The 72,089-nt window shown below is 43.5% G+C and overlaps 2 protein-coding genes across 2 annotated transcripts; one reads left to right on the forward strand and one right to left on the reverse strand.

The window, feature by feature from the left end:
• Positions 1 to 25,367: 25,367 nt before the first annotated feature.
• Positions 25,368 to 26,239, forward strand: LOC127348163 (uncharacterized). The gene is made up of 2 exons (XM_051374252.1): positions 25,368 to 25,645; positions 25,765 to 26,239. Exons 1-2 carry the CDS (start codon positions 25,368 to 25,370, stop codon positions 26,237 to 26,239), a joined length of 753 nt encoding a protein of 250 aa, XP_051230212.1.
• A 41,983-nt stretch (positions 26,240 to 68,222) lies between these two features.
• Positions 68,223 to 69,514, reverse strand: LOC127349276 (peroxidase 47-like). Its single transcript, XM_051375028.2, has one exon. The coding sequence runs from the start codon at positions 69,483 to 69,485 to the stop codon at positions 68,442 to 68,444; it is 1,044 nt and encodes a 347-aa protein (XP_051230988.1). The 5' UTR covers positions 69,486 to 69,514; the 3' UTR covers positions 68,223 to 68,441.
• Positions 69,515 to 72,089: the final 2,575 nt, after the last annotated feature.

The following is a 72,089-nucleotide window of genomic DNA, read 5'->3' on the forward strand; positions in this document are numbered from 1 at the left end:
GGACAGACTTTCACCAATGGACTAGTGGCACATCCGCTTATCCAATAATTTTGCAAAAAGAGCTGGCGCGGGGTTCCCAGCCCCCAATTAATCAACCTTCATTAATAATTCTCTTCACATGTTTTGCTCTGATCTATCAGTAAGCAACTTAATTTTGCAAATAGACACTCCTTCATGGTATGTGATTGTTGGAAGGCACCCGAGGATTCGGTTAGCCATGGCTTGAGAAAGCAAAGGTTGGGAGGAGTGTCATCTAAAAAAATAAAAATAAAAACTAAACTAAAGTACATGTGTAAACAAAAGAGAAGAGGGATGATCTACCTTGCTGGTAGAGATAACGTCCTTCATGGGAGCCGCTCTTGAAAGTCTGGTTGATGAGGTAGTTAGAGTACCCATTACCATTCGTTGACAACAACAAACACCTCTCAAAATTTTACTTTTATGCTCTCTATATGTTTTCAAAACCAAAGCTCTAGCACAAATATAGCAATCGATGCTTTCCTCTTTGAAGGACCTTTCATTTACTTTTATGTTGAGTCAGTTCACCTATTTCTCTCCATCTCAAGAAGCAAACACTTGCGTGAACTGTGCATTGATTCCTACATACTTGCATATTGCATTTGTTATATTACTCTATGTTGACAATTATCCATGAGATATACATGTTATAAGTTGAAAGCAACCGCTGAAACTTAATCTTCCTTTGTGTTGCTTCAATGTCTTTACTATGAATTTATTGCTTTATGAGTTAACTCTTATGCAAGACTTATTGATGCTTGTCTTGAAAGTACTATTCATGAAAAGTCTTTGCTTTATGATTCATTTGTTTACTCATGTCATTACCATTATTTTGATCGCTGCATTCATTACGTATGCTTACAATAGTATGATGGCATGTCACTCCAGAAATTATCTTTGTTATCGTTTACCTGCTCGGGACAAGCAGGAACTAAGCTTGGGGATGCTGATACGTCTCCGACGTATCGATAATTTCTTATGTTCCATGCCACATTATTGATGATATCTACATGTTTTATACACATTATATGTCATATTTATGCGTTTTCCGGAACTAACCTATTGACGAGATGCCGAAGAGCCAGTTGCTGTTTTCTGCTGTTTTTGGTTTCAGAAATCCTAGTAAGGAAATATTCTCGGAATCGGACGAAATCAATGCCCAGCATCCTATTTTTCCACGAAGCTTCCAGAACACCCGAGAGCCACCAGAGGGGAGCCCTGGTGGGCCCAGATGATAGGGCGGCGCGGCCAGGGCTTGGGCCGCGCCCCCCTGTTGTGTCGTCGCCTCATTGACCTTCTGACGCCGCCTCTTCGCCTATATAAAGGTCCCTAACCTAAAACACGATACGGAAAAGCCACGGTACGAGAAACCTTCCAGAGCCGCCGCCATCGCGAAGCCAAGATCTGGGGGACAGGAGTCTCTGTTCCGGCACACCGCCGGGATGGGGAAGTGCCCCCGGAAGGCTTCTCCATCGACACCACCGCCATCTTCACCAACGCTGCTGTCTCCCATGAGGAGGGAGTAGTTCTCCATCGAGGTTCGGGGCTGTACCGGTAGCTATGTGGTTCATCTCTCTCCTATGTACTTCAATACAATAATCTCATGAGCTGCCTTACACGATTGAGATTCATATAATGATGCTTGTAATCTAGATGTCATTATGCTAGTCAAGTGGATTTTACTTATGTGATCTCCGGAGACTCCTTGTCCCACGTGTGTAAAGGTGACAGTGTGTGCACCGTGTGGGTCTCTTAGGCTATATTTCACAGAATACTTATTCACTGAGTTATGATTTGAGTTGGATGTCTCTATGAAATTGTGGTGTGTTAGTACCTCCTGTGAATGCTCAAAGTGACAGCGTGGGGTGTTCATTAGTACTTGGGAATGCATCTTTAAGGTTTGCCTACATGATGAATTAGTGTTCGTTATCTTGCCAGAGAGTAATTCAGAGTAGCATAGTGAAGTGCTTATTTATATCTCTTTATGATTGCAATGTGTTTTGTATCACAATTTATCTGTGTGCTACTCTAGTGATGTTATTAAAGTAGTTTATTCCTCCTGCACGGTGTAATGGTGACAGTGTGTGCATCGTGTAGTACTTGGCGTAGGCTATGATTGTGATCTCTTGTAGATTATGAAGTTAACTATTGCTATGATAGTATTGATATGATCTATTCCTCCTTTCGTAGTGTGAAGGTGACAGTGTGCATGCTATGTTAGTACTTGGTTTGGTTATGTTGATCTGTTATGCACTCTAAGGTTATTTAAATATGAACATTGAATATTGTGGAGCTTGTTAACTCCGGCATTGAGGGTTCGTGTAATCCTACACAGTTAGTGGTGTTCATCATCCAACAAGAGGGTGTAGAGTCTAGCATCTATCTATTTATTCTGTTATGTGATCAATGTTGTGAGTGTCCACTAGTGAAAGTATGATCCCTAGGCCTTGTTCCTAAATACTGCTATCGCTGCTTGTTTACTGTTTTACTGCATTTATACTGCCTGCAATATTACTACCATCAACTGCATGCCAGCAAGCACTTTTAAGGGCGCCTATTACTCTGCTCATATTCATTCATACCACTTGTATTTCACTATCTCTTCGCCGAACTAGTGCACCTATTAGGTGTGTTGGGGACACAAGAGACTTCTTGCTTTGTGGTTGCAGGGTTGCATGAGAGGGATATCTTTGACCTCTTCCTCCCTGAGTTCGATAAACCTTGGGTGATCCACTTAAGGGAAACTTGCTGCTGTTCTACAAACCTCTGCTCTTGGAGGCCCAACACTGTCTACAAGAATAGAAGCACCCGTAGACATCAGCTTTCAACTTTCAACATGCATATCTCATGGATAATTGTCAACACAAAGTAATATGATGAATGCAAATAAGCAAGTATGTAAGAATCAATGCACAGTTGACACAAATGTTTGCTTCGAAGATGGAAGGAAGTAGGTAAACTGACTCAACATAAAAGTAAAAGAATGGCCCTTTGCAGAGGGAAGCAGGGATTAAATCATGTGCTAGAGCTTTTCAAGTTTTGAAATCATATAGAGAGCATAAAAGTAAAGTTTTGAGAGGTGTTTGTTGTTGTCAACGAATGGTAATGGGTACTCTAACTACCTTATCAACCAGACTCTCAAGAGCGGCTCCCATGAAGGACGTTATCTCTACCAGCAAGGTAGATCATCCCTCTTCTCTTTTGTTTACACATGTATTTTAGTTTTATTTATGGTTGACACTCCTCCCAACCTTTTGCTTTCACAAGCCATGGCTAACCGAATCCTCGGGTGCCTTCCAACATTCACATACCATGAAGGAGTGTCTATTTGCAAAATTAAGTTGCTTACTGATAGATCAGGGCAAAGCATGTGAAGAGAATTATTAATGCAAGTTAATTAATCGGGGCTGGGAACCCCATTGCCAGCTATTTTTGCAAAATTATTGGATAAGCGGATGTGCCACTAGTCCATTGGTGAAAGTCTGTCCGAAGTAAATGACAAGATCGAAAGATAAAACACCACATACTTCCTCATGAGCTATGAAACATTGACACAAATAAGAGATAATAGCTTTAGAATTGTTTAAAGGTAGCACATGAAGTATTTGCTTGGAATGGCAGGAAATACCACATAGTAGGTAGATATGGTGGACACAAATGGCATAGGTTTTGGCTCAAGGTTTTGGATGCACGAGAAGCATTTCCTCTCAGTACAAGGCTTTGGCTAGCAAGGTTTTTTGAAGCAAACACAAGTATGAACCGGTACAGCAAAACTTACATAAAAACATATTGCAAGCATTATAAAACTCTACACTGTCTTACTTGTTGCTCAAACACTTTTACCAGAAAATATCTAGACCTTAGAGAGATCAATCATGCAAACCAATTTCAACAAGCTCTACGGTAGTTCTCCACTAATAGGTTCAAACTACATGGTGCAAGAGCTTAATCATGATCTACTTGAGAGCTCAAAACAATTGCCAAGTATTAAATTATTCAAGACAATATGAAGCATTTTCTGTTTCCAACCAAATAACAATTTCAGCTTCCGCCATGAATATGAAAAACGAAGAACACAAGTGTTCATTTGAAAAAGCGGAGCGTGTCTCTCTCCCACACAAGGATTGCTAGGATCCGATTTTATTCAAACATAAACAAAAATAAAAACAAATAGACGCTCCAAGTAAAGCACATAAGATGTGACCGAATAAAAATATAGTTTCACTAGAGGTGACCTGATAAGTTGTTGATGAAGAAGGGGATGCCTTGGGCATCCCCAAGCTTAGGCGCTTGAGTCTTCTTGAAATATGCAGGGATGAACCACGGGGGCATCCCCAAGCTTAGACTTTTCACTCTTCTTGATCATATATCATCCTCCTCTCTTGACCCTTGAAAACTTCCTTCACACCAAACTTCTCATAAACTTCATTAGAGGGGTTAGTACTCAAAAACTTTAATCCACTTTAGCCCTGTAGTGACACATTTCAAGAACTCAATAAAACATTAGCTACAGCTCTCCACGTCTAGAAAGCCTTGCTAAAAGTCCACTAGAGACAATGCAAAAAACAGAGACAGAATCTGTCAAAACAGAACAGCCAGTAAACACGAATTTTTAAGAGGTACTTCCGTTGCTCAAATCAGAAAACTCAAAACTAATGAAAGTTGCGTACATATCTGAGGAACACTCATGTAAATTGGCAGATGTTTCTGAGTTACCTACAGAGAATCCTATCCAAATTCGTGACAGCAAGAAATCTGTTTCTGTGCAGTAATCCAAATCTAGTATCAGCCTTCTATTAGAGACTTCACTTGGCACAACATTGCAATAAAATAAAGATAAGGAGAGGTTGCTACAGTAGTAACAACTTCAAGACACAACAAAACAGTAGCAAAATAAAGACATGGGTTATCTCCCAAGAAGTGCTTTCTTTATAGCCATTAAGATGGGCTCAGCAATTTTAATGATGCTCACATGGAAAATAGAAATTGAAGCAAAAGGAGCATCAAGAAGCAAATTCAAAATACATTTAAGTCTAACCCACTTCCTATGCATAGGTATCTTGTACACAAGTAAATTCATGAAGAACAAAGTGACAAGCATAGCAAGATAAAACAAGAGTAACTTCAAAATTTTCAGCATATAGAGAGGTGTTTTAGCACCATGCAAATTTCTACAACCATATTTTCCTCTCTCATAATAATTTTCAGTAGCTTCATGAATAAACTCAACAATATAACTATCACATAAAGCATGCTTTTCATGATCCATAAACACATAATTTTTATCAAGCTCAAAAATAGTGGGATTAAAACTTTCAAACCCACTTTTATCAATAATGTAACAGGATGATTGATCAATCTCAAAAGATATGGGACTCATAGATAAAGTCAAGAACTCTCCAATCCCATTTTCATTAGTAGTACAATTAATATTATCAAGTAACATAGGACCATCATCTAGAGATTTATCATAAACATTTGCCAAGCAGAACTCTCTAGTACCATGCATTTCGACATCAGGCACAAACAAAGCATTATCATAAAATTTATCAAAGTAGCATGGATTATCATAGATAACAGTAGCATAATCATTCTCACAAGTTTTACTCATAGGTAATATTTCAAGAGAATCCACAGGAACATAACATTCATCCTCCTTTGGTAAGCATGGAGGACAATCAAATAGTGTAAGAGACAAAGAGTTACTCTCATTAGAAGGTTGGCATGGGTAGCTAATCCATTCTTCCTCCTTTTGTTCATCACTCTCTTCTTCTTTTTCATCCAATGAGCTTTCAGGTTCATCAATTTCCTCCTCTTTTTCATCCAATGAGCTTTCAGGTTCATCAATTTCTTCTTCCACAGGTTCCTGCAAATTGTGAGTGCATTCTTGTGCATTAATGAGTTTTTCTTTATAATCAATGATATAAGGATTATCACTGTAACTTTCTATGCAAAAATTAAGGATAGAAGAGACATAATCTTTAAGGTCCTTACAAACAACACAAGTTTCATAATTTTTAGACATGAAGGATTCTATCTCAGAGGCTCCCATAAACAAAACAAATTGTTCTACTTCTTCGAACCCAAAATGAATATAGCTATTCCAATTATAGTTCTTAATTAAAACTTCCTCACTAAAGCCACATTGAAATTTAAGATGTTTAGTATCCTGTTTAGAGCAACAGTTTATATCATGGCGTTTAAGCAAGATTTTAGCAATTGTATTCAATTTTTCTATCACAGCACTCATAACTTTTCCCGTTCTTGATTCTCTATAATTATTATATATTTCTATAAGCTCCAAATAGGTTGTGGGTTCTTCCATAACAACAGTTTTTAATTTTTAGGTTTTTCAAATTTTTATGGATTTTTGGGTATATGAGAAAAGTAAAACAAAACAAAAACAAACTAAACAAAAGTAAACTAGGCAAAATAATACTAGACAGAAATAAACTAAGCAAAACAAAATAAAATAAAAACAGAGAGAGAGAGGTAGAGTGTACTCCCCAGGTGAACTTATGAGTAGAGCTATGCCTCCCCGGCAACGGCGCCAGAAAATAGTCTTGATAACCCACAAGTATAGGGGATCGCAACAGTCTTCGAGGGAAGTAAAATCCAAATTTTTTGATTCGACACAAGGGGAGGTAAAGAATACTTATAAGCCTTAACAACTGAGTTGTCAATTCAGCTGCACCTGGAAAAGCACTAGTAACAGGGGTGATGTGAAAGCAGCAGTAATATGAGAGCAATAGTAACAGTAACACAGCAAAGAATAAGAATACAGAGGCAATGGCACCAGAAAATAGTTGATACTACTTCCAATAACATATAGAACGAGTATATGATGATGAGAGATGGACCGGGGTTCCCAGCTATCTACACTAGTGGTAACTCTCCAATAACAAGTGTTGGGTGAACAAATTACAGTTGGGCAATTGATAGGATTGAAATAGCATTAAGACAGAACATCAAGATTATTAATCATGTAGGCATGTTTTCCATATATAGTCATACGTGATCGCAATGAGAAACTTGCATAACATCTTTTGTCCTACCAGCCGGTGGCAGCCGGGCCTCTAGGGAATCTACTGGAAATTAAGGTGCTCCTTTTAATAGAGCACCGGAGCAAAGCATTAACACTCCATGAAAACATGTGATCTTCATATCTAATCCTTCCCCTCCAGTTATCCCAGTTGCTGTCACTCTGGGGCCTCAGGTTCCGGACATAGACATGTGCAAACAACTTGTAGATACAATCTAAGCAATAAGTATAGAGCTTAAATCTAAGATCATGCCACTCGGGCCCTAGTGACAAGCATTAAACACAACAAGATTGCAGCAACAATAACTTCACAAACTTATATAGATAGACTAATCATAATGTAATAATCCATCGGATCCCAACAAACACAACACCGATTACATCAGATGAATCTCAATCATGTAAGGCAGCTCATGAGATCATTGTATTGAAGTACATGGGGGAGAGAGTACCAACTAGCTACAGCTAGAACCCGTAGTCCATGGGGGAACTACTCACGGAGCATGATGGAGGCGGTGGCGTCGATGGAGATGGCTTCCGGGGGCACTTCCCCATCCCGGCGGCGTGCCGGAACAGAGATTCTGTCCCCCGAAACGGAGTTTCGCGATGGCGGCGGCGCCCCTGGAGTCTTTCTGGAGTTTCGTCAATTGGTATCGCGTTTTTAGGTCGAAAGGGGTCTTATAGGTGAAGAGGCGGCGCATGGAGATGCCTGGGGACTCCTCACCATAGGCTGGCGCGGCCAGGCCTGGGCCCGCGCCGCCTTATGGTGTGGTGGCCCCCTGGCCCGCCTTCGACTCCCCTTCGGTGTCCTGGAGCCTTCCGGAAAAATAAGATACTGGGTCTTTGTTTCGTCGAATTTCGAGAATATTGCCCGAACAGCCTTTCTGGAACCAAAAACAGCAGAAAACAGGAACTGACACTTCAGCATCTTGTTAATAGGTTAGTTCCGGAAAATGCATAAAATCATCATAAAGTGTGAGCAAAACATGTAGGTATTATCATAAAACAAGCATGGAACATCAGAAATTATAGATACGTTGGAGACGTATCATGTAGCGATGGTGCATTTGTTTGAAGAACTAATTGTACGTACGTTTTGCATAGTACAAGCTAGATATACATTTTTTTTTCACCGTTAGTACTACTTGCATTTGTTTCTTGGATCTTTTCTAAATAAATTGTTTTTTTGTTTTCAACTCTTCAGGCCGTGTCTTGCCATGCTTGGAAGATGCTACATAGTTTAGTAGATAAGTGGGTTGTTGCTGAATGGAAGCATGGTTCTGTTTATCATTTCCATGTGGAGAAGACTAAAGCAAGAACTTACCTTTGTGGACCATTCTGGAGTTCTTTTGTAGACGCTTGCGTTATGGATGAAAATGATATTGTGGAGTTTACATATGATGAAACTACTTCCAAGTTTGAAGTTGTTGTATTCAATGCTGACCGTGACGAAAAACCATGGGTTCAGTTACCAGACATGTTTCTTTGTTTCTTAATTATTATTGTGATATTGTTTTCACATAGTTCTCATTGTTCATTCTATTTTATTTTTTTGTTTGTTCAGATTGTGTAACACCCCAAATTTCAATAAAAAGAAAGTTAGAGAATTCCAGAAAGCAAAATTTCAAACCAACAAAAACTTTTCTATTTGCATATAGTACCATGCATAGGACTTGTGCATTTGAGTGATATGCCATGATGATTGTTTTTACTTGTATTTGAGATGCTCTAAAACCCTAGTGTGATCATATGAAGATCACCAACCAAATAAATCAAAAAGGAAGAAAATCCATAAATTGCAAAACCCTAAAAACCCTCACATATGCCCTATGGCATTTTTATAAATTTTGACCCTAGACCAATTTGGTCTTCACCATTAGTTGAATAATGTTATTAAACACTTATTACAACTTTTGGAATCAAAGTTTCACAATTCAAATGAATTTCAAACACAAATCCCACTCACATATGATAATGGTCAAAATTGACAATTATAGTCTGATCACCACTTTGAGCCCTTGCCATTCATTTTGCCCAAACCAATCCTTGCTAACTCTTTGCACCATTTCAAAGTCAACATCAAGGTGAACAACTTTGGTGAAGATCACCATGCCAAATTCATCTTTAATCATGAGCAAGGCTCATCCAAAGATTCAACTTTTTAACATATGGAACATTCTCCACTTAGCCATTTTGGCAAATTTTTGAATTCTAAAAATTCCACCACCACCTCAATTCACCTCTGGTCATTTACAAATAATATCAACACTCACATTTCAAACACTTTCACCATTTGAATTATTTCAAATTGGGCTATTTTTGAATTTTCCAAATTCGGGCACTATTTGCAACTATTGCAAATAGTGTTTCTACTCAACCTAATCTACACTAACCTACCCCATTTGGTCCCCTGGTTCCCTCTCTCACTAACACCAGCATAGAAACCCTAGGAGGAGAGGCATAGCAAGCCATGGCATAGCCATGCCGGCCACATGCCACATGTCGAGCCACCCCTCTCCTCTCTCTTCTCCAGCCACGGCCACCATGTCCCAGAGCTCCACCTTGCTTCCCTAGCACCGCCTAGCATCGCCATTGTCGAGGAGGACGGCGACCGTCGCCGGAATCCGCGCGCCCAGAACGCGCCCAGATGCCGCTCATGTCGTGCGAGTGCACGCCGTGGACGTGCACTGGCCACGCGCCGCGCCACCACCTCGAGCCCTCCCTGGACCCCCTGTGAACAAGTTGAGCGCCTGCTTGCCACCGCGACGCCGCCAGACACGCGCCCAGCACCAACCCGTGACCGCCGCCGCCGGAGACGACGACCACATCCCGTGAACGCCGCGGCAGTCGTGGAAGCAACGCGACCAATCCAGACGCCGCCCGACCAAGATGTCGCCACCGTTCGCTTCGCCAGGAACCGTAGAACACTGCCGCACCCTCGCCTAGCTCGCTAGCTCGCCGGAGACGCCGCGAGCATGTCGACCACCACCCTGCCCCGCAACCCTTGCTCAATCCTATAAATAGAGAGTTCCCTGGAAGCAACTGAGCACACCACCTCACTCCCCACCCTTCACCACTTCGCCTCGCACCGTTAGCCACCTCGATCGTCGCCGGAGCAAGGCCAATTGCAAGATCGGAGCCGCGGAAGCCCTGGAGCAATCGCCATTGATCCAGGCCACCTCGAGCTCCGCCACTGCTACCAGCTGCTTCGCCGTCGTCCACATCTACCTCGCGCACACTGCCATACCTTGCTGGAGCCTCCGTAAGCTCTCCGACCCCCTACCCTCGCCGCCAGACCCTCTGCTTCTCGTCGGAGAAGACGACGACTGTGCGCCGTTGGATCGTCTTCTAATCCAACGCGCCACATCGCTCGTACCGCTTCAGCGTTTAAAACACGCTGACATGCGGGATCCCCTGGTCAGGCAGCCCACGCGGGCACAGACGCGTGGTGGGCTGGCTTGGGCCGTTTTTAAATCTTTTGGCCCGTTAGCTTCTCCCGCCGGCCTGTTTAATTCAAATCCTTTTTAAACATTTCCAAACTTTATCAATACTGCCCAAACTTTGAAATTGAATAGATTTAAATTGGCTTAACCAAATTCAATGAACTTTATGTTGTTGGAAAGCTAATGAAAATATCTAGCCAATGCCACTGGCCTCATGGCCAGATTCTTTGTAGAATAAATGTGATAAAAATAACAAGACAGGGACTTTTCCCTATTCAAATAATTCTTAAAAATCAACCAAAATAGATATTAAGTTAATTCCAACTCTAATAGCTCACATTTGACTTACACTAATTGTTTATGCAATAAAATGGTGTGGTCACTTTGCATGATCATGCCCTAGTTTAATTAATGGATGATATGGCTAGTTTAACTAGTTGATATTGTCCAAAACTATTAAAGTTAAATTATGTGGAGTATTACACTTCATTTAAACTTGTCTCACATGGATTCATGGGATGTTTGGACCCCTGGTCCCAAACTCTCTTATATGAATTACTTGGGATTTAAATCAAATGTAGGGTTATTTAAATAGTATGAGGTGATCCACCTCATTTAAATCATTTTCACAAATGATGATGATGAACATTTGACTTAGGTCAATATGAGTTCATCTATGATTGTTTGAGAAATTTAAATCTTAAGAAGATTTCAATAAGAGGAAATTATTTCTCAAGAACCCTATGGAAACTATCATTTACATATGAAATACAAAGAAGTGAATTCTATTTAAACCCCACAACCCATGTACTCTAGTTAATTTATTTGTGTGCATAGAGTAGTTTGTGTGTTATATGTGATGTATGGAATAGCCATTGAATTAGTGAGTAATTATACTCGTATTCAAATTTAGACGGTAGCACCGGAGAGTACGCCGAAGAAGAAGGTTGCTACCAAGAGGAGGAGGAGGAACAGTTTGAGAACTACCAAGGCAAGCTAATATTCTTGCAAAGTGCAAAGCCCCTTGGGGCAAGGCACCATGTTTCTTATCTTTTCTTATATGAACCCATCCCAAGTTTTTACTTTACAAGTTTTTACTTGTTTTCTAAATGAGTTACTTTTATAGTTAACTTGGGTCAAAGTACAAGTTGATTTCTAGAGTAGTGAGTTAGTCTCTCCAAGCAAAGCAAGATAGCACCCCTCATGAATTAGAGCTAGTGCTAATGAATTAAAACTTGACTAATCTAGATGGGAACCATGTGAATTTGAAGGATTTTTGAAACCTTGGAATGAAGATGCATTCCATTGAATGATTTTGAAGGTGAATGTGAACAAGAGAAGATGGTGATTTTTGATAAAACAATGATGTTGGGTTGAATGCGATACCTTTCCAATTATTAAGTACCCCCACAATACCTGATTATGGGTAGGGCTTAACTGGAAGTTTATGCGTCTTAGTATGGGTTCCCTCTAAACAAGCGTCATCGGGGTTATGCCGAAAGCTGCCTCTACCACAAAAGAAATGATATGATATGATGCGAAATGAGGTGAATGTCCGGCCCAAGCCCTGTGCAGTTCCCAGGTTGACAGTTGGTCTTCACTGGGAGGCCAAGCTCATGGGGAGAGGTGCTCATACTAGGATTCGTAAGTGAAAGGTTATGGTTGATGATCCGCGTACTGTGTTACGATGATTCGGGGTAATCCCGACGGATGAAATCAAATGTTGTGGCACAAGTGTGCAACCTCTGCAGAGTGTAAACCTATTCGAATAGCCGCGTCCACGGTTACGGACGGTTGGAAAGGCCATACAGTTTCCGATGTCATATCTTTGAAAATGATGTTGAAAAGGGTGATGGTGAAATGACTTGTGGTGAATTGAATTGAAATCACCACTTGAATGGTGGGAATGACACTAATGTTCCCACTTGAGTTAGTTAGCACTTGATTAAGATTTTCTCAAACTTTGTGAACTAAAACTAGCTTTATGCAAAGAAACTAGAGCTTAGCAAACCATACTAGAATGTCTAGCACTTACATTAGTATTAGTTTGCGAGTACTCAACGTACTCACGGCTTTGTCCCTGGCTATTCAAATGGCCAGAGTATGAAGATGACCAAGGAGATGACCAGCAGGACGCCTACGACAACTAAGCGCCTTCCGACGTCAAGCGTTGGCCTGTGGACTAGAGAGTCCTTGTATCTTATGCTTCCGCTAGGTTGAACTATGAACTTGTGTTTGTTCGTTGATCAATAGATCAACTATTCGTGTAATATGGATCATGTGATTCCAAATTTGTAAGACTTATGGTTTGTAATGAATGATGACTGTGATACGTAACTATTATGCCTCGCAACAACAATATTCCTGGGATTGCGATGTATGACATAATAGGCATTCGGACTTAAAAATCCGGGTGTTGACAAGTTGGTATCAGAGCCATTGTTTGACCTTAGAAGACCTTAGTTAGAATGGGCATTCTGAAAACCTTAACTTTGAAATCAAATGAAAGAAACTATTTGTGAAAATTTACTACGCTCTTGTCCTTGAGACTTTGCCAAAATTTGATGAATCATGTTCTATCTTATTTAAATCAACTTAAAATTTTGCCACACTTTGCACTCTCTAACTTACTCATCCAATTCTCTTTCAGATGGAGCCGAATGAACCCATCAACACCAAGTTTTACCAGCTTGGGAACGGAGGAAGCTTGATCTTCGAGCACGACCTCAACGCCCTCTCTGACTTCCTTGGGCGCCCACACCCCGAGTTTCACGGGGTTCAGCTGGACGACACGCCCGGAGGAGAGTTGCAGTGGGTGATCACTGCCGACTTGAGGGGCAAGATGGAGCCTCCCACCTCGGAGAGGATCCTCTTCTCCTTCCGCGAGAGCAACTGGCTCGATGGACTCGCACGTGGCCTTCAGGAGGCACTTGCGCGCCTCTGTGGATAGAACGTGGTGAGCATCCTCGCCTCTCGCTACGCCCACCTGGTGAGGCGTGATGCCGCGGGAGTGCCCATGGAGCTGCAGCCGCACCCGGAGTTGAGGCACCATGCTGAGCACCTGGACTTCATGCTCTACCAGACTCAGAGGGACCTCGACGCCTCTCGCGCTTACGCGAACCAGACCCACGCTCACATCACCGAGCAGGGTGAGGCGATCAAGCTACTCAACAACGACCACAAGAGCCTTCGCCAGCAGCGTGCCAAGAAGGACGCTACGATTCGTCGCCTTCGCGCCCGGATCGCGTCACTTGAGGCCACTGTCAAGGCCCAGGAGGATCAGATTCGTCAGCTGGAGGATGACGACGGAGGCATCGACATTCGGGGAGGAGACGCCTTCCTGAGCGACGACAACGACTTTGAGGATGACGAGAACACCGAGGAGGAGGACTACGAGTTCCTGGAGGCAGGACCCGACGACTACGTCCCGATCGATGTCGATGATGAGGAGTAGTTGCACTAGTTCACTTATAGTAGGTGTGAGTTGTATCCCGTCCCTTGTATCGTAGCATGAGAATGGTTCTTAAAACATTTGGAGTATGTGTGTAGTTTGTACTATGTGTTGCATGAATGAATGAATGTTATGTTTGTCATGAAAAGATTACAAGTTTTCAAATGTTTTTCAAACTTAACCAAAATGAACCATAGAATGTTCCCTCTTATCTCATAATCTTCTACATCTTCAGATGGCCCCTCCAAATCGCACCAACGACGCGATGCTGCAACTGCTGCAAACCATGCTTGCAGACCGGGAAACCGAAAGAGCCGAACGCCAAGCCAACCTCATCGCCTTGCAGAACATCGCCAACCAAGGCCATGGAAATCATGACCACCCCGGATCCAAGCTCAAGAACTTCCAAAACACCAACCCTCCGGTGTTTAGCAAGACTGAGGAGCCCCTCGACGCCGACGATTGGCTCCAGACTATGGAGAACAATCTGGAGGTAGCCGGAGTAGAAGCCAACGAGAAAGTCCTGTTCGCCAGACACTATCTCGCTGGACCAGCCCGCGCTTGGTGGACGAGCACCCGTACCATGAACAGAGGTCAATTCATGACTTGGGAGGATTTCAAACTCAAGTTCAGCAAGTACCATGTACCCCCGGGTCTTATCAAGAAGATGAGGGATGAATTCCGTGAGCTGAAACAAGGTCGCATGACGGTGGTTGAATACCGCGACAAGTTTCTCACTTTGTCGAGGTATGCCCCTGATGAGACCGACACCGTTGAGAAGAGGAAGGAGAGATTCCTGAACGGACTGCATGATGAGATGCAGACTGTCCTCGTCAACATCCCCTTCGCCGACCTCGAAGCCCTTGTTGACTCCGCCATCCAGATGGAGGGCAAGTTAAACCAAGCCAATGAGAACCGCAAGCGCCGCATGGCCAATCAGAGTGGATCAAGCCACCCCCAAAAGTTTCGCCCTAGCTCAAGCGGAGGTTTCACTCCGAGAAACAACAAACCCCAGATGCAGAACTCTCGCCCCGGTTATCAGAACCGGAGTGGAGGAAACTCCAAGCCAGGAGGCTACAACAACAACTACAACAACAACAACTACAACCGCGCTCCACCCCGAGCCCCTAACAACAACACCACCAACACCAACACCACTCCCAGAACCGGAAGCAATGCCGTCCCCGTTGCGAACAAGCAGGACAAGACCACTATCACTTGTTATGAGTGTGGTGTAGTGGGGCACTACTCCAACGAGTGTCCCAAGCGTCTTGCCAAGCTCGCCGGCAACACCGCTGCACCTGCTCAGCAGCAACGCCGTGTCTCCACCGGCAAGAAGTTCGCCCCCAACAACCCCAACAACCGCAATGGCCGCCTCTACCACATGAACGCTGAAGAAGCCCAGGAAGCACCAGATGTTGTGCTAGGTATGTTTTCTGTCAACCACATCCCTGCTAGAGTGTTGTTTGATTCCGGAGCATCTCATTCTTTTGTCACCGAAGACTTTGCATCAACAAGTAAAATTCAACCCCTCAGTTTGAAGCATGTTATGATAGTTCAAATCCCCGGATCAACCACCAAAGCCAGAAAATTTTGCAAAAATGTGCCAATCAAAATTCATGGTGTAGATTTCTTTGCAAATCTAATCATACTTGGAACCAAAGGTTTGGAAGTTGTCCTAGGAATGGACTGGATGTCCAAACACAATGGATTGATAGACTGTGCCAAGAAAGCCATCACTATGACTAGCAGCACCGGTATCGTAGTTGAGCACGTCTCTGAAAAACTACCCAGAAAATTCACCTGCAACCAAAGTGTATCCAAGCCAACTCTGGATCAAATCAGGGTCGTTTGTCGCTACCCTGATGTGTTTCTGGATGATCTACCCGGTATGCCCCCGGATCGGGATATCGAGTTTATCATCGAGTTAATCCCCGGAACTGGACCCATAGCCCAGAGAGCTTACAGCATGAACGCAACCGAGCTTGTGAAGCTGAAGAAGCAAATCGATGACATGTTAGCCAAAGGTTTGATTAGACCAAGTGCATCCCCCTGGAGATCCCCCGTCTTGTTTGTCGACAAGAAAGATGGTGCAAATCGTCTATGCACGGACTATCGTAAGCTTAACGATGTCACCATCAAAAACAAATACCCCTTACCCAAGATAGAAGACTTGTTTGACCAACTCACCGGATCCTGAGTTTTCTCCAAGATTGATCTTAGAACTGGATACCACCAACTGAAGATCCGAGCCACCGACATTCCAAAAACTGCCTTTACCACCAGATATGGGTTGTATGAGTACAACGTCATGTCATTTGGACTGACCAATGCCCCCGCTTATTTCATGAATCTCATGAATAAGATCTTCATGAACTTTTTGGACAAGTTTGTCGTTGTATTCATCGACGACATCCTCGTCTACTCCAAGTCCGAAGAGGAACATGAACAGCATTTGGAGATTGTCCTAGAAACCCTTAGACAGCACAAGATGTATGCTAAGTTTAGCAAGTGTGAGTTTTGGCTGGAAGAAGTTGGATTCCTCGGACACATCTTGTCTGCAGGAGGAATTGCCGTTGATCCCGCCAAAATCAAAACCGTTATGGAATGGCAAGCCCCAACCACACAAACTGAGGTCCGCGCTTTTCTTGGATTAGCCGGATACTACCGCAGATTTGTAGAAGGTTTTTCGAGCATCGCTCGACCAATGACCCAACTGCTGAAAAAGGACAGAAAGTTTGAGTGGACCGACAAATGCGAAGAGAGCTTTCAACAGCTCAAGAGTAGGTTGACAACAGCCCCAATCCTGATCATGCTAGATATCGCAAAGCCCTTTGACGTATATTGCGACACCTCCAAGACTGGACTTGGATGCGTGCTTATGCAAGAAGGCAAGGTTGTATCCTACCTTTCAAGACAACTCAAGCAACATGAACAGAACTACCCAACCCACGACCTCGAGCTTGCAGCCGTGGTCTTAGCCCTGAAAGTTTGGCGTCATTACCTCATGGGTAATCGATGCGAGATCTACTCCGACCACAAAAGCCTCAAATACATATTCACCTAGAAGGAGCTAAACATGAGACAACGCCGATGGATCGAATTGATCAAGGATTACGACATGGAGATTCACTACCACCCCGGCAAGGCCAATGTGGTAGCGGATGCTTTGAGTCGACTGCCGTGTCAGTTGAACTCCATGCTCGCAACTGAACAGCCCAGCTTGCATCAAGAGTTTGAACAGTTCAGACTTGAACTTGTTAGTGAAGGATTCCGAGCCAGCATAGAACTGCAACCCACCTTGGTTGGTCAGATCAAGGAAGCCCAGAAAGACAACGCTAGCATTGACGGAATCAAGAAACAGATAGCCGCAGGAAAAGCCCCCGGATTCACCGTAGACGAAGCCGGAGTTCTTTGGTACAAAGAACGTCTCTGCGTACCATCGGACTCTAACTTGAAACAAGTCATTCTGCAAGAAGCCCATGACACCCTTTATTCAATCCACCCCGGAGGTACTAAGATGTACCAGGACCTAAAAGAACAATTTTGGTGGCACGGAATGAAGAGAGAGATCGGTAGCTATATCGCTAAGTGTGACATCTGTCAGAGAGTCAAGGCAGAACACCAACGACCCGCCGGATTGTTACAACCCCTCCAGATTCCGGAATGGAAATGGGACTCCGTAGGAATGGACTTTATCACCGGACTGCCCAAATCCAGCAAAGGCAATGATTCAATATGGGTAGTGGTCGATAGATTGACCAAAGTCGCCCATTTCATCGCCGTCAAAACCACCTATCAAGGCCCAAAGTTAGCTGAACTTTACATCTCCAGAATAGTCGCTCTGCACGGAACCCCCAAATCGATAGTGTCAGATAGAGGATCACAGTTCACCTCAAGGTTCTGGCAGAAAGTGCATGAAGGACTAGGCACTCGCCTAAATTTCAGCACCGCCTATCACCCTCAGACCGACGGACAGACTGAGAGAGTAAACCAGATACTGGAAGACATGCTTAGAGCATGCGTACTGGAATACGGATCCAAGTGGGAAGACTGCCTACCTTACGCAGAATTCTCTTACAACAATAGTTACCAAGCCAGCCTACAGATGGCCCCCTTTGAAGCCTTGTACGGAAGGAAGTGCCGTACCCCCCTGAACTGGTCAGAAGTCGGAGAGAGCCAAGTCTTCGGCCCAGACGTTCTTCGTGAAGCCGAAGAAAAAGTCCACAAGATCCGCGAGTACCTCAAAACGGCGCAATCCAGACAGAAGAGCTACGCCGACAAAAGACGTTGGGAGATGACCTTTGAGATCGGAGATTTCGTCTATCTCAAAGTATCCCCCTTGAAAGGAATGCAAAGGTTCCAACTGAAAGGAAAGCTTGCACCCCGCTATGTCGGACCTTTCCAAGTCCTTAGCCGCCGAGGTGAAGTATCTTATCAACTGGAGTTGCCTGAAGAAATGTCGGCTATGCACGACGTGTTTCACATCTCACTTCTCCGGAAATGCCTTGAAGTCCCGGAGAAGACCGAAGTGTTCAAGAACATCGATCACCGATCGGTGGATATCAACAAGGATCTGACTTACCGCGAAGTGCCGATTCGCATCTTGGAAGAAGCTTACCGAACCACCCGCACCCGAAGCATCAAGTTTCTGAAGATCCAATGGAGCAATCATACCGAGGATGAAGCCACATGGGAACGCGAAGACTTCATGAAGAAGGAGTACCCAGATCTCTTTAGTACCTAACTTTCTTTTCGATCTCGGGACGAGATCTTTTGTAAGGGGGAAGGGTTTGTAACACCCCAAATTTCAATAAAAAGAAAGTTAGAGAATTCCAGAAAGCAAAATTTCAAACCAACAAAAACTTTTCTATTTGCATATAGTACCATGCATAGGACTTGTGCATTTGAGTGATATGCCATGATGATTGTTTTTACTTGTATTTGAGATGTTCTAAAACCCTAGTGTGATCATATGAAGATCACCAACCAAATAAATCAAAAAGGAAGAAAATCCATAAATTGCAAAACCCTAAAAACCCTCACATATGCCCTATGGCATTTTTATAAATTTTGACCCTAGACCAATTTGGTCTTCACCATTAGTTGAATAATGTTATTAAACACTTATTAAAACTTTTGGAATCAAAGTTTCACAATTCAAATGAATTTCAAACACAAATCCCACTCACATATGATAATGGTCAAAATTGACAATTATAGTCTGATCACCACTTTGAGCCCTTGCCATTCATTTTGCCCAAACCAATCCTTGCTAACTCTTTGCACCATTTCAAAGTCAACATCAAGGTGAACAACTTTGGTGAAGATCACCATGCCAAATTCATCTTTGATCATGAGCAAGGCTCATCCAAAGATTCAACTTTTTAACATATGGAACATTCTCCACTTAGCCATTTTGGCAAAATTTTGAATTCTAAAAATTCCACCACCACCTCAATTCACCTCTGGTCATTTACAACTAATATCAACACTCACATTTCAAACACTTTCACCATTTGAATTATTTCAAATTGGGCTATTTTTGAATTTTCCAAATTCGGGCACTATTTGCAACTATTGCAAATAGTGTTTCTACTCAACCTAATCTACACTAACCTACCCCATTTGGTCCCCTGGTTCCCTCTCTCACTAACACCAGCATAGAAACCCTAGGAGGAGAGGCATAGCAAGCCATGGCATAGCCATGCCGGCCACATGCCACATGTCGAGCCACCCCTCTCCTCTCTCTTCTCCAGCCACGGCCACCATGTCCCAGAGCTCCACCTTGCTTCCCTAGCACCGCCTAGCATCGCCATTGTCGAGGGGGACGGCGACCGTCACCGGAATCCGCGCGCCCAGAACGCGCCCAGATGCCGCTCATGTCGCGCGAGTGCACGCCGTGGACGTGCACTGGCCACGCGCCGCGCCACCACCTCGAGCCCTCCCTGGACCCCCTGTGAACGAGTTGAGCGCCTGCTTGCCACCGCGACGCCGCCAGACACGCGCCCAGCACCAACCCGTGACCGCCGCCGCCGGAGACGACGACCACATCCCGTGAACGCCGCGGCAGTCGTGGAAGCAACGCGACCAATCCAGACGCCGCCCGACCAAGCTGTCGCCACCGTTCGCTTCGCCAGGAACCGTAGAACACTGCCGCACCCTCGCCTAGCTCGCTAGCTCGCCGGAGACGCCGCGAGCATGTCGACCACCACCCTGCCCCGCAACCCTTGCTCAATCCTATAAATAGAGAGTTCCCTGGAAGCAACTGAGCACACCACCTCACTCCCCACCCTTCACCACTTCGCCTCGCACCGTTAGCCACCTCGATCATCGCCGGAGCAAGGCCAATTGCAAGATCGGAGCCGCGGAAGCCCTGGAGCAATCACCATTGATCCAGGCCACCTCGAGCTCCGCCACTGCTACCAGCTGCTTCGCCGTCGTCCACATCTACCTCGCGCACACTGCCATACCTTGCTGGAGCCGCCGTAAGCTCTCCGACCCCCTACCCTCGCCGCCAGACCCTCTGCTTCTCGTCGGAGAAGACGACGACTGTGCGCCGTTGGATCGTCTTCTAATCCAACGCGCCACGTCGCTCGTACCACTTCGGCGTTTAAAACACGCTGACATGCGGGACCCCCTGGTCAGGCAGCCCACGCGGGCACAGACGCGTGGTGGGCTGGCTTGGGCCGTTTTTAAATCTTTTGGCCCGTTAGCTTTTCCCGCCGGCCTGTTTAATTCAAATCCTTTTTAAACATTTCCAAACTTTATCAATACTGCCCAAACTTTGAAATTGAATAGATTTAAATTGGCTTAACCAAATTCAATGAACTTTATGTTGTTGGAAAGCTAATGAAAATATCTAGCCAATGCCACTGGCCTCATGGCCAGATTCTTTGTAGAATATATGTGATAAAAATAACAAGATAGGGACTTTTCCCTATTGAAATAATTCTTAAAAATCAACCAAAATAGATATTAAGTTAATTCCAACTCTAATAGCTCACATTTGACTTACACTAATTGTTTATGCAATAAAATGGTGTGGTCACTTTGCATGATCATGCCCTAGTTTAATTAATGGATGATATGGCTAGTTTAACTAGTTGATATTGTCCAAAACTATTAAAGTTAAATTATGTGGAGTATTACACTTCATTTAAACTTGTCTCACATGGATTCATGGGATGTTTGGACCCCTGGTCCCAAACTCTCTTATCTGAATTACTTGGGATTTAAATCAAATGTAGGGTTATTTAAATAGTATGAGGTGATCCACCTCATTTAAATCATTTTCACAAATGATGATGATGAACATTTGACTTAGGTCAATATGAGTTCATCTATGATTGTTTGAGAAATTTAAATCTTAAGAAGATTTCAATAAGAGGAAATTATTTCTCAAGAACCCTATGGAAACTATCATTTACATATGAAATACAAAGAAGTGAATTCTATTTAAACCCCACAACCCATGTACTCTAGTTAATTTATTTGTGTGCATAGAGTAGTTTGTGTGTTATATGTGATGTATGGAATGGCCATTGAATTAGTGAGTAATTATACTCATATTCAAATTTAGACGGTAGCACCGGAGAGTACGCCGAAGAAGAAGGTTGCTACCAAGAGGAGGAGGAGGAACAGTTTGAGAACTACCAAGGCAAGCTAATATTCTTGCAAAGTGCAAAGCCCCTTGGGGCAAGGCACCATGTTTCTTATCTTTTCTTATATGAACCCATCCCAAGTTTTTACTTTACAAGTTTTTACTTGTTTTCTAAATGAGTTACTTTTATAGTTAACTTGGGTCAAAGTACAAGTTGATTTCTAGAGTAGTGAGTTAGTCTCTCCAAGCAAAGCAAGATAGCACCCCTCATGAATTAGAGCTAGTGCTAATGAATTAAAACTTGACTATTCTAGATGGGAACCATGTGAATTTGAAGGACTTTTGAAACCTTGGAATGAAGATGCATTCCATTGAATGATTTTGAAGGTGAATGTGAACAACAGAAGATGGTGATTTTTGATAAAACAATGATGTTGGGTTGAATGCGATACCTTTCCAATTATTAAGTACCCCCACAATACCTGATTATGGGTAGGGCTTAACTGGAAGTTTATGCGTCTTAGTATGGGTTCCCTCTAAACAAGCGTCATCGGGGTTATGCCGAAAGCTGCCTCTACCACAAAAGAAATGATATGATATGATGCGAAATGAGGTGAATGTTCGGCCCAAGCCCTGTGCAGTTCCTGTGTTGACAGCTTGGTCTTCACTGGAGGCCAAGCTCATGGGGAGAGGTGCTCATACTAGGATTCGTAAGTGAAAGGTTATGGTTGATGATCCGCATCGTGTTACGATGATTCGGGGTAATCCCGACGGATGAAATCAAATGTTGTGGCACAAGTGTGCAACCTCTGCAGAGTGTAAACCTATTCGAATAGCCGCGTCCATGGTTACGGACGGTTGGAAAGGCCATACAGTTTCCGATGTCATATCTTTGAAAATGATGTTGAAAAGGGTGATGGTGAAATGACTTGTGGTGAATTGAATTGAAATCACCACTTGAATGGTGGGAATGACACTAATGTTCCCACTTGAGTTAGTTAGCACTTGATTAAGATTTTCTCAAACTTTGTGAACTAAAACTAGCTTTATGCAAAGAAACTAGAACTTAGCAAACCATACTAGAATGTCTAGCACTTACATTAGTATTAGTTTGCGAGTACTCAACGTACTCACGGCTTTGTCCCTGGCTATTCAAATGGCCAGAGTATGAAGATGACCAAGGAGATGACCAGCAGGACGCCTACGATAACTAAGCGCCTTCCGACGTCAAGCGTTGGCTGTGGACTAGAGAGTCCTTGTATCTTACGCTTCCGCTAGGTTGAACTATGAACTTGTGTTTGTTCGTTGATCAATAGATCAACTATTCGTGTAATATGGATCATGTGATTCCAAATTTGTAAGACTTATGGTTTGTAATGAATGATGACTGTGATACGTAACTATTATGCCTCGCAACAACAATATTCCTGGGATTGCGATGTATGACATAATAGGCATTCGGACTTAAAAATCCGGGTGTTGACAGATTGTTGGGAGGTTTTGGAGTGCTGCAGAGTTACTTTTGAGAAAACCATTTTCTCAGATTTGCTAGATATTAACTCCGCAGAGATGAATGCAGTTACATTGGCTATATTCAAAGAGCTAAATAAAATGAAGGAAAGCGAATTCCTTGATTTCTTCGAAGTACTTCAGTTCTTTGTGACGAGGTTGAATGAATCGTCTCTAACTCGTTTGGTTAGTAACTTTTTCACTTGTTTTTATTATTGGATCACTGTTTTTAAGTTTCATTCATAACATACTAACAGTTCTAATGTTTTGTTTGTTTATATTTTAATTTTTTGTAGCTCATTCTATTTGATGTTGCTCGTGGATACTATAGGCCGAGAGAAGGTGCTGCTATTTTTTTATAGTAGATCTATTGATGGACAAATGGTTAGAGCTTATACAATCTACAAGTGGCAGCATATTGAGTTTATAGATGGATGGAATGCGTTCTGTGTAGCAGCTCATCTTGTGATAGGTTCATTAGTATGTTTGAAGATTGAATTCAGGGATTTGTGCATCAGGCTTGAGATTGAAGATATCACATTATAAGATATGCATATGGATGATTCCTCATAGAATGGAAGGAGAAATTGTAAATCATCTTTGTATTCGGGTTGTACTATTTTTATGTCAGCAAACACTTTTGTGCGTTTTGTAGTCAAAACTATTTTTTGTAATTCAGACTATTTTTAGTGTCACACGTTTTTAGGACATAATACGTTGTTTAATTCTATTTCAACCCTAAATGCACATGTGCTGCTAATACTAAGCCCATTAATGTGGAGCATGGACGCGGGGAGGGAACACTCATGGCCCATCCAGCAGGGTTCTCTAGTTTCTTCTGTTTTTTTTTCAATTCGAATTTAACTGAAATTTAATAGTTTATTTTTACAGAAATTCAAAAAATAAAAAACCTTCACACTTCGTCTTAGAATGGATACGAGAGTGTGTCCAAAAATTTCTGGAGCGTTTCTCGAAGGTCGAAAAATCCACATTCTTAGAAACGGAACCGTTTGGGTTACATCAAACCACTTTTTCTAAGCTAGTCGATTTTTCGACCTTCGAAAAAAAATCTAGTTTTTTTACCCAATATGTCACACATTTTTGTGAACATAATCCGTCGGTTAATTTTTTTTTGAATTTTTTGAATTTAACCAGATGTGCTGCAGATTTATTCAAATCAAATCTAAAAAACTTTTCAGTTAGGCCGTAAGACATGTAACGCGGTTTGAACTAAGCCCATTAACGTGGAGCATGAACGCGGGGAAGGAATACTCATGACCCATCCAGCAGGGTTCTCTAGTTTTCTTCTGTTTTTTCCAACCTCGAATTTAACTCAAATTTAATAGTTTATTTTCACAGAAATTCAAAAAATAAAAAAACTTAACACTTCGTCTTAGGATGGATACAAGAGTGTGTGCAAAAATTTCTGGAGCGTTTCTCGAAGGTCGAAAAATCCACATTCTTAGAAACGGAACCGTTTGGGTTACATCAAACCACTTTTTCTAAGCTAGTGGATTTTTCGACCTTCGAAAAAATTTCAGTTTTTTTACCCAATATGTCACATGTTTTTGTGAACATAATCCGTTGGTTAATTTTTTTTTTGAATTTTTTGAATTTAACCAGATGTGCTACAGATTTATTCAAATCAAAATTAAAAAACTTTTCAGTTAGGCCGTAAGACATGTAACGCGGTTTGAACTAAGCCCATTAACGTGGAGCATGGACGCGGGGAAGGAATACTCATGGCCCATCCAGCAGGGTTCTCTAGTTTTCTTATGTTTTTCCCAACTCGAATTTAACTGAAATTTAATAGTTTATTTTCACATAAATTCAAAAAATGAAAAAAACTTAACACTTCGTCTTAGAATGGATACGAGAGTGTGTGCAAAAATTTCTGGAGCGTTTCTCGAAGGTCGAAAAATCCACATTCTTAGAAATAGAACCGTTTGGGTTACATCAAACCACTTTTTCTAAGCTAGTCGATTTTTCGACCTTCAAAAAAAATCCAGTTTTTTTTACCCAATATGTCACACATTTTTGTGAACATAATCCGTTGGTTAAAACTTTTTTTGAATTTTTTGAATTTAACCAGATGTGCTGCAGATTTATTCAAATCAAAATTAAAAAAACTTTTTAGTTAGGCCGTCAGACATGTAACGGGCCAATGGGCCGCCAGACCTCTAACTGCATGTTCGCCTCCCGCCCCTATACCCGCCCAATACTATGGCAGTTCCACCGTTCTGTCCCAACCACGTCCGTTCGTCTACCGCATCCCAGTGCTCCCTTCCTCCCACACTGTCCATGGCATCTGCCTCTTCTTCCGTCGTGGCCGGAGACGAGAAGTCCACGACGGAGAAGTACCGCATCCTTGTGCACGGGAGGACATATATCGACGTCGTCTACACCAATGAGGCGGCGACTGCTGATAGAATTCTTCGTATGTACGAGGGTTGGCTCGACGAGGACGAGGAAAGGTTCAAGTTCGTTGGTCTGGATCTCGAGTATGACTCTAGCGGATACAAGTTGGCGGTAATGCAAATCGCCATGAGGGAGCACATTCTTGTTTTCCACTACATTAGGTAGGGTTTCATCATTATATGTCTCTGTGAATATTTAAAGCGTCCCTACATTTTCCATGGTTGCGCTGCGGTGTTCATTACGGTACTTATTGAATTTATTTGTGCTGCTCTTGACAAAGGTGCAAAGATCATTGTCCGCGCCTACTGACTTTTCTCAAGGACAAGCAATACACTTTTACAAGTGTTGATAAAAGAAATGACACAAAAGTTCTTCGTGCGGCCGGTCTTCCTGTTCCAGAAGAGAGACACATCGACATCCAGGACATTTTCAAGATTAAAGGTCAACCGCAGGCTGGAATGGCTGATCTTGCAGCAAAGCTTATTGATCCCAAGTTTGCCAACATGAAGAAGGAGTTCAAGTACAACCGGCGAAGGAAGGAAGGGCATGATTTCTGGGAATGCAAGCCACTGTCCTGGATGAACCTCGAATACGCAGCTATTGATGGCTATCTCAGTTATGAGATATACAACAAGATCTACACGGTGAACGAGGGACAAGCTCACCTCCAGAGATCAGACCACATCTGCCCCAGATGCAAAAATCAGGATGAATCTTCATCCATGACCAGGCGTAAGAAGCAAGCCTGGGAGTGATAAGCCTCAAGGGGGCAAGTACTAATGTGTTTGTGCAGTCTGTAATTATATTCGCGATGTGTCCAAGAGATAGTTGTGCTCTATGTTATTTGTGAACAAATTCTCCATGTTGTGTTGTAAGTATCATTCAGTGATTTGTGCAGTCTGTAATCATATTCACAATGTGTGCAAAACATAAGTTGTGCTCTATGTTATTTGTGAACAAAATTCCCCTTGTTGTGTTGTAAGTATCAAAATTCGCCCTTTGACATCACACCAATGTTTGTACACCAAATAATACACAAGTGCAACAAGTAGTGTAGTTCATAATGTAGACAAGCAATTAATCATCATATGCTTGTCAGAACTTCCGGTGGTTCCTCATACTTCTGATGGTCCATCATATCTGCATTGCATGAAATAACACACAAGTCAGTGGCACATAAAATAGTAGAAGATTAGTGCAAGCTATTTAAGTAGGGCTGAACCAGATACTCACTCCTTATGTAGCCTGCACTTCATCTTGTTGTTTCTGTTATGACCTGGTTGATTGCAAGCAGTGCACAACCTCTCATTCTTCCGCTCGTCGTGTGACAATATCCTGCCATGTTTTGACGTCTGTTGATTCGTATCCTTGTCCTTATAGTACTTCTTGTTTTGTTTAGGTGCTCCTTTGGTCTCAGCTTGTTCAGGATCACCCACTACTGATGCATCTAGCTCCTCTGTTTTGTGCATCCTCATGGTAAGCCGTTGAATGACTGGTCTACGCGCCTTTTCTTCTGTATATTATGCCTTTCATACATTTCATAAACTCGCTGAAAGATTATGGGTCATGCAATGCGGCATCAAAAGCTTCTGCTCCAATTAGGGTAAGCTCGCTATGCTTTCTCCGCTCACCTACCCCTTCCCATCCCCATCCGTACAAATCACTCTCGCGTCTCGAGGGCAAACCATACCTTGCATCCTTCGAGAACCTTCGGAGAACACAACAGTTCAGAATTTCAGAGCACCCCACAAAATGCAAAACAAACAAGATGTGCTTGCAAGGTAGCCCTTTCCGATACATCTTTCGGCAGCTGCACATTATTGTTTCCTCTTTGCTTTCAGGTCTGTAGTCCACTGAAAACAAATACTTACGGTTATTCATCCATGACAATGAAGGTTGTTAACCCACCAGCACATCCAAGTTGATCTACAATCTCTAGGCCCACAATCTTTTTCAGCTCCCCTTGAACAAGGTAGAAGTTTGTAGCAGTGAATTTACGGGCAGCAGACATCTCTATATCCTTGTACCTGGTAACTGCAACCGGCACTGTCTGAGAGTCTATTGTGTCATGGCAGGCCTCTTCCTCCCGGACACGGCTACTGTTATTCTCGTAGTGCACAATCATATCCACCATTGTCAGTCCAAAGTCAAGGTGGGTGTGTAGGGTGGAGTTCAAACTCTCGCTCCTCTCTGGTTGCTTTTCATTTCGAGGAAATATCCATTCGCTAGATACGCGGCTGACCACAACTTCTTCCTCCTATACATCCTCTTCATCCATTCTTTGGTTAATTCCGTCTGGTGCTTCTCGACGAATGCCCTCCATCTCTCCTCGAATACTTGTTCCGAAGTGGTGTAGTACAGCAGCGACCGAAATTCATTGTGAGCCAGGGGGCCAAGGTGCTTCTTCATGTTCTTCTCAATATGCCACGTACAAACACGGTACCACACGCCTGCAAAGACTTTACCAACAGCGGCGATCATTGCAGCGTCCCCATCAGTGATGATCCCTTTAGGCTTCTGCTGATACATGGCTTTCAGGAATGTTTCTAACAACCACTTATATGTTTCTTCCTTCTCGTCCGAGACAATGGCGCATGCAAAAACAGTAGTCTAGCGGTTGTTGTTTGTTCCCACAAAAGGTATGAACGGCATAGCATACCGATTTGTTTTGTACATGCTGTCAAACACCAGCACGTCACCGAAGTCGGCATAGTCCTGCCGAGACTGAGAATCACACCAGAACATGTGTAACAATTTTCCACCTTTACCAAGCTTGTAATCAAAATAGAATTCAGGATCATCTCTCTTCCTCTTCTCCATAATGACAATGGTTGTGTTGGCGTCACCCTTTGCAATCATCTTCCTCTTTTCACGGCAAGACATGTTGTAAAGATCCTTTCTTACAAATCCTACCCTGCTGTATTTTCCAGTGTCACTGATAAATGTCCTCATAATGTTGAATAATCTCATCCCAGCAGCTCCCAGTGACATGATCCTAGATTTCTGATGAGTCTTGATCTTTCTATGAGACCGAAGAAAAGCGATTTGATCAGCTGTAGCAGGCTTATGGTTGTGATTGTCGTCAAATCTCAGAACAGTCCAAACACCCTTTTTTCTGTTATACGACACACTTGAATGGGCACCACAGTTGCAGCGAGACTCAGGTCGGTGCCTATACGTTCGGCCATCCATTTCTAAGTACTTGCTTTCACGTTGCCCAGCTCTGGAGCAAAGAAACCGCCTATACCGAATGGTGGATGTCCCTAATTCATCAAGGCGTTCATTTTTCTTCTTGCGTCGAATGCTAAAACCATGTTCTTTGGCATACTTGTTGTAGAAATAATAGGCAGCCTCTTCGGAAAGAAAGGCCATGGCCCTTACAGCCTCATACTTTCGCTGTCTATTCATTTCGGCATCAATATCATATGGATCCTTATCATCCTCGTGCTTAGTATGGTCCAGCTGGGAACTTCCTGTCACCTAAACAAATATGACAAACATGGCGTTCATCTTCACCTGGAAGAAGGCAAGTAAGATAAAAGAAAACATACATCACTCGTATTTTCAAAAGTGGGTTCATCATCTCTATCACTTATGTTGTCTTCATCATCGATGTCCATCTACAAAATTTGCAACAAGGAGGCAAAATTCAAGGACAAGATATTCCCATGCATACTGTACTGATAAAATATGAAAATGTGAGTGACTCACATTATCAGACTCAGATACAGGATCACCAAAAATGCTATCATCATCATCAGACGAAGGTACTTCATATTCATCTTCTGAAGATGAAATATCAAAAGCCTCCCATCTAGAGTCATCAACATCTGTAGTTGCTTTCTCATTGTCAATCCTAGAAGCCATAGAGCCGTCCATCTGTCCAAATAAAACCAACATCACTGACCTAATCAACATAAAAACTCGGCTTGGAATTCATTGTGTAATGCTGATTAACAAAAAATATACGATTTTTTTTGTAAAATTTTGAACAACAAATTAGACCCTAAGCACAAATGCGACAATACATCCTATAAAGTATACATGGAATAAGAATAGAATAACAGTGTGGCACGGGGGGCTAACCTCTTCTGGGCGTCGGTGGCAATTTGGGCAGCCACAGGAAGTTGGACTCGGCGGTGCTCTGCCTTGCAATGGAACGACCTATATGTCGATCGTGGGGAGGCGGAGGGTGGATGACTCAGACGTTCGTCACCGTATTGTTGTCGTGCGCACCGCGGTTGACATAGGCATCCCCAATGGGCCTGCTGATGATGGTACCCGGGGTTTACTGAAGGCCCACTACCCGAAGAATAAGAAGGTTTAGGAGCCCAAGATATTGTTAAGGAAAGCTAGAGTTGTAATAGGAAGCATTATGTGTAATCTTGCGGGAGGAGTTAGAAACCTTCCCGGACTCTGTAACTTGTACAATACGAATCCCTCGGCTCCGCCTCCTATATAAGGGGGAGTCGAGGGACACGAAAGGCATCGAATCATTGTTTCTCAAACCCTAGTTTTCATATTCGTCGAGCACTTTTCGGCTGAAACCTTCGAGATCTACTTGCCCTCTACATCCAACTAAACCCTAGTCTACGATCCGTAGACATTGACAAGTTAATACCTTGTCAATTGGCGCAGTCTGTGGGATCTAGAGGCGACAAGGAGCTGATCTCGATGGCACGTTCAAGATCGTCGACTTCATCAGTAGCAAGCAACATCATGGAGAGAGGTAAACAGATCGAAACTGGTCTCGTTGATTTTATTCCTCACCCGCCCTCCCGTTTGGATGCATATGCGTATCTGGAGGAGCCCATGAAGATGACGTTTGGAAAATTCCACTTCCACGTCGAGAAAGAAGGATCGTATCGTCTCGAAGTTCCGATTTCATCGGGATTATCGGCGGATGGTTTTGACTTCTCAAACTCAGTATCATCCGTCGAGTCAAGCGACAAGGAGATTTCGTCGCCACGCTTCATCGGCAGCAGGGCAAGTGAAAAACTCGCCAAAATCTTCAGCGACATGTCCTTCGAGTCATCGGCGGACTCCTATATAAGCGATGATTCAAGCGACACCGATAGCTTCGACTTCATCGACAAATCCATCTCTATTGGGAAGGTCTTCACCAATTTCTATGATGGTGTCACCGAACCAAGCAAAGCAAAAACTCCAAAATATCACCAAGTTTATGCCATTGGAGAAGCAAGTCGCGATCAAGAGGAAACATCAGAGGCTTTCGACGATTTGGGAAATCCTTATGTCGATCCCTCAGATCTAAGGAGAGGTTTGGGCACTAAATATGTTGGGCCCACACCACGTGCCAGAGTTCAATTTCCACAAGCAGCCTGGGATAGAGCTGCGAAAGCTCTAGATGGCTCTGAACCAATGGAGACAACTGCTACAGTCGAAGAACTGCAAGCTTATCAATATAGACTCGCCAGAGCTGGAAGAGAGTTCGAAAAACAGACATCTGCTTTGAACAGAAGAAGGGAGGCAGCTTCCGCATCAAGCAGGCGACGAGCGGAATTAAGTCGACACTCAGAAACTTCGGGAGATAGTCATAGAGAAGCTCGGAGGAGAGCAAGATCTCGGCTGCAAAATATACCGGAAGCTAAAAGAGAAACTCTAATCCAAAACCTCGACATGTCCTTTATGTCAATCGACACGAGAGGGAATATTATCCCAAAAACACCGGAAGCAGGGTACATGGCGACACAAGCCTTCATCTTAGCGTCCAGGCCACCTCCCGGAGATCCAAGGGAAGCGCTGTACAACATGGCCATGGCAGGATGTGGAGCCATGGGAGCAGCGTTCACAGCCACACCTCCCGAAGGAACTGCAAGGCAAAATAGTCCGAGACCTACCGCAGCAGTACAAGATCCACCAAGAGCAAGTGGAGTCAGGGACACAACAACTCAAGCCAGAGTTGATAGAGCGCGACAAGAAAGAAGGGAACGTCGGCATTCACCAGAACTTGCTGAAGAGGACATGTGTGGACTCCCATGCTTCACACGACGGGTCCGAAAAACTCGAGTTCCATCAGGATTCAAGCTACCCGATAGTTTCAAGAAATTCGATGGCCTGCAAGACCCTGAGGATTGGCTTGTGGATTACCTCGAGACAGTAAAATTGATAGGCGGGACCAGAGCGACAGCCATGCAGAGCATCCAGATACATCTAAGCGGAGCCGCCAGATCATGGATAAAAAAGCTTCCCCCAGGTTCCATCGACAGCTGGGAAAGTTTCGAGGACGTGTTTATCAAGAATTTCCGGTCAACCTGCAAGAAACCTGCGACATTAGAGGAGTTGAGGTCATGTCGACAAAAGCATGATGAATCAATGAGGAAGTACATTCAAAGGTGGAACATCATCAAAAACTCGGCAGAAAATATATCTGACGAAAGAGCGATAGATGCATTTGTTGCAGGAGTTCGACGAGGAGATTTCGTGGAGGACTTGGGGAGGACAAACCCAAGAACAATATCAGCTTTAATGGAGATAGCAAACAGATGGGCAGATGGCGAAGATGCGGTACATAACAAACGACATAGGTCCCCAGAGGAAGACCGCAGTCGAAATTTTCAAAATAGACGTCGATTCCCTCGTCAATTTTCAAGTTACGATGCACCTGGCCAAATATCGGCTGGCTTTCGAGGAAACAATGGAGGAAACAGTAGAGATGACTACCAGAGAAGTAATGCACAACAAAGCGACAATAGAGATAACAGGCAAAATAGCGGACCAAGGTTCCAGAGACCTTTTGTGTCTCCCGAAGAGATGATGAATGGGCCGTGTCAGATGCATTTCTTTCTCGATAGCAATGGAAAAAGACAGTCAGGACACTTGCTAAAGGATTGCCGAAATTTCCAGGCAATGTTAAGATGGGCAGGACATGCAAATGCTCAGGCAGCACACAGAAATCCTCAAGGACCTAGGAGTGAGATTCACTTGCCACCTCCTCCCGCGGTTACGGATGAAAATCGACATCAGCTCAGAATAGCGGCAGCACCTGCTCCACCGCCCTACGTCGATCCTAACTCTAACGGAGCGGTCTCGATGATTCAGAAAGGCACGCCATCCAATAGAGCTCAGAAAGTAATCTCGCGATAGGTGTTTATGGCAGAAAAGATGCCACCACCAACAGTCGAGTACCTTAACTGGTCAGGGCAAGATATTGGCTTCACAATAGCTGATCATCCACAGCAAGTTCCTCGACCAGGGCAGTCAGCACTGATCTTACCAGCAGTAATCGCGGGATTCGATGTATCTCGAGTATTCATAGATGGCGGCAGCAGTCTAAACCTTATGTACGCAGATACGCTAAGGAAGATGAATATTTCCCTCGCAAATTTGAAACCAACCGACACACGTTTCCACGACATCACACCAGAGAAGCCAAGTTACCCACTGGGGAAGATCAATCTCGACGTTCAGTTTGGGACCCGAGAAAATTACAGGATAGAGAGGTTGGAATTCGAAGTTGTGGATTTTCCGTCGCAGTATCATGCTTTGTTGGGGCGACCAGCATATGCCAGGTTTATGGCGGTACCACATTACACGTACTTGCTTTGGAGGTTACCTGGACCTAAGGGACCAATCACAACCAAAGGAAGCTTTGCGCTAGCCGATAAATGCGACAAAGATTTTCATCGACTATCAGAAACTTTCAGGATGCAGGCAGAGTACACAGTGTCAAGGCTCATGACTGATTACGATGTGCTGCCAGACGTAGGGAGGCCCAATAAAGAATCAACTTTCAATACAGCAAAAGATTCTAAGGAAGTATAGATTCACCCGACAGACCCGAAGAAAACGACGTCCATCGCAACAAACATGGACCTCGCATAGGAAAGCGCGCTCGTCGAGTTCCTCCGTGAGCACTGGAAAATCTTCGCATGGTGTCCAGCTGACATGCCAGGAGTACCCAGGGAACTTGCCGAGCACCACCTAAACTTGGATCCTATTGCGAGACCAATCAAGCAACCTTTGCGGCGTTTTTCGGAACCAAACCGCAAAGCCATGCTGTCAGAAATCGATCGGCTTAGAGAAGCTGGTTTCATCAAAGAGATATCTACGGAGGCTACTTGGGTAGCTAACCCAGTAATGGTGCCGAAGAAAAACACGAAAGTCCTTCGCATGTGTGTCGACTTTACGTGCCTCAATAAACATTGTCCAAAGGATCACTTTCCCCTCCCAAGGATCGATCAGATTATCGACTCCACGGCAGGATGTGAACGTCTTTCCTTCCTGGACGCATATTCTGGTTACAATCAGATCAGATTAAAAGAAGACGACGAAGCTAAACCAGCGTTCATCACATCGTACGGCGTATTTTGTTACAAAACAATGCCCTTCGGGTTGAAAAACGCGGGAGCAACATATCAACGGATGATGCAGAAGTGCCTAGCAACACAGATTGGGAAAAATGTACAAGTATACATCGACGATGTCGTCATTACATCAAAAAAGGGAGCAACACTAATCGAGGACTTGAAAGAAACTTTCGACAACCTCGACAAATTTTGTCTCAAGCTGAATCCAACGAAATGTTCTTTCGGCGTCCCTGCAGGAGAACTTCTCGGGTTCCTAGTCTCAGCAAGAGGGATTGAAGCAAATCCCGAAAAAATCCAAGCTATCGTAACAATGAGGAAGCCAACAAAGTTGAAAGAAATACATCAGTTAACTGGGCGAGTCGCAGCTTTAAGCAGATTCATCGCCAGGCTGGGAGAAAAGGCGTTACCATTCTACGCCTTAATCAAACAAGGAGAGAAGTTCCAGTGGAACGAAGAGGCAGATAGGGCCTTCGAGGACCTCAAACGAAAAATTTCGACACCACCAATTCTAGTGGCGCCAAAAGAGAAAGAACCGCTCCTATTATATATTGCGGCTACACCTCAGGTGGTCAGCACGGCACTAGTGGTCGAAAGAGAAGAAGAAGGAAAACTCCATGGAGTGCAGAGGCCAGTATATTTCATCAGCGAAGTATTATCGCCTTCAAAACAGAGGTACCCGCAGTACCAAAAGCTAGCATATGGAGTATTCACAACCGCAAGAAAATTGCGCCACTATTTTTCGGCGCATTCGATAATAGTGGTGAATGAGGCGCCTTTATCCAACATACTCAATAATCCAGAAGCTACAGGCCGTGTCTCCCTTTGGGGAATAGAACTTTCTCCACGGGACATCACGTATGAAAAAAGAAAGGCAATAAAATCACAAATTCTACCAGACTTCATCGCAGAGTGGATGGAGTTGCAAAACACAGGACCTCCGGATTTATCGAGAACCTGGACTATGAACTTCGACGGGTCCAAAAGGTTAGAAGGAGCTGGAGCAGGGGTAATACTCATATCACCTGAAGGCGACAAATTGAAGTACGTCCTGCAGATGACGTTCCCAAACGCATCTAATAATGAAGCAGAATATGAAGCCCTTATACATGGGATGAAGATGGCGAAAGCCTGCGGCGCAACTCGACTAAAGATATTCGGCGACTCACAATTGGTAGCTCAGCAAGTCATGAACCAATGCGACGCGGTCAATGATAGCATGGTGGCATACAAAGAGATGTACAATGAGCTAGAGAAGCTGTTTGACGGATGCGAAGTAAACCATATCAGTAGGTTGAGCAATGATGAAGCCGATGTTCTCGCAAACATCGGGTCGCAGTGCCTCGCAATTCCCCCAGGTGTGTTCTGGGAAGAAATAACAGAGAGGTCCACGAAGCCGAAGAAATTAACAAAGAAGGAGAAGAGCGAGAAACCCTCGGGGGCTGCGAAAGAAGCATTGGAAGAAGAAGAAGAGGAACAAGATCTAGTATTGATGGTACAAACCCCGTGGATGCAGGCGTACATATCATACATACTAAGAAAAACAATACCCGACGATCCAGTTGAAGCAAGGCGAGTTATTAGGCGGTCCAAAGCTTTCATGGTGGTCAAAGGAGAGTTATACAAACGCAGTATTTCGGGTGTGTTACAACGGTGCGTCACACCCGAAGAAGGAAGGATAATTCTGAAGGATGTACATGAAGGAGTATGTGGCCACCACGCGAGCAGTCGAGCTATTGCAGCCAAAGTTTTTCGAGCAGGATTATACTGGTTGACAGCAATTGAGGACGCGAAGGAGATAGTGCGAACTTGTGATGCATGTCAGAGATTTGCCGCAAAACCTCACTCTCCGGTAGCAGAATTAATGCCAATACCCTTATCTTGGCCTTTCGCTCAATGGGGTCTCGATATGGTGGGAAAATTACACAAAGCTTCGCCAGGAGGATACGAGTACATGTTGGTTGCTGTTGATAAATTCACCAAGTGGATAGAAGCAAAGCCGATAAATTCACCAGATGTAGCATCAGCAATAAAATTCGTGAAGGACATCGTTTTTCGATTTGGAGTACCTCACAGCATCGTCACAGACAATGGCAGCAACTTTACGTCAAAGGAGTTCAAGGCGTACTGTGCAGAGGTAGGCATCAAATTGCACTTCGCGTCAGTTGCACATCCTCAAACCAATGGTCAAGTCGAGAAAGCCAATGGCATCATCTGCAATGGCATCAAGAAACGCTTGTTAGGACCACTGGAAAAAGCTCGACATACCTGGCCAGAAGAATTACCAAGTGTGTTATGGAGCATCCGAACAACACCAAATACAGCGACACAGGAGACCCCGTTTTTCCTTGTCCATGGAGCAGAGGCAGTACTGCCGATAGAAATAGAGCACGACTCCCCCAGAGTCACAGAGTATAATGAAGAAGCTTCCAGGAAAGCACTGGAAGACGACGTCGACGCACTCGACGAAGCTCGAGACGAAGTATTATCAAGGGTAACCAAATATCAGCAGGACCTGAAAAACTACCACAGTCGACATTTGCGACCAAGATCTTTTCAAGTTGGAGACTTAGTTTTGTGACTCAACCAAGAGCGTACTGAAAAACTCGAGTCACCATGGCTTGGCCCTTACGTCATTACGGAAGTAATCGAAGGAGGAGCATACAGGATAAAAGATAAGAAGACAGGGGTTCCCGAGAAAAACCCCTGGAACGTGGCACGCCAAAGTGTTCTACGCTTAGAGTCGAAATATAGTCCTCCCCTGTAAAAATACAATGTACTGAAACGCCCGCGAGTTTTCAGACGCACTCTTTTCCTTTCTCGGGGCACCGAGTGGGGCCGAGAAAGGTTTTTAATGAGGCGGGCTCGCGGTGCTGCAATATAATAAAGATAGTGGAGATATACTTCTTATTCTTCGATGCACTGGGGGCTCAATGCCTTCAAAGTTACAAAATATATACAAAACTAGGCTTACCGAAATATTTCGCCTTGGTACAAGAATACCTCGCCAAATAGAATATCGGAGGCCAACAACTATAAATATAGTGTACTCGTCAAAATGTTATTGCTTTGGTTTGAAAACCTCGCAACAAAAAGATAGAACGTCACCACCAAGACACTCGGGGGCTCGTACCCATTGATAGCGAAATATATGTACCTTCTCGCAATAAGAGACAAATCTTCGGGATAAGAAAATAGTATAAGCACCAGCCAAAGGCTCGGGGGCTCGACGATCAAAAATAGAAACAATACATACTTACAGAGTTGACAGCGTTACAATATAGCTCGTGTGTACAAAGACGTATCAATGGTGAAACTACAGAAAAAGGAAAAATCTTCAGTGAATACCTAGCACATGGTCTATGGTTACTCGTTCATTGGAAGGACGGGTACTATGCTCGGCATAGCTACCCTTCACAAAGAACTCAGCGTCCATCCGAAGAAGTTCATCCATCATATCTTCGGCTACAGGAGTCACCAGATCATCAATCTTGCTCACGTCTCTCTTTTCCTTCGACATTTTAGCCAGGCACGTAGGAACAATTTGATCCATGGGCAATTTTGGATGGCAAATTTTTATCATCATCATAGCAAATCTCGCGCCAGCAGAGAGTTGAGTCCGCACAAAGCCATGGATTCGAGGAGCATCTCGAAATTTTTCCATTAATGCAGGAAGAGTCTCTGGCATTTTGTTGCGAGGGAACATGGTTCCATAAATTAAAAATAGGGTCTTCGTACAGAAATCAAGGAAATCACGGACCTGACCCGCGCGATCTTGGAATCTAACAATGTGACGGGTACGCTCGGGAGTAACCCAAAAGTTAGAACCATGTCGGGACGCCAGTTGGAACAAAGAATTGGCTCGAGCTTCAACACGCTGATCTTCGGCAGCAGTATCCAAAAATGAGCCTGGTACAACGAATAAATTGATAAGGAAGGAAAAATAGCAAAAATAACATCCAGCATGGTTATGAACAAGAAACATACCTGTCATGTCCAAGCTGGCATCAGTCATCAGCTGTAGCATATAATTTTCTCGAGAGGAAGCTTCGGTAGCCTCAGCAACAGCAGCATCCCTCGCAGCAATGGCTTCTTGTGCCTGTCGAAGAGCAAACTTTTCCCTCTCGGATACTTGTCGAGATTGTTCCATCATCACAAGAGTTTGTTTTTTCATGGATTGGAGTTGTTGGCGCAATTCTTGCAAATCTTGCGACAAATGTTGCCCGGAAGAACCGTCGACAAAGTTATCATTGACTAGTGTTTTCTTTGAGAACGAGGAAGCAGGAGAAGTATCGGCAGAATGAGGATCGGCAGAGTAGTTATCAAATATCAACTGGAAAAGAAAATTCCAATATCAAAGGATTGCACAAGACAGAATTCCATTGATCTTCAAGAAATTTACATAGATATTACAAAAGGAGTTCTTCAAAAGTACTAAGGAAATTGTCGCCAAAGCTACTATGGAGACAATAGCTAAAGAAAAAAGAAAAATAAAAAGAAGGGGCGTTCAACTAGACCTCCGGCCTTGATGAGCTAGGAGTCGAAGATGGCTTGATCCCGAGATAGGACAGGATTTTCTTTGTGTTGGGCTTTGCCGCCTTGATCAACGATCGCCACTTTTTCTGCTCTACCTGTTCTGTGTCGCCTACCTTCACCCAGTCGATAGTTTGTTGGCTATCAGCGACCAAAGCAACAGTGCTTTCAACAGCGACCTTCATATTTTCCTAGCGCATCTTCAGCCCAAGATCTTCAGGAGGATTAAAGCACTTGGCAAGAGTAAGGAAAGTTGCGGGTTCCTCTTTCTTCGGGAAGAAATAGGGGAAGAGTCGCGACAGCCCTGCTTTCGCTTGATCAATGCCCTCGCGTGCTTCTGTTCCATGAAACTCCAGGAATGAAATGGCGTCAAGAAGAGGATCATTGTCGGGATCTTCAAGTTCAAATTCTTGAGATGTTTTACCTGTCAAGATAAAAACTTATTGATCAACAAACAAGAGAAGGAAAGAAAGTCCAAAGGATGAGAAGTGGTTCAGATACTTACTGACAAAGCGACGGTTTTGCGACTTTACGCGCTTAATGATCGCTTCCTCGCGAGCAGATTGTGCGGCTATTTGCTCGCTCAGCGAAGTCTCAGCATCATAAAGTCTCTTCCTAAGATCTTCGACACCAGCAGCATCAGCCTTGGCCTTGTCAGCATCTGCTCTAGCCTGGATAGCATCTGATTCGGCCTTCTTACGAGCCTCTTCACTTTGCTCTAATTTTTGAGCAAGTGTATTGGCACGTTCGTTGACCTCCGCCAATTTTTCTGCCAAGAAAGTTATATTAAGTTAAAAACATCGACAACAAAGGAGTAAGAAGGCAAGGGCAAAAAGAAGCAGCAAGGCATTACCTTCAGTCTTACTCGCATACTCGCGATACCCAATGAATTGGGCACCAATACGAATAAGCTCTTTTATCATAGGCTGTCAAAGAGGGACAAAGAAAGAAAATGTCGATATAGGAAAAATAGTATGGCATAAAGAAGCAAACAGAGGAAATATAGACAGTGACAAGAAAATTAAGAACTTACATCATCCAAGAGAGGGTTGATACGTCTCCGACGTATCGATAATTTCTTATGTTCCATGCCACATTATTGATGATATCTACATGTTTTATGCACACTTTATGTCATATTCGTGCATTTTCTGGAACTAACCTATTAACAAGATGCCGAAGTGCCAGTTCCTATTTTCTGCTGTTTTTGGTTTCAGAAATCCTAGTAAAGAAATATTCTCGGAATTGGACGAAATCAACGCCCAGGTTCCTATTTTGCCCGGAAGCATCCAGAACACCCGAGAGCCGCCAGAGAGGGGGCACAGGCCCACCAGACCATAGGCCGGCGCGGCCTGGGGGTGGCCCGCGCCCCCCTATAGTGTCGTCGCCCTGTTGACCTTATGACGCCGCCTCTTCGCCTATATAAAGCCCCTCGACCTAAAACCTCGATACGGAAAAGCCACGGTACGAGAAACCATCCAGAGCCACCGCCATCGCGAAGCCAAGATCTGGGGGACAGGAGTCTCTGTTCCAGCACGCCGCCGGGACGGGGAAGTGCCCCCGGAAGGCTCCTCCATCGACACCACCGCCATCTCCATCAATGCTGCTGTCTCCCATGAGGAGGGAGTAGTTCTCCATCGAGGCTCGGGGCTGTACCGGTAGCTATGTGGTTCATCTCTCTCCTATGTACTTCAATACAATAATCTCATGAGCTGCCTTACATGATTGAGATTCATATGATGATGCTTGTAATCTAGATGTCGTTATGCTAGTCAAGTGAATTTTACTTATGTGATCTCCGGAGACTCCTTGTCCCACGTGTGTAAAGGTGACAGTGTGTGCACCGTGTGGGTCTCTTAGGCTATATTTCACTGAATACTTATTCACTGTTATGAATGGCATAGTGAAGTGCTTATTTATATCTCTTTATGATTGCAATGTGTTTTGTATCACAATTTATCTATGTGCTACTCTAGTGATGTTATTAAAGTAGTTTTATTCCTCCTACACGGTGTAATGGTGACAGTGTGTGCATCCGTGTTAGTACTTGGTTTATGCTATGATTGTGATCTCCTGTAGATTACAAAGTTAACTATTGCTATGATAGTATTGATGTGATCTATTCCTCCTACATAGCGTGAAGGTGACAGTGTGCATGCTATGTTAGTACTTGGTTTAGTCGTATTGGTCTTTCATGCACTCTAAGGTTATTTAAATATGAACATTGAATTGTGGAGCTTGTTAACTCCGGCATTGAGGGTTCGTGTAATCCTACGCAATGGTGTTCATCATCCAACAAGAGTGTAGAGTATGCATTTATCTATTCTGTTATGTGATCAATGTTGAGAGTGTCCACTAGTGAAAGTCTGATCCCTAGGCCTTGTTCCTAAATACTGCTATCGCTGCTTGTTTACTGTCTGTGTTACTACTGCTGCGTTACTACTGCTTGTTTACTGTCCTGGGCAAAGCACTTTTCTGGTGCCGTTGCCACTGCTCATATATATTCATACCACCTGTATTTCACTATCTCTTCGCCGAATTAGTGCACCTATTAGGTGTGTTGGGGACACAAGAGACTTCTTGCTTTGTGGTTGCAGGGTTGCATGAGAGGGATATCTTTGACCTCTTCCTCCCTGAGTTCGATAAACCTTGGGTGATCCACTTAAGGGAAACTTGCTGCTGTTCTACAAACCTCTGCTCTTGGAGGCCCAACACTGTCTACAGGAAAAGGAGGGGGGCGTAGACATCAAGCTATTTTCTGGCGCCGTTGCCGGGGAGGAAAGGTAAAAGGTACTCACACTCCGGATCTCGGCTACTAAGCTATTTTCCGGTGCCGTTGTAAGTACTCGAAGCTATTTCCTTTAGATCCTGCAATTGCAACTTTTTGTTTCTTGTTTACACTAGTTAGGCATAATGGAAAACAACAAAAATATGAGAGATCTTTATGAACTTTATCTTGAATTAGGACATGATGTGTTTGAAGAGAGAATTAAAAAACCCATGGAACTTTATATGCATGCTAATGGGAATGTTATTAATATGAATGCTTTGAACACTATTGTTGCTAATGCTATGGAAAATTCTAAGCTTGGGGAAGCTGGTTTTGATGAGCATGATCTTTTTAGTCCCCCAAGCATTGAGGAGGAAATTTTCTTTGATGATACTTTGCCTCCTATTTATGATGATTATAATGATAGTAGTCTTTTGTTACCACCTGTTATGGAGGATGAATTTGATTATGATTACAATATACCTCCTATATATGATAGCTACTTTGTTGAATTTGCTCCCACTACAACTAATAAGAATGATTATGCTTATGTGGAGAGTAATGATACTTTTATGCATGAGAATAAGAATGCTTTATGTGATAGTTACATTGTTGAATTTGTTCATGATGCTACTGAAAGTTATTATGAGAGAGGAAAATATGGTTGTAGAAATTTTCATGTTACTAAAACACCTCTCTATGTGCTGAAATTTTTGAAGCTACACTTGTTTTATCTTCCTATGCTTGTTACTTTGCTATTCATGAACTTGTTTATTTACAAGATTCCTATGCATAGGAAGCATGTTAGACTTAAATGTGTTTTGGATTTGCTTCTTGATGCTCTCTTTTGCTTCAAATACTATTTCTTGCGAGTGCATCATTAAAATTGCTGAGCCCATCTTAATGGCTATAAAGAAAGAACTTCTTGGGAGATAACCCATGTGTTATTTTGCTACAGTACTTTGTTTTATATTTGTGTCTTGGAAGTTGTTTACTACTGTAGCAACCTCTCCTTATCTTAGTTTTGTGTTTTGTTGTGCCAAGTAAAGTCTTTGATAGTAAAGTCAATACTAGATTTGGATTACTGCGCAGAAACAGATTTCTTGCTGTCACGAATCTGGGCAAAATTCTCTGTAGGTAACTCAGAAAATTATGCCAATTTACATGAGTGATCCTCAGATATGTACGCAACTTTCATTCAATTTGAGCATTTTCATCCGAGCAAGTCTGGTGCCACTTTAAAATTCGTCTTTACGGACTGTTCTGTTTTGACAGATTCTGCCTTTTATTTCGCATTGCCTCTTTTGCTATGTGGGATGGATTTCTTTGTTCCATTAACTTCCAGTAGCTTTGGGCAATGTCCAGAAGTGTTAAGAATGATTGTGTCACCTCTGAACATGTGAATTTTTAATTATGCACTAACCCTCTAATGAGTTTGTTTCGAGTTTGGTGTGGAAGAAGTTTTCAAGGGTCAAGAGAGGAGGATGATATACTATGATCAAGAAGAGTGAAAAGTCTAAGCTTGGGGATGCCCCCGTGGTTCATCCCTGCATATTTCAAGAAGACTCAAGCATCTAAGCTTGGGGATGCCCAAGGCATCCCCTTCTTCATCGACAACATTATCTGAAACTATATTTTTATTCTGTCACATCTTATGTGCTTTGCTTGGAGCGTCGGTTTGTTTTTGTTTTGTTTTGTTTGAATAAAATGGATCCTAGCATTCTTTGTGTGGGAGAGAGACACGCTCCGCTGTTGCATATGGACAAGTATGTCCTTAGTTTCTACTCATAGTATTCATGGCGAAGTTTCTTCTTCGTTAAATTGTTATATGGTTGGAATTGGAAAATGATACATGTAGTAATTGCTATAAATGTCTTGGGTAATGTTATACTTGGCAATTGTTGTGCTCATGTTTAAGCTCTTGCATCATATGCTTTGCACCCATTAATGAAGAAATACATAGAGCATGCTAAAATTTGGTTTGCATATTTGGTCTCTCTAGAGTCTAGATAATTTCTAGTATTGAGTTTGAACAACAAGGAAGACGGTGTAGAGTCTTATAATGTTTTCAATATGTCTTTTATGTGAGTTTTGCTGCACCGCTTCATCCTTGTGTTTGTTTCAAATAGCCTTGCTAGCCTAAACCTTGTATCGAGAGGGATTACTTCTCATGCATCCAAAATACTTGAGCCAACCACTATGCCATTTGTGTCCGCCATACCTACCTACTACATGGTATTTCTCCGCCATTCCAAAGTAAATTGCTTGAGTGCTACCTTTAAATTTCCATTCTTCACCTTTACAATATATAGCTCATGGGACAAATAGCTTAAAAACTATTGTGGTATTGAATATGTACTTATGCACTTTATCTCTTATTAAGTTGCTTGTTGTGCGATAACCATGTTCACTGGGGACGCCATCAACTACCTTTTGTTGAATTTCATGTGAGTTGATATGCATGTTCGTCTTGTCTGAAGTAAGAGCGATCTACCACCTTATGGTTAGAGCATGCATATTGTTAGAGAAGAACATTGGGCCGCTAACTAAAGCCATGATTCATGGTGAAAGTTTCAGTTTTGGACATATATCCTCAATCTCATATGAGAATAATAATTGTTGCCACATGCTTATGTATTAAAGAGGAGTCCATTATCTGTTGTCTATGTTGTCCCGGTATGGATGTCTAAGTTGAGAATAATCAATAGCGAGAAATCCGATGCGAGCTTTCTCCTTAGACCTTTGTACATGCGGCATAGAGGTACCCCTTTTGTGACACTTGGTTAAAACATGTGCATTGCGATGATCCCGGTAGTCCAAGCTAATTAGGACAAGGTGCGGGCACTATTAGTACACTATGCATGAGGCTTGCAACTTGTAAGATATAATTTACATGATACATATGCTTTATTACTACCGTTGACAAAATTGTTTCTTGTTTTCAAAATCAAAGCTCTAGCACAAATATAGCAATCGATGCTTTCCTCTTTGAAGGACCATTCTTTTACTTTTATGTTGAGTCAGTTCACCTATTTCTCTCCATCTCAAGAAGCAAACACTTGTGTGAACTGCGCATTGATTCCTACATACTTGCATATTGCATTTGTTATATTACTCTATGTTGACAACTATCCATGAGATATACTTGTTACAAGTTGAAAGCAACCGCTGAAACTTAATCTTCCATTGTGTTGCTTCAATGCTTTACTATGAATTATTGCTTTATGAGTTAACTCTTATGCAAGACTTATTGATGCTTGTCTTTAAGTACTATTCATGAAAAGTCTTTGCTGTAAGATTCACTTGTTTACTCATGTCATATACATTGTTTTGATCGCTGCATTCATTACATATGTTTACAATATGATCAAGTTTATGATGGCATGTCACTCCAGAAATTATCTTTGTTTATCGTTTACCTGCTCGGGACGAGCAGAAACTAAGCTTGGGGATGCTGATACGTCTCCGACGTATCGATAATTTCTTATGTTCCATGCCACATTATTGATGATATCTACATGTTTTATGCACACTTTATGTCATATTCGTGCATTTTCTGGAACTAACCTATTAACAAGATGCCGAAGTGCCAGTTCCTGTTTTCTGCTGTTTTTGGTTTCAGAAATCCTAGTAAAGAAATATTCTCGGAATTGGACGAAATCAACGCCCAGGTTCCTATTTTGCCCGGAAGCATCCAGAACACCCGAGAGCCGCCAGAGAGGGGGCACAGGCCCACCAGACCATAGGCCGGCGCGGCCTGGGGGTGGCCCGCGCCCCCCTATAGTGTCGTCGCCCTGTTGACCTTCTGACGCCGCCTCTTCGCCTATATAAAGCCCCTCGACCTGAAACCTCGATACGGAAAAGCCACGGTACGAGAAACCATCCAGAGCCGCCGCCATCGCGAAGCCAAGATCTGGGGGACAGGAGTCTCTGTTCCGGCACGCCGCCGGGACGGGGAAGTGCCCCCGGAAGGCTCCTCCATCGACACCACCGCCATCTCCATCAACGCTGCTGTCTCCCATGAGGAGGGAGTAGTTCTCCATCGAGGCTCGGGGCTGTACCGGTAGCTATGTGGTTCATCTCTCTCCTATGTACTTCAATACAATAATCTCATGAGCTGCCTTACATGATTGAGATTCATATGATGATGCTTGTAATCTAGATGTCATTATGCTAGTCAAGTGAATTTTACTTATGTGATCTCCGGAGACTCCTTGTCCCACGTGTGTAAAGGTGACAGTGTGTGCACCGTGTGGGTCTCTTAGGCTATATTTCACAGAATACTTATTCACTGTTATGAATAGCATAGTGAAGTGCTTATTTATATCTCTTTATGATTGCAATGTGTTTTGTATCACAATTTATCTATGTGCTACTCTAGTGATGTTATTAAAGTAGTTTTATTCCTCCTACACGGTGTAATGGTGACAGTGTGTGCATCCGTGTTAGTACTTGGTTTATGCTATGATTGTGATCTCCTGTAGATTACAAAGTTAACTATTGCTATGATAGTATTGATGTGATCTATTCCTCCTACATAGCGTGAAGGTGACAGTGTGCATGCTATGTTAGTACTTGGTTTAGTCGTATTGGTCTTTCATGCACTCTAAGGTTATTTAAATATGAACATTGAATTGTGGAGCTTGTTAACTCCGGCATTGAGGGTTCGTGTAATCCTACGCAATGGTGTTCATCATCCAACAAGAGTGTAGAGTATGCATTTATCTATTCTGTTATGTGATCAATGTTGAGAGTGTCCACTAGTGAAAGTCTGATCCCTAGGCCTTGTTCCTAAATACTGCTATCGCTGCTTGTTTACTGTTTACTGTGTTACTACTGCTGCGTTACTACTGCTTGTTTACTGTCCTGGGCAAAGCACTTTTCTGGTGCCGTTGCCACTGCTCATATATATTCATACCACCTGTATTTCACTATCTCTTCGCCGAACTAGTGCACCTATTAGGTGTGTTGGGGACACAAGAGACTTCTTGCTTTGTGGTTGCAGGGTTGCATGAGAGGGATATCTTTGACCTCTTCCTCCCTGAGTTCGATAAACCTTGGGTGATCCACTTAAGGGAAACTTGCTGCTGTTCTACAAACCTCTGCTCTTGGAGGCCCAACACTGTCTACAGGAAAAGGAGGGGGCGTAGACATCAAGGGTTAGAGGAGTTACTCAATTGGAGAGTAGGCTCCGGGATTGTCTCAACCCTTTCCCTTTTTGGTGAAGGGACAAGGGGGCTTGAAGGAGGAGTAGAAGCGTCGATGTTTTGTTGAGGAGGCGAGGATTCATCTCCTTCAACTGGCGTCTCCGAAACAACTAGAGTATGTGACGTACTCGTTCGAGCAGCCACGTCAAAAGCTGGTACTTCTTCCTCATCATCACTGCGATTAAATGATGGCAGCATAAAAAGCAAGATAGAGAAAAATCTTCGAGTACAAAAAAAAAGAGAGAGAGGTGACTTACGAATTGATGATGGCCTCAAGGTATGGATCATAAGCTGCCTTCTGATGTGAAGGAACAGCTTCTTTGGCTTTGGAGGTGCCGGAATCTTCGACATCACTCCTTTTCCTTTTGTTCTTTGGAGAAACAGCAGGAGGAGGAGATTGTGCTGATGCAGTGCCTTCAGAGGCAGCCTCCTTTTCAACAGATCCCGTAGATTTTCGAGAATCTGCGGGTTCATTCACAAAAGAGGGGGCATCTTGGTTGTCATCGGTGACAACGGCTCTTTCTTCGACTTCTCCACCCTCAGGAAGGGGCGGAAGTGAGACAAGATTTGGATGGTTCTATAAAAAACAGGGGAAAGTGTCAAAAAAGGAGTTACAAAAAGATAGCAAGGCAATAACAAATCAATCGACAAAGCTTACCTTAGGAAGCGCATTGGTGGCACTGTATGGTTTTACACGACAAGAAGAAGGGACATAATCTTTTTTGCTAAGAGAGGAAATTTTTCGGACAAGCTTTTCTAAATCCTTGACCTCCAAATCTACTGACAACCGATCTGCGTCCTCGTCGCCAGCATACTTCCAGAGAGGATTTTTGCGAGCCTGAAGAGGCTGCACTCTGGCCCTAAGAAAATACGCTGTGATTTGGATACCTGACAATTCTTCGCCGCGAGTATTTTGCAACTCATGGATGCGAGTCATCAAGGCCTCTGTCGATGTTTTTTCTTCCTCGGTAGCCTCTGCATCCCAGGAGCGGCGGCGAAGGATTTTTTCGGCACCATCGAAAGGAGGGATGTTGTCTTCAGCGCATCCATGGTTCTCCTCTTGAATGTACAACCACTTCTTGCGCCACCCTTGAACTGAGTCAGGGAGTTTGACGTCGATGTAATCGACAGTGGGGCGCACAGAAATAACAACGCCGCCTATATTATAGGCGATATTGGGAGAGCCATTGCGGCGACAAAAGAAAATGCGCTTCCATAGCGCCCAGTTAGGCTGGACGCCAAGGAAGGCCTCGCAGAGGGTGATGAAAATGGAGATATGGAGGATTGAGTTGGGCGTGAGGTGGTGAAGTTGAAGACCATAAACAAAAAGCAATCCACGGAGGAAAGGATGAATGGGGGCGGAAAGACCGAGGATGAGATGGTCGACAAAACTTACCCGGTACCCCATTGGAGGGGTTGGGTAGCTTTCTTCACTAGGGAAGCACAGCGCTTTAGGCTTCTTGCTAATCCCTAGCTTCTTCAAGAGATTGATGTCCTGAGAGGAAATTTTGGACCTTTCCCACTCCGCGCTTCCCAGATCTGCGGCAGCCATTGATGATTCAGGCGTGCTGCGCTTGATCTGCCGACGCAGTGGCATCAACAATGGCGCAGGAATGCAGCTTGAAGAAGATGGGCGTAGGAAGTTGTGGGGCGCAGGAGAAGGTTTTGCGAAGAAGAGCAGGAGAGCGGCGCGAGCGGAAGTGCTCGAGGAAGAAGAAGGAGATCTTATATAGAGGTGCGACGAAGCGGCGGACCGTTGGATGGAAAAAATGTGTGACAGATGATAACCACGTGGACACAAGGGTAAAAAAGTATTTTAACACTGGAGAAGTTACAGTACGTGCGCCAGGAAAAGTGGAGGTCGTGTGTCCCCCACCTACACGACGTGTCAAGATAATGGATAATCTGGGCCCGCAAGGCAGTGGGAGAAAACTTCTCGCCATTTTCGGATTCGCAATCGTGGCTATCGTCAGCAATAACGTCACCTTGTTAGAGAGAAAAATTCGACTCAACAGCGGCATAAAAAGGCGACATGAAAAAATATCGGAGAGCCTTTGATCAAATACAAGTTTTTGATCAAATGCTCGGGGGCTACTTTGGAAAAATGAAAAGATCAAGAAAAGCAAAATAGAAATGGCATGAGCCTATGATCAAATACAAATATTTGTTCATAGCCTCGGGGGCTACTCCCATCGGGAGCGCTGTTCGCGCACCCGAGAAATTCTAAAACTTCGGGAGAGAAAGAAAATATAGCGGCATAAAGCATGGAGCCTACAACCAAGCACAAGTCCTTGGCTGTAGCCTCGGGGGCTACTCCCATCGGGAACGCTGTTCGCGTGCCCGATGAAATTATAAAAAAAAAGAAAAAAAAAAGAAAAAAAAGAGAGAGAAAGAGAAAGAAAGAATGCAAAGAAGAAAGATAGAAGGGCCAAAGAGTATATTTCGAGTTATAAATAACTCTGCATATACTCCCATCGGGAGAAAAATATAAGTCATCTTTGACTCAATAAAATGTGCCATTCCAACAGCCGAATAAGCACTCGACAATATATTCTCAGAACGCCAAAGTTGCGATCAATTTCTGAATGCCGCAGAACTTTGCGAAGGTAAGACCCCAGATCTGTTCTGTGAGGCGTGGCGCCGTCTCTGACGTCGGTTTGCTACTTTTGTCCGTATCAACAGATACGAAGAAAAATCCTAACGGACGCGTTAGGTACCCGATAAATATAACTGGGACCCGACATAATGGTAAGACCTTAAGCGGCACCTGTCGAAGTTTACACCAGTATCCCGAGATCATGTCCAGGGACGTGATTTTGAAGTAGGTTTTTGCGGATTGCCACTAGAGCAGTTAACTAGTACCTGATCCGTCAGATGAACTAGCCCCAACTACCATTGTCCCTGCACAATATAGAAACTTATGTGAAGAAATATAGAAAAGTTTTTGAATTGTCGAGTAAAAATAAACAGTAGAGATTTTCCCTGACTCTACGATTCAAGCAAAATCTCGGGGGCTACTGACATAGGCATCCCCAATGGGCCTGCTGATGATGGTACCCGGGGTTTACTGAAGGCCCACTACCCGAAGAATAAGAAGGTTTAGGAGCCCAAGATATTGTTAAGGAAAGCTAGAGTTGTAATAGGAAGCATTATGTGTAATCTTGCGGGAGGAGTTAGAAACCTTCCTGACTACAGAACTTGTACAATACGAATCCCTCGGCTTCGCCTCCTATATAAGGGGGAGTCGAGGGACACGGAAGGCATCGAATCATTGTTTCTCAAACCCTAGTTTTCATATTCGTCGAGCACTTTTCGGCTGAAACCTTCGAGATCTACTTGCCCTCTACATCCAACTAAACCCTAGTCTACGATCCGTAGGCATTGACAAGTCAATACCTTGTCAGCGGTGACGGCCAACGATCCACCGGATGCGGGAAGGATATGAGATCGCCGAGGTAACCAGCCACGCCTGCTACGATTAACCGGGGTACGTGGAAATGGCGGTGGTAAGGGATCGACCGGCTACAACAAGACGGAGGGATCAAAACCCTAGGTATGAATTGAAGGAGATATGCCCAAGAGGCAATAATAAAAGTGGTTATTATATAGGGATTTCTATTTTCGTGCCCTCGGGTCCTTAGTTGTGCTCAGTTTTCCCCAGCTCCTTAGTTTTTCCTCAGTTTTACCCAAGCGTTTGTCTGAAACCATCACACGTGATGTAACGCCCGGTTGCCCGACGGTTGACCGTTATCTTCTGACTAGTGGGGCCACGTAGAGCCTGCAAAGACACGTTAGACCATCCATCTTTGTTTGACCGTAAGCATCGCTGTATCCCTGACCAAAACGCGAACGAGTGGGGCTTCGCTATATCAAATGACAAGTGGGGCCATGGCGCTGATACAAGGGGCAATACACGGGTAGGATTAGATTTTTAAACGGAGCTCTACAGCGATGGCACGGAGGAGGTGGCCTGCGGAGTGCCGAGATGAGATCGACGTCCACAAAGAACTGCATGAGGCGAGACCAGACGCATTAGATAGATATGAACTAGACGCGTTTAACCATGCAAAGAAGAGAAGAAATGGTCAACGACATCGACGACTACCTCAAAACTTTGACTGACCGTGTCCGACACGAACGCGAGCAATGTAGAGAAAACTAGTGTCTCTCCTTTCTGGCGTGTATAGATGGGTGCTAGAAGAGTGTGGTGGCGAAGGGAAAGACCTCGCGGTGGTCTGTGGCGTCCAACATAGCGGGGCGGCGTGGCCGTGCCCACATCGGCGTGGATGCATGTTCGGCATTGGCATCAGCATGTACGTTCGGCATTGGCCTCGGTGGTATCTCTGGTGTGTCAGTGATCGAATGAGGGGACGGGATTGAGGGTGCATCCCGACGGTGACCTAGCAGTGGCGTCGAGCATAGCCGTTCTGACCATGCCGATATCGGCATCGGCAAAGTTTGGAGGCTGTGGTGCTCGAATCAAGGAGGGATTTGTTTCTTGTACGCCAAAAGTGATTTGAAACAAGTTTCGTGTTGAAGGTTAGGTAACGAAAGTTTGTAAGTAAGCCCAAAATTATACTAGCGCCATGGTGAGGTTCTTTTTGATAGAGCTATACGGTTGGGCAAATTTTTTTGACACTTTTTAGATAGGGTTCCTTGTTGTTACACGTATGGCATCATGTATGGCAAATTTGGGATCATTTGGAGATGTTCGAAAAAATCACTTTGCTTAAACGCATGCCGTTTCGTCTCACTGAAACCAGCTTTTCTAACAAGGTGATTTATTCTACCTCCTCTAAATGACCTCAAATTTCATACAGCTGATCTTCTATACATAGATAGATAGATTGTTTCGTTTTTATATTTTTTGAACTTTTTATTTCCCTTTATAATATCCAATTGATTTTCAGGTCAAAACCTCGAAAAACAGCATCATGTATGGCATCATTTTCGCCATAAATTTCAAATTTTGTGAAACTTTCCCTTTTAGATATTCCTTGTTGTTATAGATATGGCATAATGTATGCCAAATTTGGTTAGGTCTCAGATAAAACAGATTTTGTAACATGTTATTTTTTTTCTTCGTTCTCAAAAGGGATTTTTTCTACCTTCTCTAAATGACCTCAAAAATCATACAGACGATCTTCTATACAAAGATAGGTAGATTGTTTCGTTTTTACATTTTTGAACTTTTATTTCCCTTTATAATACCCATTTGTTTTCAGATCAAAACCTCGAAAGTTAACATAACTAGATGGTGAACCCTTCCAAACTTCAAATACGAGAGATAGATAGATTGGTTCGTTTATCATTTTTACCGTGAATAGTAATGGCTACAAGAAATCGGTGATGGTCTATCATTTTTTGCGTGAAAAGTAATGGCTACAACAAATCGGTGATGGTTTATCATTTGGGATTTTCGTGAAAATTAATGGCTACAACAAATCGGTGACGGTTTATCATTTTTTGCGTGAAAATTTATGGCTACAACAAATCGGTGATGGTTTATCATTTTTTGCGTGAAAAGTAATGCCTAAAAGAGTTTATAATTTTTAGCGCGTGAAAATAAATACAGAAAACCGCCATTTAGCAAACTTAGAGAGTGGAAGGTAACCGCCGACAGAGAGAGGGAGGGTTATCCTGCCCGTTAGATCATACGATCAACGGTCGGCGGGCACGATCCGCGTGACATGGGCTAGACCAATCAGGGCAATGTTGCACGTGTGAGAGAATTTGTGGAGGGAGAGGGCAAAACTGAGTAGTATCAAGAAACCAAGGGCACCTATGTAATAAACAGACTAAGGGATTCAAATATGAGATTTAAAAAATGAAAAATGCGTGTTTTGTAGAATAAAACCCATCTTGGCCTATCTCAAACTATTTGCAATACAAATATACATGAGTGTGAGAATTGTGGCCTCATTTAGACAAAGTATGTTTTGGGGAAAGCTGTTTTGGGAAGGGCTTATTGTGGAAAACCATGCACCTTCATAGCTACTAGGTGATTTGAGAAGGCCTTTGAGAAGTGGCAATTTGTGGTAAAACTTGATTTATCTATGACTTATCTATGTTTTGAGAACTGGAAATTTGTGGTAAAGACTCCATGAGTATGTGCCACTATTTTTCGGAATTTTTGCACATTAAATGACTCATTTAACTAGTTAATCCCATTTGTTGACTGTCTGTTGACCAGCTACTTGAGGGTAAACTGAGCATATTGCACTAGCAGGTACTAGCACTCAAGGGGAAAACTGAGCACACAAAAAATGCTAGTATAATGCTCGAGGTTATAACTGAGTATATCTAAATTTTCAGGGTTAGACTCGAGGACGCGTGTTGCGGTGCAGAAATGAAAGACGTGCAATATTTGACGCGTAGACGCCGGTCGCGGTGCGAAGTCGAAGACGTGCAATCGTGGATGCGTGGCGCATTGCAGAAGTCCAAGACGTGCGAGACGTGCAGCGGTGGACGCGTAGGACGCGGGTGGCTTTATCCACCTCTAGCCTTTTTTGACGCCTCCTGCCACTATCTCTGTCACTCTCACTCGCCTACGCAACGCCGCCTCTCTCACGTCCCATCATCTTCTCCAAAGCAAAACCCTCTCCCTCTCCCTCTCCTCTGCCGGCGAGATGGACAAGGAGAATGCCAATCCCATCGTCCACGGCGCCGTCGGCTCCAAGCGCGACGCCTCCCTCTTCGACGCCGTCCCCTCAACGGACGTCGCCGCCGTCCCCTCAACGGACGCCGCCGCGCTCCGCCGGTGCATCGGAGGCTGCCGCCGCCGGTCGCGGTCGATCCCACCGGGATGGGACCCCTACGAGCCGGTGCCGTACGTCCCGCCCCGAACCGCTACGACACCTCCATAGAGGACCCATGGAACGAGGTAATAACTACGGTTTGCTTCCTTTTTTGTTCCCCATTCCTTTTTGAACCCTATTTGTGCTGGTGTAGATGGATCTGTGGATGGATGAGTATTGGGCTAATATTTGCGCCGATTTTATTCCATTTTGCTTTGATCCCTCCTTGATTTCGTTCAAGATTTGGGTTTCGGCCGTTCGGTTAATTTATGCAAGTAATAATGGGATCTCAATCAGTTAATTTATGCAAGTAATCATAGGATCTCAATCAGTTATTTTATGCACGAATCAAAAGATATCAACCGTTTAATTTTGCAAATAATCTGGAATGTGTTCAAGTTCAGATCTGGAATCTGTTTCTTTGCCTATGATGAATCGGTGGGCACAGATTTTTACAGGAGGGTTCAGCGAACCATTTACGTGTACAAATCTGTTGTGCATGAGCTTTGGTTCGCTTACACCGTCCCTGTAGACATATAATCGTGTCCACTCTAACTGAGGCTGCCTCTGTTTTTCCTAACTTTGTTATCATGCACGTTTGCAACTCATTCACTAATAAATAACCGTTTGATATGGATCAGCTGTTCTGGCAGCCGACGTCGGCGACGACGACGAGCACCATGACGTCAAGACTCGCCAGTGCTGCGGAGGCTGCAGGTCGGCCAAGATGTCTCCTACCTCGACGTCGCCAAGGGTGTCTACAGGTGCCCCTTCTGCACTAGGAGGCTCGGCGGCACTGACTTCAACTGCGTCCTCACGCATGCCGAGAACATCGGCCACACCAACCCCAAGGTCGGCGCGTCGGTGAACCCCAACTCCTTCCGCGCCAAGCACTTGGCGCTCGGCATGCACCTCCGCAGCATCCAGCGGGTGGAGATCTCCGGCGGGCGCATGCCTCCGCTCAAGCCCAAGGCTCCCAAGGGGAGCAACAAGTGGAGGCAGAGGCAGATGGGGTAGGCGGAGTCCTGGACGTGTGCTGCTGCTGCCTCCTCCATTTTGTTGTTGGGATCCCTTTGTTGTTAGTTAGGGATCCCTCGTTGTTATGTTGTTAGTATGATGGTGCTGTACTGCTGTGAAGAACCTCGAACCCTACTATGTTTGGCTGCTGAATGCAGCTTATTGTCTATATTATCTATCCCTATTCTACTATATGACCTTGTGAATTTATCGTACATTCCCTGTAGATTTGCTTCTAGATTTAACTACATACATATGGACCAGATGGAGTACTAGATTGGGCTCCCTACTAGATTTGCTGCCATATTGGGAAAACAACCAGGGCCAAAAGGCACAAATAATAATTGAAGAAAGACAGAAATGCAAGCTTCTCTAGATTTGATACTAATTATGTGAAAAAAGGCAGAGAGAAGGAGGCAGAAAAGGTACTCTTAAAAGGGAAATGCCAATGGCCGAGAGAGACAAAACCCAGCTCCTGCTCACGTGCAACCAAACGCAATCTCGTCCTGTCCCACGCGGTCCCTTTCTACCAGCCCCACGCGACGCGGGCCCACACGACGCGGCCCCACACGTCAGAACGGAGCGGTCAACTTAACGGGAATCCTGCCGTCTGAGCTGCCTTCTGCGGGTTTCAAACAAGGACTTGGGGAAAAGTGAGGAAAAACTAAGGGGCTGGGGAAAACTGAGTACAACTAAGGAACCGAGGGCACGAAAATAGAAATCCCTATTATATATCTTTATGTTTATGATAAATGTTTATATATCATGCTATAATTGTATTAACCGAAACATTAGTACATGTGTGATATGTAGACAACAAAGAGTCCCTAGTATGCCTCTTAACTAGCTTGTTGATTAATGGATGATTAGTTTCATAATCATGAACATTGGATGTTATTAATAACAAGGTTATATCATTGTATGAATGATGTAATGGACACACCCAATTAAGCATAGCATAAGATCTCGTCATTAAGTTATTTGCTATAAGCTTTCGATACATAGTTACCTAATCCTTATGACCATGAGATCATGTAAATCACTTATACCGGAAAGGTACTTTGATTACACCAAACGCCACTGCGTAAATGGGTGGTTATAAAGGTGGGATTAAGTATCCGGAAAGTATGAGTTGAAGCATATGGATCAACAGTGGGATTTGTCCATCCCGATGACGGATAGATATACTCTGGGCCCTCTTGGTGGAATGTCGTCTAATGTCTTGCAAGCATATGAATAAGTTCATAAGAGACCACATACCACGGTACGAGTAAAGAGTACTTGTCAGGAGACGAGGTTGAACAAGGTATAGAGTGATACCGATGATCAAACCTCGGACAAGTAAAATATCGCGTGACAAAGGGAATTGGTATCATATGTGAATGGTTCATTCGATCACTGAAGTCATCGTTGAATATGTGGGAGCCATTATGGATCTCCAGATCCCGCTATTGGTTATTGGTCGGAGTGAGTACTCAACCATGTCCGCATAGTTCGCAAACCGTAGGGTGACACACTTAAGGTTTGATGTTGAAATGGTAGAACTTGAATATGGAATGGAGTTCGAATATTTGTTCGGAGTCCCGGATGAGATCCCGGACATCACGAGGAGTTCCGGAATGGTCCGGAGAATAAGATTCATATATAGGAAGTCATATTCCAAGTTTGGAAATGATCCGGTGCATTTATGGCAGGTTCTAGAAGGTTCTAGAAAAGTCCGAAAGAAATCACCATGGAAAATAGAGTCCCGGAGGGACTCCACCTTGCATGGCCAGCCAACCCTAAAGGGGAGGAGTCCAAGGTGGACTCCCCTAGGGTGGCCGGCCAACCCACCTCAAGGAAAGGTGGGAGTCCCACCTTGGGTAGGACTCCCTCCTTGAGTAGGTTTCCCACATATGGGAGGTTTTAGTGTTGGGGTCATATTCGAAGACTTGGACTAGAACTCTTGGGGCTTCCACCTATATAATGAGGAGGAGAGGGAGGGGGGCAGCCACTCTTTGGCTCAGCCTTGGCCGCACCCCTTAGAGGGTCGGCGCCCAACCCCCCTCTCTCCCCAAACCCTAGCTTCTTCTCCTCCTCCACTTCTCCCGCATATGCTTAGCGAAGCTCCGCCGGAGATCTCCATCGCCACCGCCACCACGCCGTCATGCTGCCGGATTCAAGGAGGAGCTACTACTTCCGCTGCCCGCTGGAACGGGGAGAAGGACGTCGTCTTCATCAACACCGAACGTGTGACCGAGTACGGAGGTGCTGCCCGATTGTGGCACCGTGATCAAGATCTTCTACGCGCTTTTGCAAGCGGCAAGTGATCGTCTACCGCAGCAATAAGAGCCTACTCTTATAGGCTTTGGAATCTCTTCAAGGGTTAGTCTTGATCATCCTCTCATTGCTCCCATCTTCTAGATTGCATCTTGGCTTGGATTGCGTGTTCGCGGTAGGAAATTTTTTGTTTTCTATGCAACGAATCACTACAGTGGTATCAGAGCCAGCTTTATGCATAGATGGTTGCACGAGTAGAACACAATGGTTTTGTGGGCGTTGATGCTCTTGTTATCTTTAGTTTGAGTACTTTGCATCTTTGTGGCATAGTGGGATGAAGCGGCCCGGACTAACTTTACATGACCGCGTTCATGAGACTTGTTCCTCGTTCGACATGCAACTTGTATTGCATAAGAGGCTTTGCGGGTGTCTGTCTCTCCTACTATAGTGAAGATTCAACTTACTCTTCTATTGACAACATTAGTATCACCGTTGTGGTTCATGTTCGTAGGTAGATTAGATCTTACTCGAAAACCCTAAACCACGTAAAATATGCAAACCAAATTAGAGACGTCTAACTTGTTTTTGCAAGGTTTGGTGATGTGATATGGCCATAATGTGATGATGAATATGTATGAGATGATCATTATTCTATTGTGGCAACCGGCAGGAGCCTTATGGTTGTCTTTAAATTTCATGTTGAGTAGTATTTCAAAGTAGTTGTGATAGTTGCTACATGAGGTGAACAATCATGAAGACGGCGCCATGAACCTTGACGCTACGCCAACGATGATGGAGATCATGCCCGTTGATGATGGAGATCATGTCCGTGCTTTGGAGAAGAAGATCAAAGGCGCAAAGACAAAAGGGCCATATCATATCACATATGAACTGCATGTGATGTTAATCCTTTATGCATCTTATTTTGCTTAGAACGCGACGGTAGCATTATAAGATGATCCCTCACATTAATATCAAGATAATAAAGTGTTCTCCCCTCGTATGCACCGTTGTAACAGTCATTGCTTTCAAAGCATCTCGTGATGATCGGATGTGATAGATTCAACGATTCACATACAACGGGTGTAAGCCATGTTGCACACGCGGAATACTTGGGTTTGCTTGACGAGCCTAGCATGTACAGACATGACCTCGGGACAACGGAAACCGAAAGGTTGAACACGAGTCATATGGATGATATGATCAACATGTTGATGTTCACCATTGAAGCTACATCATCTCACGTGATGATCGGTTTTTGGTGTAGTGAATTTGGATCGTGTACTACTTAACAACTATGAGGGATGTTGTATTAAGTGGGAGTTCATTAGTAATTAGATTAAAACATGAACTAATTATCATAAACATAGTCTGAGTAGTATTTTGAATTAATTTTGTAGTATTGGCATCCGTTTACTACTATGCGCTAGTCTTATAATTGAGATAGAAATACTGTTAAAATCTGACTAGAAACTTTACGGATTGGTACCGTATTGTTAATGAATCAAGAAATGATTAAGTCCTATTGCAAACTTTTAGTAAACCTCACATTGTTGATTCAGAGAGCTATGGTTTCAATTAGTACCTAAAGTTATCTTGTCTCCGTGAAACTTGAAGTTCAAATCTGTTTGAAAAGTAAGGAGCTGAAAATTTATTTTTCAGAAATAATCAAGGTACGAGATATATGTGATATCTAAGACGTTATTGCAAGATGATAGAATATAAATTTGGTGAGACTACATAAACTCATAAGTTTTATGGGAATGTACGAAGGTTGAAGACGCAAGGCGTCCCAATCCTCCAACTATTGGGGCACTAACGATATTCGCATATCCATGAAGTGATTGTCCTTAGTATGCACCGTTGCTAAGACTCGTCGTTTCGAAGCATCACGTGATGATCGGGTGTTATAGATTCTACGTGTGCTTCCAACGGGTGCAAGCCAGATTTGCATATGCGAATACTAAGGTTTAAACTTTATGAGCCTAGCATGTACAGACATGGTCTCAGAAAGTTATCATGAATTGATGGATAAAATTATGAGTAAAATTGTTCATCGTATTACAAAGTTACTAATAGTGAAATCTGAAACACTTGTCATATGATGATCAACTTCAAAGTAAGAACCTCAAGGTTATTGGTATTTGACCAACAAACCTAGAAGTTATTGATGTTGAAATGTTTTTCTGAATAATGAGGAAAGCTAAAAGAGAAACTACAAAAGATATTTTGGCAAAAGAAAAGAAAAGACTAGAAAGTCTAGCTCAGGTGTATATAAATGATATACATGTTATGGTTGTATTCCTAGTTAAGTCACACAATGAAATTCTTGGGTATTAGTACCATATTGGTTGGTATGAAGTGTCATACAAAACAACGCAATACAAGAATACAATGGCCTAAGTGACTGACAAGGAATATGATAGGAATGCACGTCTGGAACAAAATAAAGTGTTATTATGTTCGTCGTTGGCATTCTATTTAGCCCTTAGAATTTATAATAAAGAACTTAATAATTGTTATTTTGCTCTGGTCAAATGAAAACAATGAGTTGTTCAAATTATGACATTACTCCATGTACGATGGATAAGTTATTATAAATCTTAATGGTAAAACACACATACATAACACTGACGCTAAAAATGCCATAAGGCAAATGATTTGAATTCCACTTATTTGTGGAACCACAATTTAGGTCATGTTAGAAAGGATCGCATGAAGGAACTCCATGCAAATGGATTTTTGGAGTCATTCGATTTGTTGAATCGTTTGGCACTTGCAAAATCTTTTCTAAAAAGTAATGACTGAAATACCGTTCATAGGCCGAAGAGTTGAACGGGCAACTAACTTAGTGAAAAATACATGATGATGTATGTGTTTCACTGGGCATAGTTGTGTGCGGGAGATTCTTCTACTTCATGAAAACTTTCAACAATGAATTGAGTATATATATGTGGATATATTCAATAAGGAAGAAGTTTGAAACATTTGAATAGATTCAAATAAATTCAGCATGAAGTGGAAATCATCGTAATAGAAAAGTCAAATATCTATGATTGGATCATGGTGGAAATATTTGAATTACGAGTTTTAGCGAATATCTAAGAGAGTTATGAAGTTGTTCTACAACTCACGTTTCTTGGAGTATCATAGTGATGATGAAGTATCCAAAAGACGTATCCAAACCTTGTTGGATCAATGATGAGATAAAATATTGATGCCATTATATTTTGTGGATTATGCTTTAGTGACTACCGCTTTTACACTTAATACAGCATCATCATGATCCGTTGAAATGACACCATACGAGTTATGGTATGGGTATGAATCCTAATAGTCTTTTCTTAAAATTTTGGTATGCATAGCATAAGTAAATAAGTTTACAACCAAAATCGGATGAATGTCTTTGTCGGTTATCCCAGAGAATTTAATTGGGAATTCTTCCCACGAGACAAAGACAAAAGTGTTTATCAATGTTTCTTATTTCCGAGAAATTGTTTCTAGTGAAATATTTGAGTGGGAGGACAGTATAATTTGATAAGGTTTATGAACCTGAGCATAATGATCAGAGTAGCGCAGCATCGGAATTGGTTTCGGAAGCGGCCACAACGATCATGGCTCCCATGACTACAAAGTGTTTTAGCCATGGAGATCGAAGTACATATTGAACCTTGTAGGTATGGTTTACTTTGTGATCAAATAAATGATTTGTGGACAAAGGATTGATTGTGAACAATGATAAACCAACTACAAACAAAGAAGTTATGATGGGCCCTGACTCCGTTAAAATGGCTATATGCCATGAAATCCAAGATAGATAAATACTTTTTAAAAGTAAATGGATCTATAAAATTGATGGACTTGGATGGAATATCCTTAAAGAAGCTCGACTTGTCGAAAAATTGTTTACGACAAAGTTCAAAGAGTTGACTACGATAAGATTAGATCTTCCGTAGCAATGCTTATAGTCTATGTGGATTATTCTAGTAATCACTACATATTTCTTTTATGAGATATGCTAGTAGGATGGAAAAATACATTGCTTATAAGAAGTGTGTATTAAAGGTGTATACAAGATACAACCAAAAGTTTTGCTAGTCCGTAGAATACTAGATAGGTATACAAACTTCAATCGGATGAAGTAAGTATCATGGAGTTGGAATCTTCACCAGATGAAATAGTCAAAGAGTTTTTGATTTCATCAGAGACGATGAAGAGATTTGCATTTGCAAAAAATTAAGTGGGAGCGCTGAGACATATTTATAATACTTTATGTAGATGACATATAGTTGGTTATAAATGATGTAATTATATACTTGATTAAAAAGGTTTCATTGAGAAATTAACTTCAATGAAAAGATATGGACTGAAACAAATTTAGTGTCAAGATCTATGAAGATAGATTGAAACACAAAATAAGTTTAAGTCAAAGTACATATAATGAATATTGAAATAGTTCAATATAGAAATATTCTTGTCATGTGAAGTTTTAACAAGACTTGAGTGTATCTGACACTCAATGAGTAAAAACACATGAGTGATTATAGATCACGAATAATATGTACACAATCAGATATCATGTGCTATAAAGTGTTATGAGCATATACCAGAATGATTCATATGATGATCATTGGACGACAGTAAGAATATTCTTGAGTACTTTAGAAGAACTAAGGATATATATATATAGTTTTGTATGGGAAATGACAAACAAATCGCTGTAAGATGTTGCACCGATATTTGTTTTGTCACATATGAAAATAAAATTTCAATCTCAAATTAGACTAAGTATTGTTTAAAAGATAGCACAAATAAGCTAGAAGTTGTCTATGCTAGATTTAGAAGAGTTCTAAATATTATGACGGATTCTACAAAAGAAGGCAGAATATGTCATTGTTTTGACAATGACAAAGGATGTTAAAGTCAAGAGGTTCTTTGAGAACTTGGTGTAGTTCCGACAGAGTCAGAACTTTGAAGCTATATTGTGTGTGACAATATTAGTAACATATTTCAGACCGCGGAATTAAGGTTCCACCAGAAGACCAAACATATTTAATGCCGACTCATTTGGAAATGAGTGATGCGTTGAGACACAAATGAATTACAAAATACATACGGTTCTGAGCATGTCAGATCCGTTGACTAAAACCTCTCCCGTGAGCAAAACATGATAAAGCACCGGAAGGCCAAGGTGTTATATCTTTACAAATGTAAACTAGATTATTGACTCTAGTGCAAGTGGGAGACTGAAGGAGATATGCCCAAGAGGCAATAATAAAAGTGGTTATTATATATCTTTATGTTTATGATAAATGTTTATATATCATGCTATAATTGTATTAACCGAAACATTAGTACATGTGTGATATGTAGACAACAAAGAGTCCCTAGTATGCCTCTTAACTAGCTTGTTGATTAATGGATGATTAGTTTCATAATCATGAACATTGGATGTTATTAATAACAAGGTTATATCATTGTATGAATGATGTAATAGACACACCCAATTAAGCATAGCATAAGATCTCGTCATTAAGTTATTTGCTATAAGCTTTCGATACATAGTTACCTAATCCTTATGACCATGAGATCATGTAAATCACTTATACCGGAAAGGTACTTTGATTACACCAAACGCCACTGCGTAAATGGGTGGTTATAAAGGTGGGATTAAGTATCCGGAAAGTATGAGTTGAAGCATATGGATCAACAGTGGGATTTGTCCATCCCGATGACGGATAGATATACTCTGGGCCCTCTCGGTGGAATGTCGTCTAATGTCTTGCAAGCATATGAATAAGTTCATAAGAGACCACATACCACGGTACGAGTAAAGAGTACTTGTCAGGAGACGAGGTTGAACAAGGTATAGAGTGATACCGATGATCAAACCTCGGACAAGTAAAATATCGCGTGACAAAGGGAATTGGTATCATATGTGAATGGTTCATTCGATCACTGAAGTCATCGTTGAATATGTGGGAGCCATTATGGATCTCCAGATCCCGCTATTGGTTATTGGTCGGAGTGAGTACTCAACCATGTCCGCATAGTTCGCGAACCGTAGGGTGACACACTTAAGGTTTGATGTTGAAATGGTAGAACTTGAATATGGAATGGAGTTCGAATATTTGTTCGGAGTCCCGGATGAGATCCCGGACATCACGAGGAGTTCCGGAATGGTCCGGAGAATAAGATTCATATATAGGAAGTCATATTCCAAGTTTGGAAATGATCCGGTGCATTTATGGCAGGTTCTAGAAGGTTCTAGAAAAGTCCGGAAGAAATCACCATGGAAAGTAGAGTCCCGGAGGGACTCCACCTTGCATGGCCAGCCAACCCTAAAGGGGAGGAGTCCAAGGTGGACTCCCCTAGGGTGGCCGGCCAACCCACCTCAAGGAAAGGTGGGAGTCCCACCTTGGGTAGGACTCCCTCCTTGAGTAGGTTTCCCACATATGGGAGGTTTTAGTGTTGGGGTCATATTCGAAGACTTGGACTAGAACTCTTGGGGCTTCCACCTATATAATGAGGAGGAGAGGGAGGGGGGCAGCCACTCTTTGGCTCAGCCTTGGCCGCACCCCTTAGAGGGCCGGCGCCCAACCCCCCTCTCTCCCCAAACCCTAGCTTCTTCTCCTCCTCCACTTCTCCCGCATATGCTTAGCGAAGCTCCGCCGGAGATCTCCATCGCCACCGCCACCACGCCGTCATGCTGCCGGATTCAAGGAGGAGCTACTACTTCCGCTGCCCGCTGGAACGGGGAGAAGGACGTCGTCTTCATCAACACCGAACGTGTGACCGAGTACGGAGGTGCTGCCCGATTGTGGCACCGTGATCAAGATCTTCTACGCGCTTTTGCAAGAGGCAAGTGATCGTCTACCGCAGCAATAAGAGCCTACTCTTATAGGCTTTGGAATCTCTTCAAGGGTTAGTCTTGATCATTCTCTCGTTGCTCCCATCTTCTAGATTGCATCTTGGCTTGGATTGCGTGTTCGCGGTAGGAAATTTTTTGTTTTCTATGCAACGAATCACTACATGAATGGCGGCCGTGGGAGGGGTGGAGTCGGGCCAAGGTTGGACACCGGATCCTTGCCGCGATCGGCGGACAAGCAGTATTCACCGGAGCAGATCTAGATCGGAGATCGTCGGGCTGGCGGCTGCGACGAGCTGATCAAGGTACGTGAGAATGGAAAGTGACAACCGACGAGGACCACCACATCGATCCATCAGACGTATATACCGATACGTACATACACCGAAACGTACATATAGCCTATACCCTTTCAACGAGTACAATGGTACACCGTATACCCTTTCAACAAGTACAATACAAGGGTACAATCAATATGGATCTTTGGGGGCTAACCTAGCCCGACCCTCTAGTGCCGGCGGAAGGAGCACATGCATAATGGTACGGTTATGCAATTGTTGGGTTGGGGGCCTATGGAAGCAGTCGCCCCTAAACAATCCAGAAGCCACGGGACGTGTCTCCCTGTAGGGAACTAAGCTTTCTCCTCGGGACATCACGTATGAAAAAGAAAGACGATCAAGTCGCAGATCATGCCGGATTTTGTCGCTGAGTGGATGGAATTACAAAATACGGGACCCTCGGATTTGTCAAGTACCTGACATATGAACTTTAACGGGTCCAAGAGATTGGAAGGAGCTAGAGCAGGCGTGATACTTGTATCGCCTCAAGGCGACAAAATGAAATATATATTACAGATGATGTTCCCCAACGCGTCTAACAACGAGGCAGAATATGAAGCCCTTTTGATAATTGTCTATTCAACCTTAACAAAGTTCTACAGCGGTGTGAGGACCCACCTAGTTCTTAATTGGGAGAAGTGCCATTTTATGGTTACGGAAGGTGTTGTCATTGGTCATCGAGTATCAGGAAGAGGCATTGAAGTGGACCGCGTGAAGATCGAATCCATAGGTCCTGATACTCAGGATGATCCAACCCCTATTAATGATAGCTTTGTTAATGAATAACTTGCAAATATTAATGTGTCTAGTGCGAGAGTAGCTTCCCCTTGGCTTGCTGATTATGCTAATTTTATTGTTGGGAAAGTTATGCCACCTCATTTTACCTATCAACAAAGAAATATTTTTTTATGATCTTAGACGTTATTTCTGGGATGACTCTTTTCTCTATAAGAAGGGTGTTGATGGAATTATTAGATGATGTGTACCTGAGTGCGAAGATGGCTGTGTGCATCTATTGATGCAGAGGCCGGAGCGATGCTCCCATATCGAAAAAAAAGGTTTCTGGATGTTCTTCCTGCGCATCAAAGAACAACAACCGACCAGTCTCAGAGCTAGCTGGATTTTCCAATTTGGATAACTTAGAGTGCCTGAGAGTGTTCTTTCTTAGCAGCGAATACACGAAATATGCGAGGCCAACACTAGTTAGATTTTCTCACTCTGTATGTTTTAAGCATGTTCCAAACTATGTATTTGTTTGTGTAATATTCCTTCTCTCTATTTAAATGAAAATACAACAAAAAAGAGTTATTCTAATGTAAAAACAAGTTTGGGAGACGTGGTTGGGGAGAGACGCGCCCAAACACGGCATGAAACGGAAGCGTTCCCAAACATTTAATCCAGCCGCGTTTGAAGAACGCTTTGTGGGACACGACTAGACATGCTCAGGGCACATGTGCCACTTCAAAAAACGCAGGTGCCGGCTCAACAATTGCGAGATGTGCCATCCCATGTACAATGACCCCGCATACGAGTCTCCATACACAGGAACAATTATCACCTTCCGCCGTATTACGTGGAAATGTCTGTCAGCCAAGACAACGAGCTATGTAGCTTGGCCTTTAAATTTCCGCTCTCTTCAAGCCCTACCACAACAATTATCACCTTCGGCCGTTTTACGTGGAAATGTCTGTCAGCCAAGACAACGAGCTATGTAGCTTGGCCTTTAAAATTCCGCTCTCTTCAAGCTCTACCTCGAGGTAGCACATCTATACTCGGAGTATGCATACGTTTAACATAGGTGTATTACTGGTCTTAATTTATTTTTTTGAAAAATCCACCAATCTAATCATAAGTACAAGAAATCATAAAAGTAGTAAAAAATACAAATAGGTTCTTGGACCACCTAGCAATGACTATAAGCGAGCCAAAGCCATGCCGCCATCCTCGCTCCTCCGTCGATGGAGTAAGACAATGCTTGTCATTGCACAATTTGTTCTGGTAGAAAGACGGGAAGTCGGTATGCTAAAACCCAACGAACCATCGCATAAAAGCAGCAACCATCATCGACGAAGAAAAGCATAGATTATAATGAACACCGACTAAAACTAGCGAGATCTGTCAGGAACACACCTCCACATGCCCTCTGATGATGCTAGACGCACAGTCAGAACGGGGGCTAGACGGGGACGACTTTTATTCCATCTTCAGGGCGTCACCATTGCCACACATTCCAGGATAGGACACAAACCCTAAACAAACTGAAAAAACATCAAGAAGCAGAGCCCTTTCGCCGACAAGAATCGGGATCCACCACGGCTCCACGGCCCAAAGGCCATAAGAAACTGAGGTTGATTGGTGGCTGCACCGATGGCACTATGGAAGGTAGGAAACCTATTCGCATGTGTCACGAGCCTTCGGAACGAAGTGGTACGTCACACGGTCCCTATTATTGCTCTCACTTGTAGGTGTGCCCGCGTGTATATATGGATCTATATAATACTAGCCGTATGCCCGCACGTTGCTGCGGAACAACAAAAGATACAGTAATAACTTAGGAATATATATAATAATATAGCTAAATGGTTGTGCGTTGCGATGACCGTCTCATTTTTTATTAGTGCATGTGTAAACATAATATACACGAAATTTATGTATATAGCCTGCCTAGCCTGTCTCGTATAGCATTGTTCAAAAAATCGGCCGAGATATCGATTTATCGGTCGATTTATCGTGAATCGGGTGGTCGCCGATAAGATTTCAGCATATCGGATAATTTGTCGCGCCACCGATATTTCAGCCGATTTACTGCATTTTAGCTGATATTTGGCCCGATTTTCACTCTCCTAGCTGATATTTCGTCTGATTGTTAGTGAAATTTCAATGAAATTTGGTATGGCAGTCGATATTTTCGTCCTATGGTTGCGTAGAATTATGCATTAGCTCAAAATTTTCATTGTTATTGATTCAAATGCAAGGAATTAAGGTGATACTTATGTGCAATGCTCAAATATTATTTTTTGCATAGCATATTATAGAAAATTTAGTGTCGAAAATTAGGATTTATAAAAAAATAAGCCGATAAATGGCTGACCGATAAAATCGATTAATCAGCCGATAAGCGATTAATCCTCATTTTAAGGCCGACCGATAAGTTAAGATTAATGATTTCTTGAACATTGTCGTATAGTAAACATGCCCATTCGTTGCTATATTTTAATTTTGATTTTTTAGGCTACGGAAAGTTTTATTCTTACTTGCGAGTTGCAAGAAGGAATTTAAAACCCTAAATTGGCTTTTCTTCAGCTCTCAAGGTTTTAAATAGAATTATGTGGAGCTTACCAGCTATGTTTAGAATGTCCATTGTTAGTTCTAGAACTTTCATACTATTTTGCATCTCTAGACAACAAGAGGTCCTTACCTCTCTTTTGTATTTTGTTCTTATTTCAGTAAAACACCTGGCCTTTCTATTAATTTAAATTGCATTAAAGTTTATCCGAAAATCATACATATCTTCCATGATCCACATGTTAGCCGAACTGGGTAGCAATATTATGTGCATTTATATTTGAGTGAACCAAGCAGAACATAAATATAAGGGATAGAAAAAAAATCATGTATCACATTCTATTGAGTAAGGCTAGAAAGAGAAAGTGATAAACGTGGACACAGCACCTAGAAATCACATCTCTATCATACAAAAGCTCAGCCTAGCAATAAAAAAAAATCCACGCCCACTTGCAAAAGGATGAACAACTCTGTAAATTTGATAGTCGTGGACCTGAGGAGCTTCAGTCATAGGAGTTTGAATCCCCTCACAAAGATGAGAGCCTGTCAAAGATCAGGATTCAGCTAGTTGAGGCTTCCTTGGCTGGTTGGATATTTGCATCTTGGCCTCGGGTTCTGCCAGCACTTGTTTCCCCGTGTCCACTGCAACCACTTTTACAACATTGGGAAGACAATGAATCAACTATCAACATAATCCCCGCCTCCTGGTTCAGACGTACGAACTCCTGAGTGTATATTTTGTGGAGCTGGCGCATCTCGTTGCCGTTGACAACCAGCACGGCCGGCTGCATGGCGACGTGCGCTGTAGTGAGTCTCGACGTGATGTGCCCATGGTGGTGTGGCTTGGACGAAGGGCCGGAGCAGCACGTTTCTGCTGCCACCGATGCACGTGGCTAACAGGAACATGACCGGGTTCTCCTGTCTGCTGCCGTTGCGCGTGTATAGCAGTATCAGCACCTGGTGCCCGTCAGGAGCATCATGCCCATGGATACCGCCACCGCGAGACTTGGAAATTGACCGGGTAGTGTTTTTCCGGTGAAGTCATCTCAAATGCGAACAATAATGGCGTGATTGACCGCCCGCCCACATTGTGCAGATCGACCGCCCGCGTCCCGTCAGGCCAAGCAAGATTATGGCGTGGATCAAGGAGACACCGGGTGCTATCCTCTTGGACGCCATCGAGGCGAGACCGGATGATGCTGGTTAGGGGCAAGACAAATTCCGATCGAAATCGTGCAGGAACAAATCCAATAGTGGTTCACGATAAATTTCAATAGTGATCGTCATGAGGGATTAACAGATCCACGGGATCGCGTATATTTGTAGACGAGGGGTAGCGTGCGGCCGGGTTGTAATGTGATTATGGTAGCAGAGTACGTATAGTAGTTGAATTTCCTTTTTTCTTTGTTGTATACTTGTTTTGGTGGGCCAAAAGGTTTGTTTCCGTGAGCTAGGGTGTGGCCCATGGGTGCGAGCAAGACGTGAATCACGGGCGCGAGCGAAGGACGACTTACCACGGTTGCATTGCAATTTAATAGTAAAGATGTGTGGCTTGCTTAATAGTTGAGGACCCTGCAGTTCATCCTGACGTTGCCATAAGGGTTGAGGTCGAGCTGTCCCATCTTGGCCATCCCCTGGACGAAGGTGTCGAAGAATATGTCGGAGTTATCGGCGAACATGCCGACGTACATGACCGTCTCCTCTGAACCCGTCATGAGCGTCTGGTCAGACGTGAGCAGGCCCCTGCTATGCAGGAGCCCCAGGAAGTAGTTGGTGTCAAAGGCGTTGCTCGTCGTGTCGAGCTTGGCGGTGGCCCCGTCGCCGCCGCTCTTGCAAGTTTTGACCAGCGACGCCGCCATCCAGGCGTCCATGGTAGGGTCGACGGCGTTAGCTTTGAGGCGGTTCTTGAAGTTGGCGCAGTGGGCCCGGCCAAGCGTGTGGGCGCCTGAGAGCGCGACGAGCTCCGGCACGGTGAAGCCGTGGGTGCCGACAAATAGGTCAATGAGCTTTGGCGCGGTGAGGGTTGCGGCGGGGAGCGCGGAGGTGTCGGCGGACAGGGAGTGGAAGCCGTCCCTGCGGCCGGTGGGGACGTCGTAGTAGGGCCCGCCGGCCATGGAGACGGAGTCGCGGGCGGCGAGGGCGAGGACGTCGGCGCAGGAGACGATGCCGGGGCACCGCGCCTCGAGGGCCTCCTTGACGGCGTCGATGACCTCAAAGCCACGGAGGGACTTGTTGGGGAGGGCGTCCTTCTCGGCCGTGGAGCCGTGGGTGGAGTCAAGGAGGACGGAGGCGTCGCATCCGCGGACGAAGCAGTCGTGAAAGTGGAGGCGGAGGAGGGAGGCGGCGAGTGTAGGGTCCTTGTAGAGGGCTTCACCCACCACGTTGCGGACGATGGCCTCCGCATACGGGCAGCTCATCCAGTAGTATCCCATGATCAGCTGTCCATGGCCCTGACCATAGTCGTAGCCATACCCGCCGTACCCGTAGCCAGCATATCCTCCTCCTCCTTGCGCTGCTACGCCACCTGATGACGCAAGCAGCATCGCCGCTACTAGAGCAATTACACAACCAGAGATGCTCGTCGTCGTCGACTTGCCCATTGTTTTTGGAGCAACTTCAAATTACCAAAGCCAGCTCTGGTAGACAGGCGAATGCTCGATGATCCATCGGTCGGCATTTATAGCAATTAGATTCTGCATGCTTACGTAGTACGATCCATATCTATACCTACATTCATGTACCGGCTGCCGCTATCATGCAGGCATTGAGCAAGACTATGACTACTACATATTATACCACTGGTGCTGATTGAGTGATTGAGTATAGAAAAATGTCAATGGAGATAGTCATCGTGCGTCTCAAGTGCTTACCATCTCAACCCTGCAACTTACTGACAGTGAAGTGACACTTAACTCAAGCCAAGTGCATGCCGACCGGCCGTGTAGGTAATATCAGATAGATTCTTCAGGCTAGTGTGCATATATATATGTTAGCACGATTCCACGAGTGGGGTATTAGTTATCTACTCCCCCAGTTCCAAATTATTAAGTGTTACAGTTTTGGTTAGATTTGATCTAGATTGGATCTTTTCTTCGGCCACGGTCAGCTGAGGATTGTAAGAATGGAAAATTACGGATTTAACTTGTAAGAACGGGGAATTAAACTAACCCCGTTTATTTTACAATCATAAAACCTAAATAATATAGGATCAACTAAGTGTACCAATAACAAGTTAAGCTAAACAAGATAGCACACGATATATAAGACACAAATGATAAGCAAGATATCAGTACTTGAAGCTCAATGACTATTACAAGAAATCTAAACTCGGGTATAGAGATAAACAAGGCACGTGAAGACGGAGATGTATTCCTGTGTGGCATGTCGTCTTACACGAAGTACGGTAAGTTACGTTGGATAGTTGAGGGATCACAAATGATTTCTCAATGCTATGAAGGCTCATCTTTTTCTCCGACCTATTCTACGTAGGAAAATAGATCCTTTTCCTATGGCTAGCTTTACCTCCACTATAGCAAGCTCCACAACCACTTCACAATCTTCATGAATGGTAAGCCCGGGTGATGTGGGCATTACCCTTCGGGTACCCGACATTAGTCTACCTCCCTTGGCCCAGCTAGGGGCCCACGAAGATTGGCCTGATCCAAGGTGGGCGCATACGTCGGTTGCAACGGAGGAAACTTACAAGAAGATGGATTCTTGACGAAAATGGCAAGAAGATCAATAAAGAAAAGATTAGATTAAGTCTCAATGTAACCTAGTCGAGTTCGGACAGGACTCTCGAGATCTGGCCTCCTATATAAAGGCCAGGAGAGGGCCTGCCAAACAACAATACACAAAACCCTAGCAATCTAGCATACACAAACCCTAGAAACCTTACCTCCCGGCGAGATCACCATAGTAGTCTATCGGTTACCCCATTGTAACCTATTTTACTCGATAAATCAAGATCAGAAAAACAGGAAGTAAGAGTTTTACCTCATCGAGGGCCCCGAACTTGGGTAAATCTCGCTTCTTGTTCGTTTGGTATCCGATGTATCGTGTTAACCTGCAGGATTCCGTCAACCCTAAACCCACCATGGTGGGCATTGCTGAGGATCTCCCTCGTCACCGGGCCTCTTCACAATCTTCCACAAAGAGGTCACCACGACACTAGCCGCCAAGCTAACTAGGAGGTCAACCCTCTAAGAGTAACAATCTCACGGCCTTTCACTCGAACTAATCGTAATTGAGAGCTCAACAATATGCAAGGATGCAAAGAAAGCATACCAAAGGTATTCAAATTCTCCACATTCAAATCCCACCAAAGCAACAATTTCTATTGAGAAATCACAGAGGAAGAAGAATGAAGGAAATCAACTAATGACTCCAAGATCTAGATCCCAAGAGTTCTCCTCACTTAGATAAGGAACATATTGATGGAGATTGTAGATCTACATCTCCTCCTTAAAATCCCTAAAAGAGATGCAAGAATCATATGAGGGAAGCAAGAGGAAGCCAATTCACCAAGGTCAACAATGGTGAGACAAAATGAGCTCAAGAAGCCAAGAAAATTGTTGGTGAAGAAGCGCCTTTTATAGGCAAACCAAATATGAATGTTAGGAGCCAAACTAAGAAGTTTCGACCTTAACATAAGCATTCTGGCAGCCACCGGCGCCACGTCCAGAGAGCCGGCCATACCATTGACAGAAAAATCAAGCATATCAAAACAGTGGCAATTTTGCGTTTGGACCCCAATTTTAGCAAACTTTGGCTTTTTGAAAAGCTAAGAGCAAGCTCAATATAATAGAGACTGTAAAACCCAATAAATTCTAAAAGGTTAAAATACCAAAAGTGGGGAGGTGTGAAACATCTGAGATGAAGAACTGGTAAAAACATGATACGCGTAAAGCACACGTCCGTTGGGAACCCCAAGTGGAAGGTATGATGCGTATAGAAGCAAGTTTCCCTCAGTAAGAAACCAAGGTTTATCGAACCAGTAGGAGCCAAGAAGCACGTTGAAGGTTGATGGCGGCGAAGTGTAGTGCGGCGCAACACCAGCGATTCCGGTGCCAACGTGGAACCTACACAACACAACCAAAGTACTTTGACCCAACGTAACAGTGAGGTTGTCAATCTCACCAGCTTGTTGTGAACAAAGGATTAACCGTATTATGTGGAAGATGATTGTTTGCGAAGAACAGTAA

Source organism: Lolium perenne, chromosome 4, assembly GCF_019359855.2.
Source record: "Lolium perenne isolate Kyuss_39 chromosome 4, Kyuss_2.0, whole genome shotgun sequence".
Lineage (NCBI taxonomy): Eukaryota > Viridiplantae > Streptophyta > Magnoliopsida > Poales > Poaceae > Lolium > Lolium perenne.

Bases quoted from the DNA above. Each gene is read 5' to 3' on its own strand.
- LOC127348163 (XM_051374252.1), top strand. From the start codon at position 25,368: ATGGCATCTGCCTCTTCTTCCGTCGTGGCCGGAGACGAGAAGTCCACG. The intron at 25,646-25,764 runs GTAGGGTTTCAT...CTCTTGACAAAG, and splicing joins CTTGTTTTCCACTACATTAG to GTGCAAAGATCATTGTCCGC.
- LOC127349276 (XM_051375028.2), bottom strand. From the start codon at position 69,485: ATGGGCAAGTCGACGACGACGAGCATCTCTGGTTGTGTAATTGCTCTA.